The sequence below is a fragment of the Puccinia triticina genome, chromosome 1A (genome assembly GCF_026914185.1).
Source record: "Puccinia triticina chromosome 1A, complete sequence".
Taxonomy (NCBI): domain Eukaryota; kingdom Fungi; phylum Basidiomycota; class Pucciniomycetes; order Pucciniales; family Pucciniaceae; genus Puccinia; species Puccinia triticina.
This window is the reverse complement of record NC_070558.1, coordinates 8,222,014-8,292,600: the sequence shown is the minus strand read 5'-3', so window position 1 is coordinate 8,292,600 and position 70,587 is coordinate 8,222,014. Positions and strand designations below refer to the sequence as shown.

Genomic DNA, 70,587 nt, shown 5'->3' with positions numbered 1-70,587 from the left:
AAAATCAAGCGTTCATCACATAAAAATCCCCTTCCATCCGCTTCGGCTCCTTAATGATTCATATGGACGTGTTGCAGGTCTCACCAAATTATCGAAATTCTTTTCGCTATATATTGGTGTTGATTGACGACTTCTCAAGGTTCAACCGTATTTACTTAATGCAAAAGAAGTCTGAGGCAGAATCAAAAATTATGTCTTATCTGAATGAGATCAAGAACAATTTGGACGTCACACCTTCAATTCTTCACACGGATAGCGGTGGCGAGTTTGGATCCATCGTCTTTCGAGCATTTCTCTCTGAACGGGGCATTTCTCTTGAACAAGGGCCAGCAAATTCTCCTCAAACGAATGGCTTGGCCGAACGCTTCAATCAGACGCTTCTGGTGAAGATGAGGTGCATGCTGGCTCAATGTGCTGTTCCACTGAACTATTGGGACGAAGCGGCTAAATTTGCGTCAACGTTAATCAATATGCTTCCAACCTTGGCTCTCAACTGGCAATCTCCGAATTCAGTTTTGGTCGAAGAACGCGCCTCAATTGAGCAAGTAAGACACGTTCACACACTCCTGCCTTTTGGTTTAAAAGTTTATGTCCATAGTCAATCCCCTTCTTCCAAAGTTCTCCCTCCTTCTAAGCCGTTCTTCTTCCTCGGTTACGAGCCCAGATCAGATGCTCTTCGCTTCTTTGATCCAATTTCTCGTCGAACGGTTATCAGTCGAGACTTTACCCCTTCCATTCTTTCCTTTCCGTATAATTCCAAGTCTGCCATGATGAAATTATCTGCAACATTGCCCACATCATGTGCAGATGTGGATTTCAAGGACAATTATACAACCGTGGATGTATCTAGCGGCTCTCACCGCAAAACCAAAATTCACACAGATCCGACTGTGCCTGTTACTCCACCATTGTCTAATCCGTCTGATACCCCGTCTACGTCCTCCTCTCTGCCACCTGTTCTTCCACCCATTCCACCTTCTCCGTCTTTGGAAGTTGCGACGCGTCAAACTGATCCTGATCCTTCTTCTTCTCGACAGCCGCCGACAAAACGCTTTACTTATGAATGGGGTCCTAAGAATGCGGTCGCTCCGAAAAATATCAGTTCCAACATTGATCTTTCAAACATTGTGGAAGGTTCTCGTCGAGTAAATAAATACTTGCCTGAACTGAGCTTTGCTTTGCAATCCGAGTTTCCTGAGCTCAGTCTAACTCAATCGGTATCTATCAATGAAGCAATGAACGATAAGTCGGCACTTCTAGAGTGGGAAAATGCGATGTCCTCCGAATTCCATTCTCTTCAGTCGAAAAACACCGGTACTCTGGTTCCGCCTCCTTCCGACGACAAAACAATTGGCGGAATGTGGCTTCTGAATAGAAAACTCAACGAATTTAAGGAGGTCGCTCGTCATAAGGCTTGTTGGGTTGTATTTGGCAACCATCAGGAGCACATGTTGCACTACTTTGAAACCTACTCGTCTGTTGCGAGAAATGAATCACTCAAAATGATGCTGTCATTGGCTGTCAATTGGGACTATTTTGTTTTTCAATTTGATGTCGAGACCGCTTTTCTTTACGGCAACATCGACGCTTCCATTTACGTCTCGCAGGTTCTTGGATTTGAAGATCCGGATCCAGCAAAGAAAGGCTGGGTTTGGAAATTGAACAAATCTCTTTACGTTACGAAACAAGCTCCACGGATGTGGAAAGCCCATCTTGTTTCTACGTTACGGTCCATCGGTTTTGAGGCGTCACTGCTTGATGATGCGTTGTTTCACAATGCGGATAAATCTATTCTGCTTCACATGCACGTCGACGACGGATTAATCGTAGGAAAATCTCGCTCTGATGTTCTGCTTTTTCTCAAGAACCTCAAGAAAATCAAGGAACGTCCGAATCAACATCTCGGTTATACTCTTGACTGGCGTACGGACGGTTCGCTAATCGTTCATCAATCTGATTTTGCGCACAAAATAATCGACGATTTCGGCATGACCAACTCAACAACTGTCAAATCACCGGCGCCATTAAACTTTCACAGGGTCGTTGCGTCTGAATCCTCGCCATTTGATGTGAAAACAATGCAGAAGGCCATTGGGATGTTGAATTACTTGGCGCTTCATACGAGACCGGACATTGCTTTCACGGTTAATGTGCTTGCTCAATTTTCTTCGGCTCCTTCTTTGGCTCACTGGTCGATGATCAAGCATCTGCTTCGATACCTTCAAGGAACTGCCGATGTCGGGATTCAATTCAAGAAGAATCTGGAAGTGCATGCTTTAGCTGGTTGGGCTGACGCCGATTACGGCAGTTCCTTGGTGACGAAGAAATCAATGTCCGGTTATATAATTACATTTTTTGGAAATCCGATTTCTTGGACGACGAAAAAGCAGTCTGTGGTGGCTCAATCAACAACGGAAGCTGAGTTTATTGCAATTAACAAGGGTGCGAAGCAGCTTCGTTGGATGTCAAACTTGATCACTTCACTGAACATTGACATTGACCCTCCAATAATTTTCAACGATAATTCGGGTGCGGTCATTATAAGCAAGGAAGCTCAACTTAATCCGAACACAAAGCATATTGAGATTTGCTTTCAATATGTTCAACAGCTGATTTTAATGAAGGTTCTCAAGGTTCATCAAGTTTCGACAGTCGACATGATTGCCGATGTGTTGACTAAACCTCTCGGGAAGATTAAGTTAATAAGTGTTTTTAAACAATTACATTTAGTCAATGTGCGTGTTTAGGAGGAGTGTCCGGTTTTAAACTCGCACATGGATGGTTTAGGTTATGCATGTGGTGATGCATAAATCCGGGGTGCATGTGATGCTCAGGCTTTGTCGATCGACTTGGACTTCGGACTGGGTTTTCTTCCGATCAACCATCACTTCTCTCCCCTTTTTCTTTCTTTCTTCTCAAAATCGAATCTCTACAATCATCAATTGATAATCAATCATCAAACTCGAAGGTTATTCTTCTTCGTAACCTAATCAACCAAATCGAACGTACAATCTCAACCATTGTTGATCTCTGACATCTAGGAGGAGCTAGATCCAGCTTCTGGGCAGGTAGTCTATTTAGTTACCTCATCTATCCTTAACATCATGTATTAAGATATTGACATTGTTACATTGTTTTGCTAGGCTGTTTCGTCGTGAAAATCCTTGTGTCTTACATTGTCGTCGTTGCTATTGTATCAAGATTTTTCTTTTTGCGTGATTCATATCTTTGAGGGTTTTTTTCATTATTGTTATCTATCCTTCTACAAAACCGATTCTAACAATTGTTTTTCTTTATTCAAAAAGTGTATTACTTTTATTGAGTTCTTAAATTATAACTGTTTCAAAAAGTAATCTATTTACCATTATTACAAAGATCTCGTAATTCCGCTCGGCTTGGATCAGGGACCTCGACAGGAATGCTACTGGGTGAAGCTCCCCGTCCCGTTCGCAGACCTGAGACAATACCGCTCCCAAAGCAAAATTGGAGCAGTCGCACTCCAGGATGAATGGGCGGTACGGGTCCGCTATCTTAAGCACCGGTGCCGTTGTGAATGCCGTCTTCAGGGTATCAAAGGCCTTCTGGAACCGCGCATCCCACCTAAATTGCTGGTTGTCCTTCGTCAGGTCATGCAATGGCCGTGTAGTCCCAGAGAAATGGTCGATGAATCTCCGGTAAAAGTTGGCGAACCCAATGAAGCGTTGTAACTCTGTAGTATTCGTGGGGTTCGGCCAGTCGGACACCGCCTTGACCTTCCCTGGGTCCATTTGCACTCGGTTACACGAGATCAGTAAGCCCAAATATTCTACTTTGTCCTGCAAGAATTCACATTTTTCCGGTTTAAGCCACAATGTGTGTTTACTGAGGATGTTGAGTATACTGCTGACCGCCGCTTCGTGGTCTGAACCCTTCTGGGTGTAGATCATTATGTTGTTGAGATACGCCGCCGTGTCTTTGCCAAGCACCCCAGTAGGATGTCCTGGATAAAGAACTGAAAGAATCCGGGGGCCCCCATAGGGCCAAACGGCATGGTCAACGGCGCGAACTGGCCGGCCCTACACACGAACACCAGTTTTTCTTTGTCCCCCTCCGCCACTCGTAGGTTACCGTACGCGTTGCGGAAATCGAGCTTAGTGAATGTGTTGGCATTAAGTAGGCTATCCACCAAATCCATGGTTAACGGGAGAGGGTACTTATTTTTGACCGTAACCGCGTTTAACTTTCTGTAGTCGAAACATGGCCTAAGGTTGCCGTCCTTTTTCCCTGTAAATAGGACCGGTGCTGCCCATGGGGAAGTCATCCTCCTAATGGTCCCGTGCTTCAGGCCTTCTTGGATCAGCACGTTGAGTGCCGCATTCTTGGCTGGCGACAACGGGATGATCCGGCTGGCCTGCGGCAGTGCACCTGGAACCAGGTCCACGCGGAAGTCGTACTTCCTTCTGGGGGGCAGTCTCTGGGCCCCAGATTTGTGGAACATATTCAAGTACTGGTGATACCGTTGGGGAACTAGCTCTTTGGTCAAAATCTCCGGGTCACCCTTCCTCGCCTCTGCGGCAATTTTTGCGGACATAGACCACGCCACATTTGCGGCGTCGACGGACGGCTGGGTTCCTGCACTTTTCAACAGAGATAACCGCTTACCAGATGTTCCTAACAAATGCAGATGAGAAGGGGGGGTCCTGGACTCACATCGCGGGGGTGTTATCTCACACAAAGTGTGCACCCCCTCGTCATTTAACCTAGCGTGCCTCACGGGCTCCTCCCCGTCCTTTGAGGCTTGTTGCGGTAAAGACGAAGCCACCGCGGTGGCTGCGACGGGGTCCTTATTATCGCCGTTGCGCGTAGGGCTCAGTGTCTGTAGTGGAAGTTCTAGAAGGCGTGCCCGCTTGCCAGCGGTTCCTAATAAATCTGGGTGAGGATGGATGGTCCTGGACTCACATCGCGGGGGTGTTATCTCACACAAAGTGTGCACCCCCTCGTCGTTTAACCTAGCGTGCCTCACGGGCTCCTCCCCATCCTTCGAGGCTTGTTGCGATAAAGACGAATCCGCTGCGGCGTTCGCGACCACGTCCGGTACCTGCTGTAGGAGTTCCAAAAGATGTGCCCGCTTGCCAGCGGCTCCTAGTATTTCTTTGGGAGAATGGGGGGTTCTGGACTCACATTGCAGGGGTGTTATCTCACACATAGTGTGCACCCCCTCGTCATATTGCCTCGCGTGCCTCACGGGCCGGTCCCCGTCTGTTGAGGCTGTTGTCGGCAAAGACGAAACTGCGTCTGCAGCCGCGATGGGGTCCGCGTCGTTGGCCGTGGGGTTTTGAACCAGGCGTCGGCTCCGCCAGTCGATTAAGTGGCCGTGTTGCCAAATCCAGGGCATTCCGAGAATGCCGTCGTAGGCTTGAGTTTGGTAATGATAAAAGTCGATGGGGTGGGGTTGCTGTCCAGGAATAGTTTGATCTCTCGGGAGGCCTGGCTCCTCGAGCCATCAAAGCCCAATACGGTCCTCTCAGACTGGGTGGTACTGTCCTGCAGCCCCATCCCGTCAATAAAGTGGTCACTCATGACATCGTGGGTGGCCCCCGAGTCATCGAGGAAAGTGGCGCGAATGGGTGTGGCTAAAGGATGATGTGTGGTTTGGATTGCTACTGATAGAAACAAACGGGGGTCGAGTTTGTTGGGGTGGATAACACTTGCCCCTATATCAGCTACTACAACATCATCGCTGCTCAGGTGTGGCACAACCGTCACACCTGAGCATCGCCATTTTTTGACCGCTCCGCTCTGCCGGCCCCATCACTCATACCCTCCCCTATCGTGAGTTGACGGAGCTGTTCTTCCAACTCGGCGATCCGGGTTGCCTCCTTGGACTTCCCCTTCTTTGGTTTAGTCGGGCATTCCCTCGCCAGATGGCCTTTCTCGCCGCACCGAAAGCATTGGCCCGCGCGCATCATCTGCGACTTCTCTGTCGCCGTAAGCTGTCCGCGCACCGCCGAGATTTCCATGCTGTCCAGGTCGCGGGGTTAGAGGGTGATTGGGTTCCCAATGTAGTCGAAGCCCCCGATTTCGTTGTCGATCCGCAAGGCAAGGTTGGAAACATCGGCTAGGGTCGCGAACTGGGTCCTGGCGAGGACGAGCGCAAGGCGGACATCCTTCTTGAGGCCCTGCGTATAGTGGCTGACAAGGGTGGCGGCCTCCCATCCCGTGTTGTGGGCATGGATGGTGAATTGGTGGGTGTATTCAGAGACCAATTTGGTCTGTTTGAGCTGTCTGATCGCCCTCTCCGCCGTCGTCTTCTTCTCCGTGTCGTAGTACATCGCCTCAAACGCCTTTGTAAACTCCTGATACACAACCGCTGGAGCGTCGGGGCTGGTGTTGCAGGACTTGAAAATCGTCGGTTGGGCCCAGCTACTCGCCTGGCCGGTCAGATATGACAGAGCGAACACAACTTTGGTTTGGTCGTCCGGGAATGCAGTCGGGTTGGCGGAAATATAGAGGCTAACTTGACTTGCGTAGACTTCGGCTTTCACGCCTTGGGTCCCGTCGAACTTGTCGGGTACGCCAATCTTTAGGCCGCGGGTTGGTGGTTGTCCTCCTCCAGGTGGGGCTGCAGGTGCCGGCGCCTGGGCGGGGTCCTGGGCCAGGGCTTGACGGTGCGCTTCCTCGGCCTGTTGACGGGTGGCCTTGGCGGCCACACGTGCGGCCTCCGCTTGACGACGTAGTTCTCGTTCTTTGTTCACAACTGCCATGAAGTCGGCGAGTTGGGCTTGGAGGGCCGCGGCATCCATCTTCAGGCGGCGTCTCGGGGTTTCTGGTTTGGGTCTGTTCGGGTGGGTTCTGTTTGGTTCTGGTGTGTGGTTTCGTCGGGGTTTCTTGATTCAGGTTCTGTTCGTTGTTCTTTCTGTCCTCGTCTCCGCGCTAAAAGAAAGATCTAGCAATATGTTATGACTGATCTATGGGAGAGAAGGACCGGACTCTAGTACTTGACCTAGGATGATGTAGATTGCTAGATGGGGAGAGTGAGAGGATCTCTCCCCTGCTCCTCCTTATGGAAGGAAGCTGTGACATGTATGTACAAGAGTGACATGTCCCCCAGAGTAGGCTATGGCGCGCGGTGCAGCTCATATCCCCTTTTTTTTATTCAAAAAACAAACAACAAACAAAGGGTTTTCCCTATCTTTTTAACACACAAAAGCACAAAAGGCTTCCCCTATCTGAGGAAAGCCTCTGCAAAAAACACAACCTAGCCCAACACCAGCCGAAGCTGCTGCACCCAGGCCCATTCTGCTGCCCAACTCACCGGATGGGTCAAACAGTATGTAAGGAAGGCCCCCAGCAGTGCGGTGGCAATCTGCTAAGTGGGGGACAGCTCTTTAACCCCCCAGGCTGTGCAAATGCATATGCAGCAGCGGGAGAGCGTGAGACGCACCACCAGCTGGAATTACAGACAAAACGGATGCGGCTGGGGGGAGAATCTGACTGGCCAGCTCGCGGTCTTACACCCGGGGAGTCCTTTGACAAGGATATCTTAAGGAATCCTCGTGGTTTCCCCGTACACGGCGGGGGTACTTCCTGCCACGCCCGTCCGTGGAACCGACAACAGGTGGGTAATCTGTGGAACCAACGAGGATTGGCTCAGTAACCCCTTGGTAAGCTTGTTGGTTCCACAAAATGCTTTTTTTCCATGCAGATTTCCATTCAAATTGAAATGAAAAGACCCATCAGTACTGGAATAGGATAAGGAAATTTAATAAAATGCTGATACGGGTCTCAGCGTTTTATTTATGTATCTATCCTTTTACATATTCTGGAGTTTATGAATGCATTTCATATTTAGCATTTGCTTTCAACTTCAAGAGGGCATTTACTGGCCTGTGGAGAAGAATGGGGAAAGGGGCTGATGATAAATTGTCCTTGAACCCCTAAATTTGCAGCGGCAAAGCCGCCTTGGCCTCTAGTAAATCATAAAATCATAAAAATACTTTGGTGAGGAAATTTTCTATTTACGGTGTTCAAAGTTGAAATCATAAAATCATAAAACTTTCAAGTGATGATTTCATATGTAAATTCTAGAAATGTTGCTCTAATTTGAGTTCTTGGGTGGGTCATATTTTTTCAGCTTAGAATTTTATGATTTTATGCAAGACAACTTTGAACACCCTAATTACCAGGGCATAGCACATCAAATCAAATCAATTTGAATCCGATTAGAGTTGAATAATGCCTGGGCAAAAATTTGAATAATGGCTCAAAGGGGCGCGTAGAGGGCCAATGCAAGCTTCTCTGGGGCCCAAAGGCCCCAGATGAGTTTGCACAGGCCCTATACCAGCCCCTTTGGTGCAACACAAAAAAAATCTGCCTCTGGCACTTTGAAAAGTGCGTCCACCACTACAAAAGGAGTGTCTGCCACTATGCAAAGTGCGTCTGCCACTATGAAAAGTGAGTCCGCCACTATCAAAAGTGTGTCCAGCACTCTGAATAGTGAGTCTGCCACTATCAAAATTGCCTCCGTCACTGTGAAAAGTGCGTCCGCCACTATGAAGAGTGCGTCTGGCAGTCTGAATAGTGAGTCCACCACTATCAAAAGTGTGTCCACCACTATGAAAAGTGCGTCCGCCACTATGAAGAGTGCGTCCAGCACTATCAAAAGTGTGTCCAGAACTATCAAAAGTGCGTCCGGCACTATCAAAAGTGCGTCCGGCACTATCAAAAGTGCATCTGGCACTATCAAAATTGCGTCTGGCACTATCAAAAGTGTGTCCGGCACTATCAAAAGTGTGTCCGGCACTCTGAATAGTGATTCCGCCACTATCAAAAGTGTGTCCGCCACTATGAAAAGTGCGTCCGCCACTATGAAAAGTGTGTCCACCACTATGAAAAGTGCGTCCGGCACTATCAAATGTGCGTCCGGCACTCTGAATAGTGCGTCCGCCATTATGAGATTTTCCTCTGGCAATATTATAAGCGCCTTTGGCACCATTATATGTTTGACGGATGGCCCACTCAAAATTATATGGCCCAGAAATGGGCCAAAATAAGTCAAAAACACAAAAAATGTGATTTTTTGGTGTTTTTAATGTATTTTGGAAGTTTTTCCTTTGAAGATCTCCAGATACTTGAATATTCAATGAATCAGTATTCAAGGGGCCCAAAAAACGCGTCAAATACCACCGTGCTATGCGCTGCTAATTACATAACCAGAAAGTAGAGAATGTCAAAACGGAACCGGGTATAATTTACATTGCCGGTACCCGCGTGTTTTTTTCCAAAAACAGGCACCCGGAACCGCCTGGCGGGTGCGGGCGGTACCTGCCCGCGGGTGCCGGGTACCGTCCACTGAGCGCACGAGGCTTGGCGTCCGTGTGGATGCGGGTTGCGCGGCGTGCTATCCTCTTGCGCGGCGCAGCGGATCAGCTCTCACACCGCTCACCCGTGTGGGCTACTGAGTCTGACGTGGCTAGGCTGTTGGGGCTCAACCTTCCTCTGGGAAGGGAGCCCGTGTCTCACAAAATGCCTAGTCACGTGTGGGTCGAAGGGAAAGGTGGCTCTTCACTGCTTCTGAGGCGAGTTTCTCCCTTGCCTGCATTGTTGAGCCGTATTCCTGAGCAGAAACAGCAACTGATAGTCCCAGGAGTGGGGGAAGAGGCACTAAGCCCTCTACTCCGGGTCCGTAGGAGCCTGAGCCTAAGCGGCGAAAACCCCCTACTCCAAGGGAACGGTGTAGTTTCTATGCTCTGATTGGGGGTTATCCCTCCGACTCTAAAACTTCTTGGTGTGGCTCGCAATCTAAGGCCTCCTTATGAGTGTATTAGGTGTGCCTGTAAAACTTGGATATTCATTTCTATCTCTTTAGATTGCGTGAAAAATGGCACTCTCAGGGTGTTGTCACTAGCTCTGAGGGGGTACGGATGAGCAGATTCTTCAGAGGGAAGGAAAACAATTGAAAAGGGTCGAGGAAAAATTCCGCCCGTCAAGGCGTGCGTTCTGTCAGCCATCTCTCTAGATCCTCCGGCAGTATGATGGATAGAAAGTTGGATGCGGTGTGGTTTGATGTGTCCCCGCGCGACAGCGCGTCTGCTTGGTTCTCCGCCGAGGTCACTCTTTCCGCGACTATGTCGAGTTCTAAGTCCACTAGGAGAGTCTGGATCTGTTTCCACTCCTCATTCACCCAGCGATCGTTTGACTTCCGGTTGTGCACAAGATTCTCAGATGTGGTGTTGTCTGTCCAGACAATCAGGGTCTTCCCCCGTCGGATTCGCATTTTCCTCAGCATGAGTAGACCGATTCTGATGGCCACCGTCTCTAGCCACGCTATGGTCCTGTTTGCGTTGACCGACTTGTTCCATCCCTCGATGACTTGGAAGCGGGACCAGCGGTCCCCAATCAGGACCCCTATGCCGTAGGAGGACGAGGCGTCTCCGACCCAGTTGATTTCCGTCGGCTCCGGGTTAGCTATGAGTCTTGTGCTGTTGAAAGACTGCAGCGTTGACAGCCAGAAGATTAGGTCCTCCTCTGCGTCGTGGGGGGTGAAACGAGGTGCTTTCGTTTTGATCCAGTTCTTCAACCATTGATAGATGGAGCACAAATAACATCGTAACTGGGGTAAGAGCATTGAAACATGGTTCAGTCGGCCCGCCAGCGTCTCTACCTGCTTGAACAACGCTTGGTGGCCCGGAGATAGGAAGGCTTTTATCTGGTCTATGCGTTCTCAAAGCTTCTTCTCAGGAAGGCGGACCGTTTTCTCGTTGCCGTTCCATAGGAATCCTATGAATTTTTGTTCCTCTTGGAAGTGAGAGAACTTAGTGTTGTTCGTTTTTACGCCTAACTCCCTTGATCTAGCCACAATGTTGTCCATTGAGACGGTAGATTGGTGTGTTTTCACGAATAGGCTGTCGTCCACCCAGAGAAAAACTTCTAGTACATCAAACTCGTGCTTCATGAGGAGTTTCCAGGCGTCTGCTGGTCGTCCGAAGGAGCCGCAGCCTGCCACTCCACCAAACGCTATCCACGTGTTGAGGAGGATTCTGTTGTTGAAATCCTTTATCATCAAGTACGGCCATTGGCCGGGGGCTGTGGGTATCTGGCGGTAAGCCTTTTCCCAGTCAAATAACGCTAGTAAGACCGGTTGTTTGAGGTGCCTGAAGAAGGAGGAGACTTTATTGAAATCGTCCCAGGTTGTCTCAAAGTCGCTTGCATTGACAAATGAGTTGACCAACGGGATGGATGGGTCGTTTCTGGGAAATGACAAATCGTTGATTGGCCGGAAGGAGCCGTTGCCATTTATAACCGCCCCTAACGGGCTAGTGCGGAAAAATTGAAAGACTTTGTTTACCTCTTCCGGCTCGTATGGGCCGAACATCCGTTTCGCCTCAATCTCCTTTCTTATGGAGTCCTGTATCTTGTCTTTCGCCAGGGTAGCGGAGGAGTGGTTAGGAGGAGTGAAATGTTTGAGGTCGCCAATGCGATGCTGGGGGATTCCTTGATCAAATCCCGTCTTAAAACCTTCTACAACGTCTGAGAACATGTCCCATAGTTTGGCCGCTTTCAAGGCAACTTCCCAGGCTTTGATGTTCATCTCGCATCAAACCGTTAGCGGCCAATTGGGTAGATTCACTGGGTTCTGGTTCTCTGTTGTGTTGGTGCAACTCCCTTGTGCTATTAACGCGGGCAATGTGTGTCTGATTGCATAAAAAAGATTTTGGAAAGGGGTAGGACAACAATATGAGGAGAGAAACAGTATGTATCAACGAGTATGTTCAATTTACTACGCTTATTCCGGTCTGCTTCGGAATGGGCTATGAGTAGAGGTGGAACATAGTCTGGAGTAACATCATAAAGGTGAGAGGTAGAACAATGAAGAGGGAGAAAAAAGGAGGGGGGGGGGCTAGGTGACATAGACTCGGCAATGTGCAAAAACGGAGGGGGGGAGGGGGGGAGGGGGGGGGGCGGAACAACACTCAAGGAAAAATTCCTACTTTGGCTGTGCTGGGTTCGGTTGTGGGCTAGGTGGCGGAATCGAGAAAAACAAAAACCAGCACCGTTCATTGGTCAGCTGTTTTGTTTGATGGCTTGTAGACACTGAGGTGTCATGACTCACACGTTGGGGTCTCGAAGCACCATCTGCCCCCCGTTAGGGGCGGCCGGTTGCGCGTAACCATACTGGTGTCCGACTAAACTCGGATCTCCCCCGTTCCCTCGGTACCCTCCTCGTCCTCTTCCTTGTTGACAAGGTGGTCTCTGACTGGGCCACCGAACCGAGGGGGGCCTGTTTGCGCTTGGGCCGGGACACCAAATGGTTGGAAGAAAGGCTGCTGCATCGGGTGGAAACTTGGGGGCTGTTGGGCCGGTGGATATCCAAAACCTGGCTGAGGCTGGTAGGGCATGCCTTGCGCTTGGTAGCCGGGGTAGAATGCGGGGTTAGAGAAAGCCTCACAGTTTTTTCCTTTAGGCATCCCGGTGACCGGATCCATTCCGTCTCGTGGGCCTCCTGGGGCATAGGGGTTGTCCTTGAAGCTGAGTTTGTCGAACCTGCGGGCGTCGGCGTACGCTTCTTCCGCAATGTCTGGGCGGAAAACTGAGATGTCCGGGAAGGCCTCCTCGCCGTTGACTGTAACTCTATGGGCGAAAGCGTTGGTTCATAGGTGTACGTCGTACCTCAACGCCGCCATATAGCCATCCTTCAGATGGATCCTGTCGGCGTTGGCCTTGTGTTGTAGAAGCCACCTTGCCAGTGTGGGGTAGTTGTAGATTACCGACAACGACTCGTAGAACCCGCGGTGGTTGAGGGTCCAGTCTCCAAAGGTCTGTTCCCACTCGCTGGGGTATTTCAGCCCGGTGTACCTGTCCTTCTCATCTGATGAGGTATCGAGTCGGGCTTTCTTCTCCGAGTAATGGAGGATTGCCGCATCTTGCCACTTCTTGTTGAAGATGGTTATAGGCAAGGGGCCTGTTTGTGTATTTTTCCAATGCTTGTCAGCTTCCTGTCTACTTCGTTGCATCTATCTATTTCTGGAGAGAGCTTGCCTTTTAGTTCCTTCATATTCTTGTCGAAGAACGGGGGGAGGCCTAGCCCTAAGAACAAGTTCACCTCGGCTTTATAGAACACAAACCCGTTCTCCTTCACTCTGTCGTTGCCTCCTTCTTCGATGCGGGCTCTCTTCGCTACCGTTACCACATTCTTGGCTGGTGCGGCGGCCGTGGTAACCATCTTTAGCTGAATCTTCGCCAGGATCTGGTCCGCTTTGGCTGAGTTGCCGGCGACTTGGGCCTCTAGTGCTTCCTTCAGCATCTTTGATCTGGCTTTGACGTCTGCGTCTTCTTCGTCTCCTATGGTAAGGTTTGTTATCTACTATGCTCTCTGGGAGAACGGATGGGTTATAAAGGCTCACCTTGTTTTCCCGCAGTTCTCAGGCAATCTATAATCTGCGGGTCGTCCTCATCCTCGTCGTCATCGGACTGGTCTTCAGTTCCGGCGGTGGGGTTCGACTTCTCTGCAGCCTGTGATAGGCGCGATTTCACCGTCCTGCCCATGTTTTTGGCGGTTGGGTTTCTGGATTTGGAGCCTGCGGCGAGTGACTCTGCTGGGGCGTTCGGGTTGGTGTCTAAACCTAGAACATCTCCGGTGAGGTTATCGATATCAGACATGATTTCAAAGGTAGTTTTTTATGCAAGTAAGCGAGTGTGTCTCAGCTTTGATTGGTCGGGATTAAAAGATTGTTGGTATGAAGAGATAGTGTTTGTGCGCTTATTTCAGCGTTGCTTATGCTAAGGGAAACTTGCAGTAATGACTGTGGTGCAAAAAAGGAAAGTGTTTCCCGGGAAGCAGCACGACGGAAAGCAGAAACGAGGTGGAACAGGGGAATTCCTGTCGCCTCGCTTGCTTGCCGGCCTCTTTATGAGGTTCTCTGTTTCTCCGGGAAACCAACGCCCAGGCATTGCTTGCCTGGCTCTAGACCTTGTTGCATGTCTTGCGCTGGTCTCATGGCGTCATCATCGTCATGGGACACTCCCAAGCCGATCTAATCTACCTGCAGGCTCTACGCTAGTTGATCCTGTCACCAACTAGCTTGCCGCTAGACGGAGATAGGAACTCCGATTCAGGTAGCACCGGACCTGGCCCTGTGGCTACGTGGACACCGGGGCCCTCGGAGCTGCGCTCTTTGGGCACCTCCCATCAAACGGGTACCGGTTGACATTCTCTACCAGAAAGTCATATCCCCTGCAAAAAGATTTTATGATTTTATGATTTATGCATGCATAAAATTATGCAAACCAACTTTGAACACCATTGAGACAAAAGTAATGCTGGGTCTACCCTACACTTTTTTCAAGAAAGTGTTAGGAGGCGGTGTTTTTTCTTTTTTTTAACCACTGATGCTGTAATGTCGGCGAGCTTTTGTCTGTTTTTGCTACACTGCAAATAAAACCAAACCAGCCAAAAAGCGCTAAAACGTGCTGTTGCAGTGACTGAATCTAGCTTTTTAGCCCACAGGAAGTCGTTCAATTTTGCTGCGCTACTGTAGCAACATTTAAATCTCAATCCTCAACATGATAAAGTGATGGAGGATTGATGATTGTTTTTCATCTGTGCATTTTCCATAGAAAGGTGGAATAATTGCTACACATTAATTTTTGGTACAAAAGAAGCCCCATTAGCTACATTCTTTAATAGTGCCAAAACGTACCACTTCTGCCACTACACTAAATTTTAGCAAAAGCAAAAAAAAAAAAAAAGGGTAGCAGTGCTGGTGCTTCCCTACCACTTCAAGCAGCCGTTTTCCACTGGTGTTAATGCTACTCCTCATCTAGGGTAGTTTTTTCCTGCTTTTCTACGCAAAAGTACCCCTTTTTGTATCAAAGAGTAGCTCTTGCAGTTTTTCCGGCTGCAGTTTGTTTGGCCTTATATTGCATTCCAATACATTATATTGCCTGTGTAAATACATTCTAAGCCCCTGGGCTGATCCTGTGGGTTAATGATGATGCAGAAACAGTGGGTCACTAATCTGCTTTTCTAATTTCTATTTATGACACCTCAATTCACATAGGTCTGAAAACATTCTCTTTTTGGGATACAGATTCAGGGTGTAAACAGGTTGGGTTTGGGCCATAAAATAGTGCCCAAACCCAAACCAACATTTATTTTGGGTTGGGTCAGGTCAGGGAAGATTAAAATATGCTGCCCAAACCCAATCCAATGCCATTCTAGATTGGGTTGGGTTGCATTTAGGTCATGGAAAACCCTAACAGGTCATGGGCCAACCCAACTCATTCAGTGCCAATGACCACTAACTTCACTATTAGAAGTGTTGTGGTTGGGTCTGGGGCTAACTTAGCTAATTTCCCTCCTTGGGGGAGCGAAGCGACCTCCAAAGGAGGGACTTACGTGCTATTTCTACCCCGCAGCCTGAGAGAATTTCAACTTTTGGTGGGCACTTTTTTATAATCAACATAGCACATGGGTCTCTGGACCAAATTCCTTTTAGTTTTCATTTCTGGGACCACCCAAGCTGTCCCCATCTGTGTACTATTTCCATCTCCCCCCATCCCTTTTATTTGATCTGCAATACCCTTTGTAATATCATTAGTTTTGGATCCTGTACAGTGCAAGATGTGTAATGAAGGATGAAGTAGACATGATGGTGGTCATAAAAAAGTAATTTGAGTGCCACTCAAGGCTTCAAAAAATTTGGAAAATATGCAGGAAGGTTCTCCATGGTCTTCTGCATCTTTTGTTCCCCCAACACCTAATCACCTAATGAGAATTGGTGCTGCTACAAAACATCAAAAAACAGCATTTTTGAAATTCTCTCAGGCCACGAGGTCGACATAGCGCATAAGTCCCTCCTTCGGAGGGTCCCTGCGGGACGGTGTCCCCCCTCCACATAGAGAGGGACTTATTTAAGTTAGGTTAATCTAATTGATAAAATGACGCGTTGAAGCCACCCAATTTAACAGGCGCTGATTAGCCAGTTTGCATAAAAGGAGCTTGGTCCTTTGGCCACAGGGGATACTCTCTCCTCTCAGCTTGATGTGGACATCATTCAGCCACCTACCGAGCTTGAAGTCATGGTGAAGATGGCAAAAATGCTGCTCTGCCTCTTGGAGAGTCTCTGCTCTCAATATGCATATGCATTTGTACACATGTACATCTGGTTTCCAAATTTCCAACCCCCCCTGTACATAGCTCTTGTATTTCTGTTTTCTTCCGTCGCTTCCAGCTTCCCTTTTGTGTATTTTTTTTTGTTGTATTGTGTTTTCAGGGCAGATTTTTTCCTGCCTCAGATGTGTGTGCAATAAACAATGACTGTCTCTAACATTTCTCACAGTTATTGGTGGCATTGCGCGTTGCATATCGCGCCCCACTACCACAAGCAATAGAGATCGCCAAGTGGACCCGGGTACCCGCAGTGTTTTTCATGATATTCAGACACCCGTACCCGTACACGGCACCCGCAGGCGGGTACCCGACGCCATGTGGCGGGTACCCGCCCACGGGTGCCGGGTACCCGCGCGCGGGTCCACTTGGCAATCTCTAACAAGCGAGTGGGCAATACACCAGGGGGGGATTTGTGGCACTTTCTAGAGAGTGCCAGACTGTATGTTTATCATTCAAATGGTCTGATGTGAGTTCAATGTCAACTGCAACTCTTTGTTTATTTATTTTGCCAATGCAAGGGTAACCATAGGTGAAGTGGTTGTGGAATAATCTGTGACTCAATTTCAACACATGAAAATATCTGTGTTGAAATCATCCGTTTGGTTCATCATGGCCACAATTCTGGATGTGAACTTCAATTTACAACATGTTTTGGCAAAATACAAGTATCCTTGACCAAGTGACAAGGAATTTTTTGCAGAGCTGAGTTTTTTTTTCATTAGAAAAACACATAAGATCATATAATGAAGCAGACTTTGGAAATGTAGCAAACGCAAAGGCTAAGCCAAATGGTAGATGAATCATTGTGGCCTATTTATACCATGGCTATACCCATATTAAATTGGGAGGAGATTGGTTTGAAATCAAATTTTTATTCTTTAAATAGCAAGCAGTGCCAAAGCTGGGAAAACTGGTGTAACCTGCCATTTTCCTCCCTGCAATACAAAATGTGAAAGCTACTGGAGCCAGTTCTTCCTACCATTTTACCAAGGAATGAATTTTGAAACATTTAAGAAGGGTGAAGTTTGAAGTGCCATCTGCTGTTCATTTGGTACCAATCCATGCAGCTGACATACTTGAATACACATTGCACAATTTTCATCAGTTTAACTCCACCTGACTGAAAAATGCATAGGCTAGAGGCAAGAACAACCAAGCTTCTATAGGCAATGGCAGCTAGATTGGTAGATATCAACAGGTGCATAAATATTTCAGTGATCCTGCAAGTAGGAAGAGAAAGAACTGAAAACCTGGTCTGAGAAATCTGAGGTGAGAAGTCAATTCTGAAATGCCCATGGACATCCCAGCATAAGTCACACCTTTTTTACTTGTAGTTTTATCATCTTCAAATCTTTTCCCTGACTGTTCCGTCATTTTTTCCCTACAGTTAGCATTCCTTCATCATATCTATAATTGTGTCCATGTGTATTGTGCAACAACATCATGTTGATTTTTATTATCAAATGGTACTTAGACCCTGTTTGGATGCACTGGTATACATCATAAATAGTGCAAATTTATGACGCACAAACTAAATTTTACCCCACATTGCCACCAAATTTTTAAAGCCCCCTGGGGTCACATCATAAATTCACCCATTTATGATGTATAATGGTGCATCCAAACAATCCTTAAGCAGCACCAGGTGTTGAATAATGCTGATGCATTATGGACATGCTGTTTCCAAACCAATCAAAGTCATTTGCATTGGATTGGCAGGAGTTTCATGCATATGCAATGAAAATAATAATAAAAACTCGTGTGCAGGAATTTTCAAGCTGGGCACAAGTCAACTACGGCTGCAGGGGGGAAACAGGGATCAGCTTGGTCTCCCCGTGTGTCCCCGGGGGGTTTTGTTTTGTTCGCGATATCCACCCCCATGTTTGGCCGAACATGAGGGGAGACATTTGCAAGTGGCTGCACTGCCCAACTTACTACTCGGACAGTCTTGCCCGAGTAGTTTTCGGACCGAGTTCGTCCAAGACTTCCAAAATAAAGACCCAATAGATTGCTGAAGTAGTCGGACGACATCTGTCCAAGAACTGCTCGGACATGACTGTCCGAGCAGTTGATTGCTGCAGTGATGATCATGTACACAGACTCAACGAACAACATGCGCTTTCGTCGAGCTGCTAAAGCCTCCACCAAAAGAACAGTCCAGCACATACTGACCATCCAGATGCACTTTTGCAATCAGGGTGGCCAGTATATAGTGCCAACCGAGCTCGGAAGGGCTGGCCCGATGACCAGCATGTGCTGGTCATCAGGCTAGGGCTTCTCCGACTCAATGGCCAGCATAAGCTGGTCATTGAGTTGGAAGAGGCCGCGCTTGACAGCCATAATGCCCTGGTCATCTACCCGCGGCCTCTCCAAACTCAAATACAATGACCAGTGCACACTGGTCATCAAGAAAAGGAAGCCCTAGCCGGATTACCAGCACATGCTGGTCATTGATCTGGCCTTTCCAAGCTTGGGAGGCCATATATGTTGGCCACCCAGCTTGCAAAAGAAGAGCTGAATGGTCAGTATGTAATTTTCATTGCGCCAGTACTTTCCCAGCGCAATGTCCAGTACATACTGGTACTTGAAGCTAGGAAAGGTCCGTCTCAGTGAACAATATGTATTACTAGTCATCAAACTGGCTTTTTCCCAGCACAGTGACCTGTACTCAAGTGGATGGTGTCTCCACTTGATGGCCTATACACACCAGTTACCAAATGGAGAACCCCTCTGCTCAATGGCAGATGCACACCAGTCACTGATTGGAGAATCCTTCAGCTCAATGACCATAAAACCTGGATCATTTAGGGGAGGATGTCTCCACTTGATGGCTGGCAATCTACATATGGCCATGAATTGGACACACCCTCCACTCAATATTTGTCCAACATTCATCACATGAATGGTATCTCCACTCAATTGCTGTACAACCAGGTCATTGAGTGGAGAGTGTCTCATCTTGATGGCTGATACGCACCAGTAAGTGTAAAACTCCAGGGTGTACCAGGCATCAAGTGAAGGTACCCTCCACTGAATTAAAATTTTGCACACCCTTGATTGGATCAAAGATCAGTCTTAGTTGCAAATAAGATCAAACTCCTTGAAGCCTGCTCCTTGCATGCTCACACATATGACATCAGCTAGTGTTACCAAATAAACATACGGTTTGGCACTCCCTAGAGAGTGCCACATATCCCTCCCTGGTGATACCTGCCAGTTTCATCTTGCCGCAGAAGGTTGCACGCGGTAGTTGTGGTGGGGTGCTGTACATATGGCGTGCAATGTTTTGGCCGTGTGGTTTATGGGCCACTGTGTATTGGCCATCTGTTCTGGCCAACCTGTTTGGTGGACGGGCTGCAAGCAGCCAACTAACATCGGCTGCTTCCGTCTGGTGATGTGGGGTTTGGACGGCAGATTGGGCAAGGGAATGGGAGACGGCTTCATGAAGCCGTTGTGGGGCCTGTGACTGGGCTGTATGTTGTTGCGGGGGAGGTCCTGTTGTGAGACGTAAGGATCAGCCCGTCCCCAGACGTTCTAGTGCACCCGGCACCGCCTGGGAGGTACCACGGGTACCGCGGGTACCGCCTGTGATATTTTTTGGTGTGGCAGCGTCCTGCTGTCCTGCTTGCTCCATCCAGTTTGTTGCCGTCCTTTGCAACAAGCTAGAGGGCAAACAAGCCACTGTTCGCCGGGAGGGACTCCTCCCGGTAGAGAATGTCAACCGGTACCCGGCACCCGCGGGCGGGTACCGCCTGCACCCGCCAGGCGGTGCCGGGTGCCCGTTTTTTCGGAAAAAGCGGTGCGGTACCCGGGTACCGCCCCCAAGTACCGCTTTCCCCCACCGGGTTAATCGGGTAAACCCCGGACCCCCGGCCCTTGGCCCGCTCTGAGCTGCCCTCGATGACTGACAATAGAGGTCATTGGCCTCAATGACCATGACCGACCTGTTTGATGACCGGAACAGGTCGGTCATCGCTTTTCTGGTCATTGAGAGGTCCTCCCCTCAATGACCGACCTGTTGCGGTCATCGAGGGGAGGACCTCTTGATGACGCATCCATTCTGGTCATCAAGGACACCTCTTGGTGACCTTTTTGATGAAAAAAGCTGGCGGGTTGTCAGTCATCGAGGGCAGCTCAGAGCGGGCCAAGGGCCGGGGGTCCGGGGTTTACCCGATTAACCCGGTGGGGGAAACGCCAGGCGGTGCCGGATGCGGTGCCGGGTGCCTGTTTTTGGAAAAAAACACGCGGGTACCGGTGGTGTAAATTATACCCGGGTCCGTTTTGACATTCTCTACCTCCTGGCAAGCACTGGCTCTCCTCTTCGACTGGAGGAATCCCTCCGGTCAAGGAGGAATTGATCCATCCGATTGGAACCTCTTCGACCGGAGGAATGGCTCCGGTCAAAGAGGCAAGTCCACCCAGCGAGCTGGATATGCGTCCAGCTCGCCGGGTGGACATCCCTCGCCGAGCTGGGTACATAATATGTATCCAGCTCGCCGAGATGACTCATCTCTCGCCAAGATGGATAGACAATATCCAGCTCGGCTAAGGAGGTCTCACAGCGAGCTGGACACATCCAGCTCCCTTGGAAGATTCCTCTCGGCGAGCTGGATACATATGTATCCAGCTCGGCGAGGGGACTCCTCTCCAGCTCATCAGGAGGTTCCTCGGCGGCCGCGAGCTGGATACAATATGTGTATTCAGCTCCCCAAAAGGAGTCTCCTCGGCGAGCTGGATATGCCAAGAGGAATCCTCCCAGCTTGCTGGGAGACCTTTGCCGAGCTGGATCTACCGAGTCAAGGCCCTCAATCCCCCGGGGGATGGGAGGTACTTGTACAAGGCGGTACCCGGGTACCGCACCGCTTTCCGGCCAAAACTCAGTACCTAGTACCGCGAGGCGGGTGCGAGGTACCAGGTACCCGCCGCGGGTACCGAATGACTATCTCGAGGGTCATGTGATTTTCTTTCAAAACATACCCAAACCTAACCCGCGGCCCAATGGGTCAATGGGTTAGTTTTTGCTTGGCCCAATCTATTTTCACCCTGAATACAGATACATCAAAATATATATGCAGATACATTGGAGATACTGTATCTGTTTCTGTTATGAGCTGTAGAGTGGCAGGACCCTGGAAACCCCCTATAGAGGTGGGTAACCAAAAATCCAAGATTTGGCCGAAATTCATACATTTTCACAAGGCATTCATACCGGTTTCGTGCGTAGGCTCAGTACGGAAGCCCAGAGGGGACACCAATCGGCTCACCATTTTCGCAAGTGAAAAATCACTTTGGGAAATACAGATTTCTGTATTCCATTCCAAATACAGATTTCTGTATTTCAACATGCACAATCGGAAACACCTCCTCCTTCTTTGGTGTTTCTGATTGTCCATGTTGGTTTAAAACTCTTTCCATTATGTACCCAAAAGGACCAAGTCCAAGTCGCATTTGTGTAACATGGAAACTGGGAACGAACATACATAATGAAAAAAGGGAACCAATATTGGTTACGAATCTCATCTGACCTGGGTCGGTGAATTGACCTCAACACTGTCACCGTTAACAGCTGCACTGGGGTTTTGATCAGTCATTCAACTCCGATGGATGCCGATCAGACAACAACCGACGAATCGGAACATTCCGGTACTGACGACTCACCCTACAATTCTGACAATGAATCAAGAAGTGAAGATGAAGAACCAGGTGAACTGGAAACCATTGCTTCAGAAGACTTTGTGCAAGACATGGTCAAGCAGCTCCTATCAAAAGGCTACAAAGGACCAAAAATTCTTGAGATTCTGCTAGTTCGGCATAACATTTCCTTGTCTGCTAGCTCACTGACTCGCTACCGAAAGCTCTGGGGCCTCAGACATTGCGATATACCCCAACCCACTCAAGTAGAACTGTCACCTCAGATTCGTGCATCTATCATGTCCTCACATTCCAAAGGCCTGAATTTGCAAGAAATCCAAGCAAGACTTGCTAAGGAGACGGGCATCACAGTTCACTTACGGACTGTCAAAAGATACTTGCGCCGACTCCGACTGAAGCTAAATGTAAACGATCTGACGGAGGGAAATGTGACACTGAGTCAAGTCTACGAAGCCATTGACCATATACAGCGGTACCTACTACATAACAACACTGGTTATCGACAAATGAAGACTCTTCTTATGAGAAACTACAATATTCGCATTCCCCGGTGAGTCATCCTCACTGAATCTTCTCCAGAAAGCAGATATGAAACCTTGCTAATATTTGGTTAAATTGAACCAATGTATCAGACAAGTTGTCTACAATGTCCTACGAGATATTGATCCAGAAGCTATGACTGCTCGCCTTAGACAAACCTGCAAACGCCGAGTCTTTCGCACATACGGCCCAAATCATGTTTGGTCCATTGATGGCCACGACAAACTCAAGCGATTTGGAATAGCTGTTTATGGTGTTATTGATGCCTGGTCTTGTAAAATATTGGGTATTTTCACCCATGTTACAAATAATGATCCTCGCCACATTGGAGTCTACTTCCTCAAGCTGGTTTCAAAATTTGGTGGTGTCCCACTCAAAGTCACCGCCGACCATGGTACAGAGACTGGCGATGTGAGTATGTATCAGATGTACCTGTCCTATCATGCCGGCGGGATTACTCTTGAAGAATCATATACCCGAATGCACCATACCAAATCAACCCGAAATCAAAAAATTGAGGCTCTTTGGTCCCAAATGATGAAGCAGCACAACCGAGCCATCATTGACAACATCACAACCCAAGAGGAGAATGGTTTGTATGACCCTGAGGATCCAGTACAGAAGTAAGTGGGAACTACCTAAATTTTGCTTATTGGAAGGTCACAACTGACAAATTATGACAGATTGCTTTTCCTTTTTCTTTGGATACCAGTTTTCCAGGCTAGCGCCAACATATGGGTTGATCTGAACAACAATGCACGGAAAAGAAGAGATTATAGTATCAGTCAACCAACTGGATGTGCACCCGACTTCTCTTACAGTACACCAGAATATTTCGGCACAGTTGACCAGCTTGTTCATGTTGATGATGCGCAAGTTCAACAGTGTTTGGAAGAAGATTACCCAGATATAGATAGTATGTTTACCCATACACCACCATGGTTCCACACAGCAGCCTCTGCAATTATGGCCAATCTGGGGTTCCAATTCCATCAAATTACTGTTGGTAGTGTGTGGGATGTTTTCCACTACATGCTCCCCCTAATCCAGGCACACTTCATACAATTTCCTGAACCTTTACTTTACCTTACTGATAGTGATCTTGGAATTGCAAATGATGCAGAGGGCTAGTAATATTTCTTCTTCTTTTCATTCAATAAATTGATCCAATTCATTCTTTTACCAGATTATTTGTTATCCATATTCAAACCATACAGTCACATTTCAATAAGATAGAGAGTTCCCAAGATGAATTTGATCTTGTCAAGGCTTGTTTTCAGCTCTACATCAAAATTTCTGTTGGATGATAGTCTCAAAAGAAAATTTCCTTGGAGTGAAAAAAACTTGGCCTTATCAGCAGAAATTATAGAAGGGGTTTGGTATCCCTTCAGTCACCCATTTATCAAGAAACAGGTGAGCCAAGTTAGATGCCATCAGCATTCAGGATAAAGCTCAAGTAAGATCTCATAAATCATCATTGAGGATGCTAGAAGTGGGCTTGTGGTTGCTGAGGAGAGAATCAGCAAAATACACAGTAGCATGGCTAACCTTAATGGGGAAGTAATGTGATGTGAGCCTAGGAAGGACTTGGAAATATCCACCAACCACACCCTGCAGAGGTAAAATTCATTTCAAGCTGATAGAGCACCCTGAAAAGGTAAAAACTAGTTGAAGCTGATGGGGACCTACATGACCTACATGTTCAACAGTAACATCAAGGCAAGGGTGTAACCGCTGTGCTGCGCTGAAAAAAGCGGAACTTTTAGCGCAGCGCTGACACCCAAGCCCAATTGGTGTTAGCGCAGCGCTCCCGCTGACCCTCGCCGCCAAACAGCGTTAGCGCAGCGCTGGAAAGAGTGCTCACGCTGACAATTAGCGCAGCACAGCAGAAAAACAGCTGACCGCTTTTTTGGCGTCAGCGCCCTGATTTTGCTGTGCCCCGGTAGCAGCGCTGACTATTGCCACAGCGGTAGCAGGCCGGGACACGTCAACCAACCCCTCTGCCTCCCATTCAACATCAATATGTCCTTATCACCATGTTGTGGCACAGCAAAATCAGCGCATTGATGCTGAAAAAGTGGTCAGCGGTTTTCCGCTGCGCGGCCGCTGAATTTAGTGACAGCGCAGCGGTTTGACACTGATTGTCCGCTGATTTGGCGCGCTAAAATACAAGTTTTTTTTCCGGTGAGATGAAAAAGCGTTAGCGCAGCAACCCAGCGGCTGATTATCAGTGCAGCAAAGTGGCCCCAAAAGACGCTGCACTGCGCTTTTTGCAGCGCAGAGGTTACACCCTTGATCAAGGTGAGTATTTTCTACGTTATTTTCAATTTCAAGAGTTCAAATATCCATGATTTCCGCTAAGCCAGAAACACAAAATCTATCCCATTCAAGATGATATTTTGACATCACCATCCACCCAAGTCAACTTGGGGATGTGCATAAAAACCCTGCTTATTTTGCCCATTGCATACACTATTCTGAAGGAAGACAAAGCTTCTGCCCCTCAAACTGTGTTTTCAAGGGGCTGTGGAACCAACCTATGAGTTTTTGGCAGGTTGAAGATCCCTGGAGGAGTGTTCCCAGGGGAGTGGGAGCCTGCACTGAGGTTATTTTAGGTATTTATTTTTCAGTACACAAAGTGTTTTGAGTGCCTGGGCACTGTGGCCAGGAAGTCAAGTTGTCATAGCCCACAGTGTTCAATAACTTTTTTGGAAAAATGTTATTCTCTGTTCCCAGAACTTTTTGGCAATAAATTCACCTCAGAAAATTAGACACAAGTTGTGGACAGTGAGTTTAATAGAGACATGACTGCTACCTGTATAAAATTTCTGTTACATGTCCCTGCATTCTAATAACTCAAGGGAATTATTAATGGAAGATATCATTTGTGCTCAAAGCTTATAGCAATGGTGTGTAATTATAATATAGTTTATATGTAAGGGATGTGCACTAGCAGGTTCACAGGTAGCACCACATGTGGTGAGTAGCTCTAGAACCGGAAAAGGATAAACCAGCTGACTTGACACAAACTATGTTTGGCAAGCAGCCCCAGAATCAGCTCACCCGTACTGGCACTGGTGGTAGGACAAGACCAGGTTATTATAATAACTGGCTCCTGCACTGGTGAGTCCAAGACCCATACCCAGAGTGGGGAGTAAGAGAACTAATGAAGCGGTATCATGTAGAAACCTCCTTCATTAGAATCAACCAATCCCTGCCAAATTTACAGTTGCAAGACAGCTGAAAGAGAAGAACTAGACCTGAGTCAAGCATGCTCTTGTACTGCTTTCAGGTAAAATAATTTCTACTTTCTGCTCACTATTTTAATCTCTAAAAGTGTAAATAAAAAATTACAAAAGATTAAAATAGAGCAAAACAACTTTCAGTTGCTCCAAATTTTTCAATTATGACTACCACACATCCCTTATATTCTGTCAGCATTAGAGATACAACAAGTATCCTAAAGTCTGCAAAAACTTGTAGACCATTTACAAATCCTGAAATATTATTGAATATTCAGAATCCTCATGTTAAATTAAGGGGGGTCATCCGCTCAGAGTAACCCCTCATTTCTACTCCTTCATACATTTTTTCACATATGTACATATAGCCACAAAGCGCTCCAAAGACCAGGAAAACTACATAAAAAATTATTACACAAATTAAAATACATAAAAATATACGGAGTTACTTCGCGCACTGCAAAAAACACTTCGCGCACTGCACAGTGCGCGGATTCCCAAACACTTCGCGCACTGCGGGTAAACTACGCAACTTTTTGAAGATTTTTCTTGACAAATCAATAGAAAGGCTTCTCATTGGCCTCTCTGAATTTTTTGGAAGTTTTTCAAAGCATTCTTCTATGTTTAAAAAAATCATTAAAAACCAGAAGAAATGTTGGATTTGGGTGCCTAAAAAACAAGGTTCCCATAACCCAAAAATTTCAAATAATTTGTTGAGTAATGTAACATGTAAGAAAAGCTACTTCAAAACCTTTCAGGCACTTTGTGCAAGCATACAGGTCTGAAAAATAAGAAACTTCAACACATATTAGCACATTGCATCTAAATTATCCTCATTTTTCAAACCTGTATGCTTGCAAAAAGGGGCTGAAAAGTTTTGAAGTAGCTTTTCTTACATTTCTCATTACTCAAAAAATTATTTGAAATTTTTGGGCTATAGGAACCTTGTTTTTTAGGCGCCCAAATCCTACATTTCTTCTGGTTTTTAATGATTTTTTTAAACATAGAAGAATGCTTTGAAAAACTTCCAAAAAATTCAGAGAGGCCAATGAGAAGCCTGTTTATTGATTTGTCAAGAAAAATCTTCAAAAAGTTGTGTAGTTTACCCGCAGTGCGCGAAGTGTTTGGGAATCCGCGCACTGTGCAGTGCGCGAAGTGTTTTTCGCAGTGCGCGAAGTAAGTCCGAAAATATATTTATTAGTAAAATTCCTTTCCCCCGTGAAACAAGAGCCACAGGTGAGATGTACCCATAGTACAAATTGATATTACACTTCATATTAAGCTATTTCACATGACAATTGGTTATACAAATGTCACGTGTGGGAGTAAGGGAAGTTATGTAATATTATACAATTAAAATACCCATAACCAAGGCAGAATACACGTCTACTCTTGGCATTTACCCATAGCCAAAACTAATGGGAACTTTTCAGCGCTCTCAATGACCTCTCCAGTATTTAAGGAGGTTATGGGGCCACTGGAATTATCCCCCCAGACATTTCCCCACACATTAACCCGTAATTTGTCTTGTGAAAATTCTCCTCTGGCTTATTAAAGCCAACCATCCCTTTATTTCTGCCCTCTTGGCACAAAAATCACTAGATCTTAACTCTAAAAATTTCCAATATCCCTTATAAGCATTGTTACAGTTATATCTTTATAAATAGTTGTTGTAAGACTTCCGCCTCTGATGTGCAGCCAATCAGTTTAAGCGCTTACCAGCTATTTCTACGTCACAAAACCTTATATATCCCTGTTCTTAATAAGTAAACCTTATTAATTAAAAATATTCTCCTCTTATATAAGAGTGCATAAACCCTTGTAGTTGTTAATTACCACGTAACAAGTTTGGCACATTATTGCCAGTGTTTTAATTCAGTACAGTTATAGTACTAGGGCAAAAAACCCTCATTTCTGACGGGTTTTTACCCTAAGTTTCATAAACACAGCTGACATATTCCATGTTCTGATGCCAACCCATTGCCATAAATTGGAGGGCACAGAGACTATGTGTAATCATAAAGTTTTTTTACATCTTTAGACTTCTGGGAAATGCAGAACAAATGGTGTATGCTTAGCAGGCATTCCTATTAAGCCAGCCACACATCCCTCATATCTCATGTTCTGATTCCACTGAATGGCTATAATTTTCAGGTAACAGAGATTATGCTGAAATAGCAATGTCCTGAGATTTTTGGACTGCTGGGAAAGGTAAAAAACCTTTCATACAGTTAGCAAGAATTCTCCTATAAGCCTGCCGCGCATCCCTTATATGTTATGTTCCAATGCCATATGATCACTAAATATTTCATGGGAAGCATTTTAATGAAAATTCCCTGTGCCCTTCCGCGTGTAAACGCAGAAAAACCGGGATTTCTTTAGTAAGGCACTACATAACAACTAGCTGTAAATGTGGAAAGCCATGTGCGCTGCACAGTCCGGGCAAACCACTTTTTTTTGGAAGGGCCCGCAGTCTCAATGTGTATGGGTCAATTTACTTAACAAGCTCAAATGACCGTGTATTCATTTATTTCTTTGGAAGCAGAGAAAAATCAATATGACTATGAATATGAATGTGGATGTAATTGTTTCTGCCTAAGCATGAAATAATAGAGATGACTGTGTTTATATACTTATTTCTGTGTAAGCAGAAAGAATTGAAATGACCGTGGTTTACGGGCTTACTTTGCTGTGTAAGCAGAAGACAATGTGAAGAAAAAAAGGGGTGCGGTTCAGGGGTGCTGAGTGGTGGCCTATCTCTCGCTGGTGTTCACAGCCCGGTCATCAGTGGGTTGGTTGAGTTCAGATCCAAAGAAATTCAAGCTGGGGAGAATTCCGTCTTCAAGCTCGGTGCTGAGTAGTCCTGCGATGGCAACACGATTATGGACAGGGTTGATTGTGTTGGTACCAAACCCAGTTGTGGGGCGCAAGTTGGTAGCTGGAGGTGATTTGACTGATCCTGGAGGCTGACTTGATTCAGAGATGTTAGGTACGATCTCACTGGGAGAGCCTAGCTTCAAGGCCCGGCAGACATCGTTGCAGACATGGTTGTCTAAGAATTGCTGTATTCCTCTTGAGGCGTTATTTCCATCAGCCCAGAGACTTCAAAGTACATGTCAGTCAGACAATCCACTATCCCAGACTCATTACAATCAGGACTTACGCATCATCTCTGTCAATTATTTGAGGGTCGGTGATTGTTGATCCCACTCCCTGAAGATCACATACAAGGCTGGCTCCGTTGGTTATAACATAGGACCAATGCGTAAAAGCATTCATGATAGCTAGGTTATCGATGTCCATCCCATTGGAGCTGACCAAGAAGTTAACGTTGCTAGAATATTTGACGTAGTCTCCTGGAAGCGAAGCTTCCAAAAAGTAGACTTCAGAAGGGCAACTTTCTTCACCAATGAAGATGACACAATGGCGGACAATCTACGAGATCAAGCATACCCACGAGTTTGTGAGTTGAAGTGGACAAGCTAATAATGTGATGTGGAATAGAAAACGTACACTGAAGGCAGCTGCTTTTTGTCTCAAGATAGGTGTGAGTAAGTTGCTGGGTGACCGAGTGATTACACCCTGGTATGCTTGAAGGAGATGTGCACATGCTTGATACATGCGGGCATCGGTTGCGTGGAGTTTGATGCTAGGGAATTCATCGTGATATCGGACTTTGGCTACCCAGTTTGTGATGCGTGGTCGTCCTCCATGCCGGCCTGCAGTCCTGACCTGAGCAGAATATGCTCTCCTCATGCTACCCTGACCAACAACCAAGTTGCGGTCAATCTTGACAGTCTCTGGAACAGTAGTTGCCTTCAGATGATGGTATCTTGGAAGCGAGTGACTGTTACGGCCAATTTCCACGTCGAGGTGGTTAAACTTGAGCCTATTGGCGAGCACCCAACCTCCCGGGTTGATGTTGAGTGAGCTGGACAGGGGTCGTCCGAGGTGCCTCATGTGAGTCGAGAGGCTGGCACGTCCGCGAGCAGGCACCGTAGCTTCATAGGATCCTTATCAGCTCTCATGCATTGCCATTAATTCAGAATTAACTTGAACTTACCAGAAGTACCACCAAGCGCCCAATTACCATCATTTGGCCTGGCAGTGATGGTTGTTGGGATGTACAAAGTATCATTGACATTACTACGAGAAGTTGCAAGGGAAGTCAGACCTTCATTGGGTTGAGTGGCAACTGGCGGTGTAATTATGTTTGGTTCAAGATTTGCTCTATTCCTCAATGGTCTCTCGGTCGCAGTGGTTCTCTCAGTTGTGTCGGTTTCTCCTGCGCCATCCTCGCAGACCAAGTCAATTTGCAGAGGCTTCTTCATGGTGGACTGTCCAACAAGTAGCAGTAGGGTATCGGCATCGAGGACACTCTTGTTAGCGCTTAGGGCTGTACAATTGATTGGATTGTTAGGAAGAGCTTCGACTAGCTCCTTGCGAATTAGCTCGGGGGAGAACAACTTCCATAGTTGTTGTTGAAGAGTGTGATACAAATTAGGAACACTTATGTCCACTTGCTGCATATAGCTCATGATGCCAGTTTTCTTTGGCTTGTCATCCTGGTAGAAAATGATTCCACACTTCAACATACGGATTGAATTTTCAGTTGGTGTGGCTGAAGTCAAAGGATTTCGGGAAAAAGGAGTTGGGGCTGGAATTTTGGTGCGTTTTGCTTTGCCGATATTGCGGAAGTGGGCTTTTGAGCCAGCACACGGTATTTTCTCGGTCAACGGGGGAGCTAGGTTAACTTGAGGACCTTGGTTTGAGATGATGGCAGGGCAGGAAGGGATTATGTTGTAGCGGTTTACTAGCGGGCTACCCATATTTTCGGGCTTAATACCAACAGAGACAAGGCATTCGAGGCACCAGCCACCAAACTGAAGCTCGGTGACAAACTTGTGGCAGTTCATGCACGTGACCATGATGAGTTCTTGACCAGCAGTGGACAAGTCAGCAAGAACTTCAGCAATCTTAAGGCTCTCAACCGCTGAAGTGATCCTGGGTCAACTTGTGGTTTTGCAAATATGCTCGTGAAACTTGCCAGGGCACAAGTTGGACTTGGCCCTTAAGGTGCACGTACATGGAAGAGGCAAGGCCAAGTTGGATACTCAGGAACGCAGGAGGAAGTGCTGTTTCTACCAAAGTGGCCATGTAAAATGGAGGGGTACAGCATCACTGGCATCTTAGCAAGTTAGCGGCCGTCATTTTTGTCATTGCATTGGTTACAATGCTCTCTCCCTAGGGCCTCACTGCCATCTCAGAAAAGGCTAGTTGCTCAACGCTATTGCGGCGTTTGCGTCCACAGGCGCCTTGCCGCTCTTGCCGTCCACCTTCACTGCGCTCGCTCTGCCCGCTTCTTCAACATGGGCTTGGTTGGCTTGCTCGGCTAGCTTCGGAATCGCCCCAACCGCTAGGCTGTCCGAAGCTGGGTCCCATCTATCATTTCATCATCGTCAGTCTGCTGAGCGTTTTGATACGGTCTCCAAAGATTGACTGGACTCACTCTTGCGGATTTGCAAGAAAAATTTGTCCAAGTTATTGTATCCCTGCTTTATGACGCAGAAGATACGAGGAGCAGATGTCAGCTCTCTATCAACAAATCACAGGCGAGATAGTTGAACTCACTTGGCGTCATCGACTTTTGCGTTGATGGCTATGAGGGATTTACTACATTCATATTATTCGTCAAAAAAGTGTTAGGCTTTTTTGTGAGGATCTGTATCTGTGTTCCAAGAAGCTTCTACTTACGTGATTGCCTCGCCGGCATTGGTGGACTCTTCAACAGCCTTGATAAGCTCATTGCTCTTTTTCGGAGCGGCGCCGAGCAACTCAGTTGTCAAAGTCTTGACCGTTGGGAGCATCTGGGAGACCTTTTGACTCTGGTCGACGATTTCTTTAGTGCTGCTCCCCAAGTTGGTCACGCCTTCCAAGCCAATGCCCATTTCGGGATTCCCTTGAGCAGCTTAGTCGCAAGCTGTTCCTATGGCGGGGGTAAATCGCCCCCTTGGCATCAACCTTGGTATCATTTGCTGCCGCTGCGGTTGCTTGGGTGGCATTAACTTTCTGGTCAATCGTCCCACCTAGTTCGATTTGTCAACGACGAAGTCTTCGGGCTGGGGCATGTATAATGTTAGTTCTTGGTTGCAGTTGTGGAGGAGCAGGGTAGATGGGCGGGCTCTGGAAGGGCAGACCGCAGCTGTGCCTTGCCAGCAACCAGAGCAACCATAGATGGAGATTTCCGGAAAAACACTTACTTCACGCGGGCTCAGAGGAGGCAATTCGCTTGGGTGGCAGCTTGGGCAGGCGATGGAGGGGGCAGTTTGGGCAGGCAGTGATGAAGGCGAGGGTGAGGTTTGATTGAGTTGGCGTCGCGCGAGTCGAAAGAACCACATAAGTGCCTTTTGTACCCGGATGGTCGTCAGCCTTGAGCCGTGCGAACGATGAGGTTACTGGGGGACACGGGGCACTTGGCGATCGATGGGGATGTGGTTGTTGGGTCGCCGAGCTCCGTTGGTGTTGCAGGTGTTGACGGGGCTACATACATACGAGCGTCGGAAGCGGCTGAGTTGGCGAAGACGAAATGGTCGAAGGGGAACCACAAATGACTATGTAGCTGGGCCGATCGGACATAGCTGGCGGGGGACCGTCCGGTCCCCGCTGATCTTCGATGGGTAAAAAAAAATAGGGGAAGGGGACAAGTGGCAAAAAAAGCGGGGGGGAACGGGTACCTTTTTCTGAAGGGGAAAGGTGAAACAGGTGAAACACAAATCAGACACCGCGATTGTGCATGTTGAAATACAGAAATCTGTATTTTGAATGGAATACAGAAATCTGTATTTCCAAAAGTGATTTTTCACTTTCGAAAATGGTGAGCCGATTGGTGTCCCCTCTGGGCTTCCGTAGCTCAGGGCTCTGCCCAAAAATCCATACAAATTTGGTGTGTACCATTTTTTTTTTGGCCCAGAAAACCCACAGCGGGCCTTTTTGCGCAGCCAGCTTGCCGTTCTTTTCACTGCATAGCATCTTATAGGCAGCTGTAGCAGTTTAAGTCAAAAAAATGAAAAACAAATAGATTAAAAACCACAAAAGATCAATTGTGACTGTTTTCATTGGGAGCTTGTCCGCATTCCAAGAGGGGTAACCACAAGCTTTCTTCAAGTACTCAAGCACAACTTCAATGCCAAACTTTCCACACCTGAGATTTTATTTGCAGTTTTCAACACCAAAGAGCACATCCATGCTTTTATTCACAACATGCCGCATTCTCTCATCTTCTTCATCTTCAGGGATTATTGGAGGAGAGCTAAACTGCCAAAAGATCAAGTCATTTTGTGTTCCGCGAGGTATCTGTGAATCTGATAGAGAGATTGAGAAGAATTTGTCAAACAGATCTGGAACAATAGTATTGACCAACATTTTTACAAAGATGAATTGAACTTTGGATTTTTTTCTGGGGATTGAAATGAAGGGATATGTGATGAAATGAGCTGGACCAGGCTGGAGAAAATTCTGAACAAGTCCAGATGAGCTCTGATTTGCTCTGATGAGCCCGGACATGTTTCTACCTTTTTGAGAATTAGCTTGAATTTCTGTGTATTCAAGTAGAATCTAGATTAAACAGGATTAAGCCGGCTACTAGTTATGGGCTCTCAAACCCCCTAGAACCCCTCCTCCTTGCCGGCGGGCAGTTGAAAAAAACAAATTGTTGGCTGGCCTTGGGGGGGGGGGGGGGTTACCGGGGTGCTTTTCTGCTCAACCCTGAACTTTCATACAATCTTTGTCACCAACCCCCCAACCCCATGAGAAAAAAAGTACATTTTCCGTGTGTACCCGCATGCCAAAAAAAGGCCATTCATACATATTTGGTGAGTACCCTTTTTGGTTTTGGCCAAAAAATTCATACATTTTGGTTACCCACCTCTATAGGGGGTTTCCAGGGTCCTAGAGTGGCACTTTCCATGTACATAGCCCTCCACATACATGTCACAGCATGCACACTCATATCCAGGCAGATTCCTCATCCTGCAATCTACCATCTTAGGATGCAGAAACCCCAGAACCCCATAATCCATCTTTCTCTCCTCAGACCAGACCTGAACAGTTTCAGCATTGCTTCAGGCAGTGATTTCAAAACACTGCATTTTATTGGTACAATTTTCTGGGTAACCTCAGTCTATAGTATCACCAAATAAGCTGAATCCTTCTACTATATCCATCTTAGAGATCTTGACCTGTCATATAATGTGGTGCAAGCCCCACCTCCCAATCTCAAACAGTTTGGCACCACAGGGAAAAACTTGAACAACCTCCAACTGTTCATATTGAGGAAAAGCCCCCTGATTTTCTGTTCAATGGTGCAGTGGGTCTATTTCATCCAAAACACTTGCAAAAGCTTCTGTGGGAATTTGCATTTCCCCTCCAATTTTTGAAATGATTCACACCAATTTTATTCTCATCACTGCCAAATTTGTGTTTGAAATTTCACAAAAATGATGTACTAAGTTTACACAAATTTTGAAAGAATGAACATACAAGGAAATGGTATCACAGGGGGAAAGTCAAATGTGTTTTTTGATTGTGTTTTACAAGCAAATGTCATATTTTTTGGTAGGAATATGGTTGAAAATGTTCTTATCTCATCTAAGAGAATACATTCAATAGTCACAATGCAGCAAAAGGACCAATATCTAACTTGAGGTGAATTATCCTATCACACATGTCATTTGGGGAGACAGTGTTTACAAATCCTAATTGATTTCCCCTGATCAAGACTTTGGATGTAAATTCAAAGGGATAGATCCACCAAATCCACTTGATCCACTCCAGGGGGAGGTTGCAGCCTGCAAGAAAACATCAGGAAAACCCATGGAGTAATATCTGTAATGGCAATTTCAGGAGTTTTAATTTACCATTTCAATATCACACACAAAGTCCCCTCTGAAAAAAACATAGAGACTCACAAAGAAACTCCCGCTAGTCCGGACTGCTTTGCATGGTTTGATTTAATGCTCAAACTCCCAGGATCATCATAAACTAACAGATGTTTGTTGTCGTAGAGGTAAGGCTAAGTAGGAACCAGAAGGACAAAATTAAATTCTTGTTCAGATAGAATCTGTACTGAAGAAATCCTTTACCTGTTTGGAGCATTCATCCCAACCCCTGGTCAAAACCTGCGTGGATGTGACCCCATCTCGGGCGAGCCAGCCATTGTTCAAGATTTCGGTTAATAGGTAAATGCCTTCGTAGCCACGAACTCTATTGCAGGAGTCCACTGTTCCGTTGAGATTGTCTGCCCATCCCCCTTGCTAGTTTAGAATTTAAACCAAGTAAGGCAGAGTTGAGTGAATCAAGTGTTTTATCATCTCCAACAACCCAAGTTTTGAGTGCCAAAATAAAATAATTTGACTCACCGGCGCCGCGCCATAAGCCACCTGGGATATATCAGTTTTCATATCAAACTGTTGGGGTAAGTAAAATAGGCGACCGTAACCAGTAAATCCAAGGATGAGTTTTTGGGGCGAGAAGCCTTGGTAATTCATGACCTGAAGCAATTCTTTTATCCCGTTTGAAAGGTAAGGTATTTTGGGACAATCGCCTCCAGTTAAGGCTGAAAATGGACCAGTTTTATCGCCTTTGTTTCCGGTATAACCATCATATGCCATGAGGTCACTGCCATTGAGGAATCCTGTCAGAGCTACCAAGTCTACATTCTAAACCTGACGGGGATTCTGGATGACTTACACATAATCTGCATTTTGGGCAAGCAGGCTTGTTTCTTGGGGCGTTGCATATGTCCCCAATGCTCCAATGAAGCCGTTGAAGTTGACCCGGACAATGAGGCGGCCTTCTTTCCATATTTTTTTAAATTCCTGAATGTGCAATTATACAGAAAATGTATTGATTTTTATCCACTTTTGTTGCGTTTTTTAACTGAGCTTACTTGGGCAAAATAACCGAAGTTGACTACGTCCTCCGGCGATCGATTGTTGCAACCAGCACCACGACTAATTAAAAATTAATCCGAAAAATGAGAGAAAATTAACAGACTGGCGCTTTATGGAAGAAAAGAAAGAACAAACGAACTCGTTTGGGGCTGTTGAACAGACAATGCCAAGGGAAGACATCATATGTGCAACATGTTAATATCAGCATGTAGTGGAGTAGAAAAGTAATCAAATTGCCGTACATAGCCAAGTGACTACCACACCCTGGAAATTGTAGAGCTTTGCTAGATCGACAACAGCACGAACGAAATTCGTGCGGGATCCGCCACTGCCCATATAGTATGAAAATAACCTGTGAAATTGATTTAGAATGAAGTAAGCGGGGGCTGAACTGCCAGTTTTGCTAGATGGCCGTTTGTAAAGACATGTGATCTTAATTGCTCACTTTGAACCTTGTTCTCCCCCTATACCTAAAAGAGGCGTGACCCGATCTAAAACGTATAAGAAACCTTTAGCATTTCACTAAAGTTTTATAGTACTGGAGTAATACTTACTTCTGGTTGCGGCTTGAACGAATGGTTCCATATTTTGGACAGCCAATGTGTTTTCGTCTTCCGACCCAAATGTAAATCGGAATTGTTCTATCGGCCACACGCCCTGAAAGACCATGTACCCATTGTTATAATATTCTGAGTGTTTACGTTTTATTAGCCTCAGCCAGTCGAGATGAAGATATAATGGCAATACATTACTAACTCCAAGGGACAGATTCTAGTTGCTGATACAATCCGCGGGAGGCCTGGTAGTAGCCAATTATGACGTTCCCTTGAATGTTCATTGGTGGGGGACTCGGATAAAGGGTTTTATCCCCGAAAGCATCAGATTTTGCGGAAGAGAGGAGTGAAATGGTGGTTAGGATTGTAGAGAAATATGGGAGCATTCTGGAAGCTGCTGTCTGGTATTTAGACAGCCTCGTAATGCTGGACGTTTATGAGAGTAGTAAACACGGTCTTTGATGATATTTGGGCTAGTAAAAAAAAGCGAAAGTGCGCTACAGCTCGGAAGCGGTTTCTCAGACTCGAGTGACCAATGATTGAGGGTATTCCCTTGAACAGATAGACTCACTGGTTCATATACTATGTACAGTTAAAACAAACTTTAAGATGAGGTGAGGTAGAGGAAAACGGGCCACGAAGCAAACCCAGGCGGTTTATATAGGCATTCAGGTCCAAGGTTTCCTGTTCCAATTCGCCTCGGCTTCCAGGAGTGAGCTTGGTAGAGCAATGCTTCCGCGAAACGAGCTACATACATTGCTGGAACCGCTCCGTCAAAAAATGGATAATAGGCTGACTCGGTTGATTTGGACACCGCTAATTAGAAGGATCAGTTCCAAGTTGGTTGCGACTTGAGGTATGTGTTTCATCGTGAGCAATTCGTCTCATGTGCCCGAGACCGATCGCTATAGCCTCTAGTTGTGATCCCGGAAAAAGTCGTGTTCCGATATCTATAAAACACCGTCAACTCGACAACTGCCCTCCGGAGTCATGAGTCGATTCATTTAGCTTCCTCCGACCGGTTGTCAACTCTAAGCACAGGTCGATCCATTTCCGTAACTCACGAAACAGCGACACCGCGAGTTTCGGCGATTTGCTCTTGGCTCGAGCTCTGAGCAACCGAATCGGTTGGCTGACAACGGTACTTATGTTTTTCTTCTAAGTATCTTATCGAAGTCCCTCCCCATGCGGTGGGCCGGAGTTCGGAGATCAGATTGTTGGTACATGTAGATGACATGTACAATGACCTCGACTACGTGGCCTGTCACAGACTCTTGTAGATACTACTTAGACTCATTCCATCTGTATGTAATGAGATTATCGATTCCTTTGAGCTCTCCACCCAACAGGTTATGAGCCTCTCGCCGGAGTAGCTCGAAAATTCTTCAAAAGTTCATATATTATACACATCAGTAGCCGGCACCAGGACGAGCCTTCTTCCAGTAGTTCTCATTGAGAACGAGTATCGTAGTCATCCCAGACGAGTAACCGTAGTCCGCCGGCGAGTCACCAAAAATCATCACCTTTCATCTATCCCAACACTCGGTTTTTCTTTTCCTTTACATCCAACCGTCGACGACCTCCGCATTAAAAAAAATAATAAAAAATAAAAAAATAATAATAATAATAAAACAACGGACTTACTTCGCGCACTGCGAAAAGCTCTTCGCGCACTGCGCGTGAAGGGCGCAACTTTTTCAAATTATTTTTTGACCAATCAATAGAAAAGCTTATTATTGTCCTCTGTGAATTTATTTGGAGTTTTTTGAAGCTTCTCTGTATGCTTAAAAATTCCACCAATAAAATGAACAAGTACAGTCACTTGGGGACCTGGAATCCATATTCCCACGAGTAAGAAAATCCAAATAATTTAGTGAATCATGATACATATGAATTTGAACTTTTTAGAATTTTTTGGCCACTTTGTGCAAGAATAAGGCTTTCAAAAATTAGAAAGTTCACCACTTACTGGCACATTTTGGCATATCTTGAGAAAAAGTTACTGATTTTTGAAAGCCTTGTCCTTGTACAAAGTGGCCAAAAATTTCTAAAACTTTTAAATACATATTTAATATGATTCACTAAATTATTTGTATTTTTTGGCCTGTGGGAATATGAATTCCAGGTCCCCAAATGGCTGTACTTGCTTTTTTCATTGGTGGGATTTTTAAGCATACAAGGAAGCTTCAAAAAACTCCAAATAAATTCACAGAGGACAATAATAAGCTTGTCTATTGATTGGTCAAAAAATAATTTGAAAAAGTTGCGCCCTTCACGCGCAGTGCGCGAAGTGTTTGCAAACTTCGCGCACTGCACAGTGCGCGAAGAGCTTTTCGCAGTGCGCGAAGTAAGTCCGTAAAACAATAATAATAACAACTAAAACAAAATAATAATCCCTTAATCAAAACCCTTCCCATCGTTTTCTCTTCTCTCTAACTGATTATCCGACCGAATTCGACCTCGGGAGTTTAGTTCTCTCGTAAATCCTAGTCTTGTGTGGTAACGCTCACGGGTATACTCTTAGGTTACTACTCTTTAAGCGAGCCCGTGGTGAATATCCTGCAGATATTTACGTTGGACTGATCACCCATAGCCACGGTGCCGCTGAAAGAGCAGTATTCTTGGTTTAAACTTTGTGTGTAGCCCAACAAGTCGGGTCGTGGTTCTACTCGACCTTGGAGCGACTACGCCGACCGAGGACAACTTCCCTTTTTTTTCTTCTCTTCCTATCCCCTCTTAATCACCATATCACGCCACCCCTACAAAACTATGGCAGACCCAGACCGTTCGGCTCCTGAAGACCGCAAACCAAACAAGACACCACACCGGTACGAAGACCTGGCGCATACCATCGCGCGTCTGACCCCCAACGCACAGGCAGCTTGGGCAGCCCTTGAACAATCGCGCGCCCCTACGGCACCGGAAAAACGGAGAACACTGCGAACCCTTCTCGATCCAATGCTCAACGAACACTCTGGAGACAAAGGCAAAGGACGTGCTGTGTCAGACCAGGCGGACGAAGATGAAGACGTGGCCGAAACCACTTTCCAACCTAGGATCGCCGGTCCCTCAACCACTACGGGACCAGCCCACCGACAAACCATGGCTCAAGATACAACTCAACCCATGGTTCCCATGGCTCTCATGGAACGCTTGATCAATGAGATGCGCGAGCAACGACTGTCTGACCAACTACAACAACGGAAGGTGGCCGAGCAGATGAGGAAGAAGGCTGAGCAAGACGAGCACGACCGAGTTTCGAACAGAGTCTTGGCAATTTCAAAGCGCATCACCGAAAGTCAAAAACTACAACCTGACGGCTCCAACCTTCGCGCTTGGGAACGGATGCTCCAACTACATGCCAAGGAACAGTTCGACGACATGAATTTTTTCGTCACCAGCGCGGAAGACCCCGGCACGTCTCTCCAGGAGAAAGTGGCACTAGGTATCATCAACAATTCCATTCACCAGGATCTAGCATGGGACGTCTTGTCGCTCGACTCCGCCTCCGAAGTCTACAAGAAATTGGTGTCCAAGTTCAGGACGACTTGCAGAGCAGCTCAGATGAACGCCTTCGACGCCTTCATCGACATTGACATCACCTTGCCATCAACAAACGCCTCGCTCTTTTCGGCTTTCAACGACTCTCTGAAAACTCTCGCCGAATCGGGTATAGGACTCTCCATTGATGAACTTATGGGATTAGTGCTCCAACGCAATTTGCGGAACACTGAGATCCAACCCATTCTCGATCGCAAAGTCGAAATCTTCATGGGGACAAACGACTCAAGGTCGCCAAGTTTCAACGAGCTGATGACTTTATTGGACGCGGCGAGGACCGAACTGAACGCGCAAGAAAACTCCAAGAAAGAAAGCAAGAACGTCTTAAAAGCTGAAATAATGACCCAAGAAGCTGAATCTAGACGAACAGGTGACCTAGCTAGCGAGATAGAAGTCCTAGCGGTCGACAAGACACCGTACTGTTACATTTGCAAGTCATTAGACCACATGGCTCCAAACTGTCCGCGCAAACGACGAGGGACGGCAAACCCCCCCTTCACCGCCCAAAACACCACATACCGACCAAGGAACCCAGCCCCAGCCTTTCCGCCATGCTCCATCACATACAACTTCGACAAAGCTCCATATGTTCGTCCTCTACAGCCGGGGAACACGTCGTCCTCGACGGCGTCACATACGCAATCATCTGCTCCAAACAACCGGCAAATCTCAGCACCACCCACTGCCACCAAGAAGGTTGACACCAGAATGATCAATCCGGACCTATTCGCAGAAGAACAAGAAGAAACTTACATCTTTGAGAATGAGGAGCTATCTGCTGAGCCAGTTGTCGATCGTTTCGACCTCCGGGCAGTCAACGTACAAGACGGTAGCCAAGAAGTCATCTGGGATACCGGCGCCTCCGACAATGTTACGGGCGACAGGTACGCCCTACATGATTTTGAAGACCTTCTCAACCCTATAGCCGTCAGAGTAGCAACTGATGGCCCCTGTGACTATATTACAGGTATGGGTACCTTGAGATTTCGAGGGATGAACTCAATAATCATCGCTGTTAAACGAGTATATTACTGTGAGCGGGCAAGATCCACTTTGCTGTCTGTAGCAGCCTTCAAGAAATCTAACGCCTGTTTTCACGTCAGCAACAACTTCGACACTATTGACCTGGTTAGCCCCGCGGGAAAACTACTCCTTCGGAGCCATTTTGACATCCGGACGAATACCTGGCCTCTTCCTCGTCCCCTTAGGATTTCCCTATGTCCATCCAACCAAAATGTTTCTAGTCCTGTTGTTACTCCGCGGCCTATTGAAAATGTTGAAATGAATTCTTGCTTCCAGTCGCCAAATTTCATTGAGAGTAGTCAATTCACCTGGAACCCAGAAGACCTGACCCCAGATGAGAAAACTCTCCTGTTCTGGCATCGCCTTTTTGGCCATGCCAGCCTCCGACAAATAAGACGGTTGGTCAAAATGAAACTAGGTTATGGTCTTCCTGATAAGATGCCTACTGGCTCGATTAAATGCCCTGTTTGCTCAATTTGCAAAGCGACCAGGACAGCGGTTCTAGGACCGTCAAATCGATGCTCCAAGAAACTATCGGTAGTCTGCGTTGATCTGATGGGCCCGTTTGACCCCCCAACCATGAATGGTGGTAAGTACGCCCTGACCATACGCGATATTCACACGTCTTACAGTGAAGTTAAAGTTTTGAAAGCCAAATCAGATGCAGCAAACATGTTGATGCAAACTCTGAACAGATGGGAGAACCAAACCGGCCAGAAAGTCAAGATCCTCCGCTCGGACAACGGTGGCGAGTTCAACTCCAAGACTTTCGAAACATACCTAACACAGAAAGGTGTGATTGCAGAAAGGTCCCTTCCCTATCACCATTTCCAGAATGGCGCAGCTGAGCGGTACAATTGTACGGTAGCAGACATGGGCAGGAGCATCCTCTACGACAGCTGCCTTGGGAAAGAGTTCTGGGGATACGCGTTTATCTGGTCGGCATGGACGCTCAACTGCATTCCCAACAAGACAACAAAGGAGATGACCCCTTTTGAGAAGTTCTTCGGAGATAAGCCACAACTAGATCGCGCGCGTGTGTTTGGTTCCAAAGCGTATGTCCTGGTAGCACCGGAAAAGAGAAAGAAACTAGACAATCGAGCAGTCGAAGGTCTAGTTATTGGACATTTGGAAGAATCAAAAGGGTGGACATTCTGGATCCCGAAAACCAAGAAGCTCATGGCTTCGGCGTGGGCGGACTTCGGCCGTGATTGCTTACCAGCGGCTCCTACGGCGACGGAAGCCAACACGTTGGAACTAGGCAACTTCGTGCATGAGGAGGCTGTTCAAGAACAAGAAGCAAACGTTGACAAGACTCAAAACAGCACAAGAAGCGGGTACTCTGATGTGCCATCAACTTTCAAGGAAGCCATGCGAAGTGGAGAAGCCAAACTTTGGAAGGCAGCCATCGACACAGAACTCGACAATCTTCGACGCAAGAAAGTCTGGAGAGTCCGGCGGCTACCAGCTAAACGCCGCGCCCTTGGGGCCCGATGGGTATTCGCGAAGAAAACCAACTCCGACGGGACCATCAAGTACAAGGCCCGATACGTCGCGAAGGGTTTCAATCAAAAAGAGGGGACAGATTATGCCCATACCTTCGCCCCCACCGCCACATTCACCTCAATGCGAGTCCTCCTGACGATAGCGGCACGGCACAACTGGCCAGTTTACAATTTCGACTTCGTCGCCGCGTACCTGAACGCTCCCATCGACGAAGAGGTGTGGGTAAAGGCACCGGAGGGTTTAGACGTCGCGGCAGGCGAAGCCTGTATTCTGGACAAGGCGCTGTACGGTACCAAGCAAGCAGCCCGCTGCTGGTGGAAACATCTTAGCTCTACCCTGGCCTCACTAGGATACGTCTCAAGTTACTATGATTCCAGTGTGTACACCCTGAGCAACAAGACGGACCGGTCGATAATTTGGGTCCACGTTGACAACGGAATAGTCACGGGGTCTTCGGACGTGGCATTAAAAAAGCTGGAGACTGAACTCAAAGGCAGCCTGGAGATCAAGTGGAATGAAGGTCTAACGAGCATGGTTGGTGTGAAAATCCAGCGTACTGAACAAGGTTTTAAGCTAACTCAGCCAAACCTGATCAACAAGGTCCTCAAGGAGAGGTGGGACGGCAAAACAACCTACACGACTCCACTCCCGGAGGGATTCAACAGCAATTTTGTAGACGGGGAACCAGGCGTGAATGCTACTGCTTATCTATCGGTCATTGGCAGTTTGAACTATGTCTCAATTGGAACTAGGCCGGACATCACTTACGGCGTTAATTGCTTAGCACGCTTCTCTTCAAGGCCGTCGACTGAGCATTGGAAAGCGCTCCACCACCTCATTGGTTACGTGGCCGGCACAAAGGAACGGTGCCTGAAGATCTTCCCGCGACGGACCGAAGAAGAAAGGGTGGGCTGCTATGTTGATGCAAACTGGGGTGGACCCAATTCACGCTCAACGTATGGAGTTCTGATCCGCCTTTTCGGATGCCCCATCATGTGGGTATTGCGCCGACTCCGAAGTGTCGCCAGCTCCACGTGCCAAGCAGAATATATGGCTCTGGGCCACGCGACGCGTCACTCCCTTTGGATCAGAAACCTCCTTGCGGATATCCTGGGGGTTGACTTCCAGATTCAGCTTTTTTGCGACAACCAATCGGTGGTCAAGATAGGCTGCGAGGACGCGTCCAACAAAAGGACACATCACGTCGAACGCGATTTCTATGTTACCAACCAAGCCCTACACGAAAAGAAGACATCTCTCCATTGGATCCCAGGAAAGGACCAAATCGCGGATATACTCACCAAATCTCTGGGAAAATCAAACCACACGGCAATTGCGGCGATAATTCAAGGGTACTCTTCTTAAATATTCTTTTTTCTTCCTTCTCTCTTCTTTGCTAGTTGTGTGCCAGTTTCTTGTCGAGGGGGGGGGTGTTGGTACATGTAGATGACATGTACAGTGACCTCGACTACGTGGCCTGTCACAGACTCTTGTAGATACTACTTAGACTCATTCCATCTGTATGTAATGAGATTATCGATTCCTTTGAGCTCTCCACCCAACACAGATTTGGGTGAGATGCTCTACGCGCCCGAACTTAACCAAGTCCGGCAAAGCCTCAGGCAAGAGAGGGACTTGGCTAAGTTCGCTACGCCACGACCCCCGAATTAGTCAAGTCCTAACTTTAACCCAAATCCCCCACTTCGGAGGGCCCTGGTACAGCCTGGGCTGTCCTGCGGAGAGTCCCTTCGGGATGTGCCCCCCCCCCCCCCCCTCCGTTCGAGAGGCTTAGTTAGGCTAGAGCCAAGTCCCTCCCTGCGGTCGGCAGCACTCTGCTCCCCACTCAGCCCCGCAGAGGAGGGACTTTTTTGGCTTTCAATCAAATTGCCGGTTGTCAGTCTTCTCCTGATTTCACACTGAAAAATTCAGCAGGGCGAAGAGCCTGTGGCGAAGACCTTGCCGGAGTAAACTTATGAGTATGTTCGCACGTCTCACTGTATTTTTATATTATTTTATCGCCAAGGGCCAAGCGCCTGGAACAAGGCTTAATCACATGTCGTGCACATGCGCCCCAGAGCCTGATAGCAAGCATTTATGAGAGCCAGATCAAGAAACAAAAAAACCCAGGGGTGCGGAGAGGCAGCGTCCAGGCTGGGTTCACGAATTGCCCCGCCACGCTAAAGGAGCAAGAGAATGTCGGATTGGATTTCACCTGATAAAAAAAAGGTTCTGATGCTGCCATTAAGAGTGTTTGACAAAGAGCACTGGTCGAAGAGAGGTTTTTAGTGCCAGGGAAGGTGTTTCAATAATACTGCCAATAGAGATAGAAGCGCAATTATGACCATGCCAATAGGGGCAAGGATTACGCAATCGCGGTACCACGGTATCGTTTGTCTGCGACCTTCAACCACTTGTTCCACATCAGAGGATGGCGGGTCTGGTCTTAGACATTGTAACCCGGGAACCGTCGCCCGACAATTTGGACAAGTGCAATTCCCTATGAACCATTTTTCAATACAAACTTTATGGAAGATTTTTGAGCAGGATGTGCACTGTTTTCTCTTCTCTCCAGTGCCCACCTGGAGCTCTGATAAGCAAATCGGACAGTCGTTTTCTTCACCGTCCTTGATGTCTGGGTTATCTTCTAACTCTATGAAACGGACATTAGAATCATCCATCGAAATACGAGAGCTTTCAGACACGCGTCTTCTTCGATTCGTATCACTCGGCTGCTGGATGATAATACTCAGCAGCTGATGGCCGTACTCCTGGAGATATCAATACAACAAGCAATTCAAAAATTGCATCTTCAAAGAAGTTACACCTGTTCCTAGAGTGTAGATCGTCTGCTCACCTGTTGAACTGACTCAAGTTCCAAAGACCATGCTGAAAGAGACGGCGATCGAAGAATTGTTTCGCCGGTCTGCCATCTAAGTCCCAAATCTTGTTCGGCTGAATGTTGAATGCCGCTTAATTGCTCAACTCGCAAAGGCTGTCTCGGACTATAAAGCCCGCTGGTTCCCGGTAGTGCGCTCAAACATTGCCCTGAAAGCTGCCGATTTATTTGAAAGGAAAGAATGTTTTGAATGCTGTTAGGATTGGAAGGCCGGACATCACAGAAAGAAAAAAAAAGAAAAGCCCGCTCAACTAGGAGAAGTGACCAGGGGATCATTATTATGTAGCTGCAAAATGCCCAAGACTGAACTGTGGAAAGCCGATGCGGTGGAAAAGGAATGATTGGTGGGTGCAGCCGACGGAGACTGTGATTTTACGCCCGGGAAGGAGGTCGCGATGACGTGGTTCTTGAAATTTTTCCTTCAAACCAGAAACGACACTTTTGAGACTACGAGTGATACACAATTTCGTCCTGTTTTCCTGTTTCTTTTATGCTCCTCACATGTTTCGCTCGAGACACAGTGCGCGCTAAGATTGTAGCTCTGAATCAGCAGTCGAGCAGGATCTCTTCTCATCTTTCCTCCACCAGACACGCATCTCGAGTCCTACTGTTTCAGTGGTATCATCAGCTCACTATATTCCTGGCCAGGAGTGGACCCCTCAGAAGGTTAAGTTTGATACGTGCTAATCTACCTTGTATTTCGCGTGTTTCACGACCGAAATTGAGATCTACGTTTTAAACGCCTTGAGAAGAGCATGGGGTCTGTCTGAACTTTGAGTGAGATTGTGGAGAACGGACCATTGCGGAGTAGTAGATGTGATATTTCTGAGGTGGGTAGATTGCAGCAAAATCGGGGCTCCTTGTGTTCCGGTGACCGGGACAGACTCCTCTGTGGCAAATATTCACAAACACCGCTACCGGCAGGGATGGTCAGGACGCCGACGAAGTGGTCCGATGAGCCTGTCCCGGGTGCATTTGGATGGTGGGCTGATCGGACATAGACGGCCACTATACAACTCGCAATCATCGACATGACTGAATACTGATAGTGGCGCACTTGAGCCTAATATTTTGTATGGATGTGCCAAGTGGCGATCGGCGGATGGGCGCTATCAATCTAGCTTAACACAAGCCCCTCGTTTCAGAGGGAGGCGGGTAAAACACCGCCGGGCGCCTCTCGCGGAGCGAGCCTCTGAAAGAGGGGCTTGTGGGGTATCCCTGACTTTTGGCGTGAGCGGTTTTCAAATTTAGGTGGGAGGAATTTGCCTCCGCTTGTTCCCTATCTTGCAGAGGGAATTTCCCGAGGCCTGTTACACCAATTGAAAGGCCTACATCCGACCCTTCCCATGCCCAAGCATGGATAAAATCCAGCAAACCATCCGGTGGCCATGGCCCTTTGAAGTTTTACATTTTTGAGACGAGTGACCGGCAGATTGTTCAGGGCTTGCACTGTATGAAGCCCGCCAGTCGGATGCATTCCATCCTTGCATGAATTGCGGCCGTCAATGATCTGAAAAAAAAAACTGATGGGCTGTATCTTCTAGAGTACAGCTCCATGTGGATTCCCATTCCTTCCTGCTCCGAGCTGAGCTCCAGCTTTCAAGAGCTTTCAAGTCTCAGGAAAGTGATATTTTTCTAAAGAATGTTTAATAAAAAAAATACCAGCAGGAAGGCAAGATGCCCGCCTGCTGGGAAATGTGCATCTCATCCGAGGGGGAGCTCAGATGAAGACGCCATCCACGGTTGAAGTGAATATTACCCAAAATACAGCGAAAATGGGAAATCTCTCACCCCAGGACGGGCACTTAAGTTGCAAGCCCCTCTTCCAGAGGCTCGCTTCGCGAGGCGCCCCCGGCGCGCCGGTCCTTCGGCCCCTGGAACGAGGGGATTGTGTTAGGCTAGGCTATCAATGCTGCATCAGATGTTGTATGTACAACAACTTCCGATGCCCATACACGAAGCTTCTGACTCGGGCGCAGGTTCCACTCCGGATCCCTGCCGGACTTCCTGCATGACATTCTGCGCCGCCTCCGTCCCGAATCATATGTAATAGGCAGAGGGATTCTGATGACATCGATGACTCAGGAGGTTTTTGTCATGACAGTCGAGATTCTGTCATAAGGCAGTGAAGGTGAAATCTGTTGAGATAATTTGCATTTCTTTTGTAAGAAAAAAAAGCTGAACAACCAGGTGAATATTGGAAAAACAGAGACAGAGAATGGTGAGTGGAGAATAAACACAGAGAGATACAAAAGAAAAGATCACATGTGTACACTGCGGGAAGAGAAGGATGACAGATTATTTAAGCAGGCAAGACTAGGACTTTCAACGATCGATCCGGGATCTTAGACGATCGATTCTGGCTCTTGAGTTGGTCGTCGGGCCGAGTAGGATCGCCAACAGAAGGGAGCTTCTCTGCGAGAGTGTGGGATCTGACGATCTCGACGGGCACGAGTTTGGAGGCCGATTGAGAGGCGGGAGTGGGTGGGTCGGGTCCATCATAGCTGGAGTCGAGCTCTTGCAGGTCCTTCAGACTAGACACCGACGGTTGATGCACCTGTGCGCCCGACAATCGACTCAAGGTTTCGCTGCTGCTCATCATCACCAAGTTGCGCGCGTTTATCCGCTGGAACACCTCGACCTTCGGGCCGCTGATCTGGCCCAGTTGGGTCGGAATACAGACCAGAGAAATCACTTTGGACGAGCGGGGCAAGACCAAGACCGAGTTGATCAACTTCGGCCCAGAAATCATCCATTCACTGCCGCCCTTGCTGCTCGTCGGGGGCTCAGAAAGCTTGACGACCAGGTCGGCTGTCCTCGTCGGGTCTCGATTCTCAATCATGTAATTCACTTCCACTGGTTCCATCAGTTTGAGATGCGGTTTGAGGTCCGTGAGTACCGCTATCGGGGCTAAAGTCGGCCGATCGATCTCTAGTGGAATCTGTTTCGAATGGGTGTCTTGGGCCCCATCCGGGGAAGGACTGGACGTCAAAGTAGGATAAATCAACTAAATCCACCTCGCTCTGGATTGGAGTACTTACCACGCCCATCTCACTTCAACAAAACAGCCTGTCACTTTTTCCTGAACGGGATCAACTTCAACCTCGAGGACATAACTGATCGCAAACGAATTTCCGGTCTCCATTCCTATGAAAAACCAGCCGACGCAGATGATCGTCAATCGAAGATCGCAATGGAAGATTGACAAGATGCGGGCAGCCTACCGACCTATATCTAATTCCGAGGAGTGATAGTCAGGCAGAGAACAGGATATCATCCTCACGGGACATGATGCTGTCTATGAGAAAGGAGAGTGGAATCAAGATCTCAATTTTATTAAGACATACAATATATTTGGCAAAATGAAGGATGTGAAAGACATACCTGCAAGGAAAGTGCAACACTCTGAACCCTGATCGAATCCAACAAAGCTAAGAAAGCCTGATCTGTCTGTGAAGAAGTATTAGAGATCACGAGGTTAAGAACACAGCGATGGCGGATCTTCGAAGCCGTGAAATAAGATGGCCGCTGGGGATGGTACGGCTGATGGAAGTGCTGGACGGTGTACTGGAGCCGGACGGGGTCCTCGATCTCGAGCGCGGCTTCCCGGGTGATCTTGAACACTCTCAGACTGTCCAGCTTCTGGTCATCGTCTTCATCGTCATCGTCATCATTGTCTCCCTCTTTATCCTGCGCCTCGTCCTTGTTTTGGCTGATGTGCCGATCGTCGACGGCCGCTTTGATCGCCAGACTGAGCTCCACTACGCGCCTGCCAACCACTTCTGTCGGCACGAAGCTTAACCTTTTCTGGAGCGTTTCCGACGGCTTGATCGGCCCAAGCTTCAGAGTCAAGAGTGACGCGATCCTGTGCGTTTCGCCATCCATCTCGAGCGTATCGTCTGTTTGTCGATAGCCACATGTCGCACAGGAGAAAATTCGGAGCAGGTTTTTGCAAGTCATTAGTTTGCTGATAAATATGCATAAATCTAAGCTTTTTTCTTTTTGAGATAGAAAAGTTTTTTTTTTTTTTTTTTTTTTTTTGGAAAACTGACTGGTAGAGGGAGATTGCAGCTTGACAAGAAGCTTCAAATGTAAAGCCTCCTGCTCAAGATTGCCGATGACGACGCGCAGATCGTGTGCTTTATGGATGATCCCACAGGGCTCGGCCTCCAAAGAAAATGAGAGCTCGGGTTTTTTGTGCTGCACCCTGACAATTCCGTAAGAAGCGGATAAAAAAAGGTTGAGGGAAAAGGTGAGGATGTCAGACAGGTTCTGGAAAACTGAAGAATGGATGTTGCCACGGACTTGCACATCGACTCGAAGCTCTCTGTGTTGAGGAAGACGGGCTGCTGGCTCGCAGAATCAATTCTTTCAATCCAGCGTGCTGGATGAGCAAGGTCTGCGGCCGGGTCAGGCGCGACGACGAGATCGAAGCGGCGGCCGTTGAGGATGTTATCGAAGCGAAAGACGAGCTGTTCGAGGGCGATTTTGGCGACCACAGTCGGCCTCAACCGGCCTGTGATCAGCCAATAGGACTTATCAGCCACATGGAGGTCCAGCGTCTGGCTAGACAATGCTTCATCATCGTCGCCGGAAAGTGTCCCAATATCGAGCGTCTGCGAGCCTTGGTTGGGCCCTGCCTGACCTGCGTGGTGGTTGATCGTGAGCACAGGCATGGCCGTGAACTTCAGACTCAGCCGGGCCATCGTCGGCCGGCTGTCCGCAAATCCTTGCGGGATGTTCACCAAGACCTGGAACTCAACCGTCTCGCCAAGCGCGATGGACGGCTCCCAAAACTTCACTTGGGATCGCACTGTCCAGACGCAACCAATGTTTTCCCCCCAGGAGATTCAGTTCAATCTTGGTGACAGGAGGATCTGACTAAATCATGTACACGCATACCTGGGAAGGCCGATGGCTCGATCGTAAGCGTCGTCACGTCAGTCTCCACTGTCGGAGACTGCGAAAGGGGCTACAAGAAGATTTCGATTAGCTATGTCAAAACTTCAGAGCAAGTGTTTTTTGCAATTAACCTCGAGCAAGCCGGCCAACGACGTGCGAAGATCTGCGCCACTACTCCCGGTTGGAGACGCCTGTAGGTTCTCGTTGGCCAAGAGTTCGAGGGTGACTTTGAACAACTCGACCGCCTCCTTGGATGCGGGGCCAGCTTCAGAAGCCGCACTCTCGGTCGTCGCCGTCGTCGTCGTCGTTTTCGCAGTAAGCGCGCTCAAGTTGCGGAAAGAGAGATACAGAAGAGTGTCGAGCAGGCTGGTGAAGCCCGCTTTACGATACGAGGGCACGATCCGCTCGAAGAACTTGCACGCCGTGGGGTGGTCGTTCTGGTGGTAATGGACGTGGGCGATCTTGAGCGCCAGGAACAGGGTCATCCGACTCGCGCCGACGGTCTTGAAGATCTCGTATGCTTTTGTGTACAACTGTTGAACAATCAGCAGCCCGCACTTCATTTCATCCCTCCCGAGATTGATAGTGTTTATAGAGCGAGGAAGGGAAGTCGTGGACCCACACTGATGATCAGTTCCCCATGGTTTATCTTTCGCTCGTGCGCCAGAGCAGGCGAAGCCTGGAACGAGTTGGATTCGTCCTTGGCCTGGGCGATCGCGCGCATCTCCTCCTATTCCGGGGGCAAGATAGATTGTCAGATGCTGCCAACTTTTTTTTTTTTTTGTTTTAGCGAAGTAAATGAAGTACTGACCTCAGCGGCCTCACTAGCCTGGAACTTATTGCGACGCTCGACGGCGCATTGGGCGGCATAGAAGTAGTAGAAGCCGGGGTGGACGAGCACGCCGGTCAAGTTTATAGCCCCGCCGGCGAGCAGTCTCGAGTCGGATAAGACGGGTGAACTGGTCCGGGTCTTGTCGCTGGGCGCCATCAATGGGGGACAGAGGTTGGGCAGCCGCATCCCGTTGCGACAGCCGATGTCGACCAGGTCGGCTAGCACGGTGTATTGCTTCGACAGCCAGGCCCAGAACTCGTAGGTCTCGTCGCCGATCCCCCAGCCGTTGCACAGCTCGCGGAACTTGGCGATGTGTTTGTTGAACTGATACATCGCTCTAGTCGGCTCATTCGAATACAAATAAAGCTTGGAGATCTGTGGAGAGAGAGAGGGTAGAGAGCTGAAGACCAGATGAGTATTTGGTAATCTGGCTGGGTGAAAGAGGGCGGAGCTTGCCTTAAAACTGATGCAGTCGATCAGAACCTTTGCCTCTGCCCATCTTTTCGTTCTTGGAGGCAGGACGGCAGTACTGTTGAACATCTGGAGCAGTCCTTCCCAGCAGTCTTCGTAAGACTTGATGGCGAGCTCATACTCCTGACGGAATTCGGCAAACGTAGCCAGCTTGTAGTCGCTCCGGACGCTCCATCCTTGGGGGCTCAGCGGGGTGAGTACGGGCTGTCCTGGCTGGTGATAGCTGGTAGATTGTGCAAAGGCGTTCGAGGTGGACCTGCTCCGTTTCCTGCGGACCCTTCGGGAATGCTCGCGGTAGTAGTCGATCGTGGATTCGTAGAGCTCGGCCTTGAGCGTATGGACAAAGTTGACGAGGTCATGGGCTGGGACGGGGGACAGGACGAAGAGGGAGGCGCGCGTGTCGAGTGTGGATTTCTTTCGGATGTAGCTGAGTCTGGTGTCCAGCTGGGGGTTGTCGAGCATGTATCGTGAGGTGAGGATGATGACGGCCAGTTTGATGCCCCGTTCAGACGTTGTCTTCTTCCGCTCGGAGATTTCGTAGATCAGTTGGTGGTCGAATTTTTCGTGCTCAGTGGGATGGGGAGACTGGTGTTGGGCTGGCTCCCATAGCCTGAGTGTGAGCACAAAGACTGAGGGGATCATGTCGCGATGTTTTCTGATCCAGATCGGGGTGATGATCCCGTCGGGGAAGAGTGGGGAGGACTGGGATAGTGGCGAGAGTGGCGAGTGGGCGACTGCATTGGTGGATGTGGAGGAGGGTCTAGTTTTTCGGGGCGGGAAGCTGATTGACTGGTGAGGAAGGATTTAGGCTCTACTCCTTTTTTGTATATATCTTTTTTTGGTCATGAACAGGTAATTAGCTGACCTTGGGGACCAGCAGGACCCGGTACTCCGGGGTGGGCTGGGGGCTCTTCCGTGGGATCCAGATGGATGGATGGGCCCGCTTGGGTGCTAGGACTGCCCGCAGGTGTTCGATGAGCCCCTCGAATGGGTCCTTGGATGGTGGCGGGTTGTCCTCGGCGGGTGTCGGCTTGGAAGGCTCGATGCCGGCAAAGAACATGAGCGGCAGATGGTGGGAGAGGAATTCATTTGGGCTGCGACCATATCTCGGTCAGCGCTGTCGGTTCCGTTAGGCAGGTAGAATGGAAACTTGGTGACTCACAGGCTCTCCATCTGTTTCTTGATGATGGAACTGTTTCAATATTTGTTAAACAAATATTTGTTGGAGCAACCGTCATCGATCGAATAGATCATAGGGGGTCGGCTGACGTAATCCTCAGAGCTTTCACCAGCATGTCACTCGACTCTCGAACTTGAGCATATGGAACGCCGGGACTGCATAAATTATCCGCTCGGATAATTTTGTCCGACAGGCTGTCGGACAGACTTTGTCCGAAGAGTTCGGTAGCCCAGGCCCAGCAAGTTGCTGAACTTGTCAGACAAAAAAAATCCGAAGACTGCTCGGACAAGATTTTCCGAGCAGTTAATTCCTGTATTGCGGACTGAGACTTGCTGGGGATTGAACCTCCAGCATGTTCATACATTTGTCTTGGGTCACTACATTCCATTAGGGTTTCACAATTGAAATTTACTGTTTGTAAACATTTTAAAAAAAAATTGATTGGTTGCACTGATTTATCAGCGTCACCTAAGCCTGTGCATCTTACCAAGATCTTAACACTTTGTTCATAAAGGCCTCAAGATTACATACCTCCAAAGTTTTGTAAAATTCAATTGCAAACCCCCCTAATACATGCGGGTGTGTTGCCAATACAATCCAATACTTCATGAGGTATCACTTGGATAGGGCTTTTTAAGTGTAATTTTGCCTTGAGCTGCTTGGACACTATGAATATTGACTACCTACAAGTAGGAGAGAGGAAGAGAGGATTTAACCTGAAGAGACTGTTAAAATCAGAGCAGTACGCGGTAACAGGATTTCTAACCAGGGAGGAGTGGTATTGAGCCATTTTTTCTTTGTACAATACCACTGTATAGTACCTTTGTTGGATATAATACACAGTATCAAATCCTTATGTATTGGAAAAACAATCCAATTTTAGTATTGGTCAATACTGGTATTGGATTGGTTTGATTTCACCATCTCTTTTGGCAATACCCATCAGCACAGCTTTCACAGACCATCCAGTTCAGAGCAATGTCTGATTCCAAACTATCAATAACTATTGATATGTGTATTCACCAGAGTCCAGACCCCAAAAAAAAGGCAACTTGAATAGTGCTGGCCCTTGTTCCCAGCATGTCTGGGTATACCTGTGGGTATCTAGCCCGGCAGAGATCCGGACCCTATTTATTCTCTCTGCCTGGCTAGCCAATTGCAATAAAGCTGACCTTGGTTCTAGCAACACTGCAAGAACTACGCTGCGCGTAGTGGCAAGCATAGCAATTTTGACTCCACCTTGCTACACTTTTGGTAGTGGGCTAGGTGCTACACTTTTTTGCTACTTTTCTAAAGGGAAAAACACACACAAAGATAGCAAGCTATTTCCAGAGGCAAGTAGCTGCATTCCGCTACGCTTCTTGCTACAGTAGCAGGAGAAACACTACTGTAGCAATTCTGCTGTGCTAATGTAGTATCATTCAACTTTCAATCCTCAAAATCATAAAGTGATGGAGGATTGATGACTGATTTGTATTTGTGGAATTGTGCACAGGAAAGTGGACTTGCCTGCTACGCTTCTGGCACAAAAGCGGCCCCATTTGCTATGCTTCTTGCGCTACATAGCGCCAATTCAGCCACCACACTAAAATTTAGCAAAATCAGAAAAAATCCCGCTTTGCTACGCGTGGTTCAAATTTGCAGTAGCGGTGCTGGCGCTTTGCTACCGCTCTAAGTAGTGGTTTTCTGCTAGCACTAATGCTACTCTGGATCTAGAGTAGTGGTGTTTCTCTTTGCTAGGCAAAAGCACCGCTTTTTGTAGCAAAGCATAGCTCTTGCGGTGTTGGACGGTGTTGGGCTTCTAGAAATGTCCTCAGGCCTAGAGCCTTGCAGCCAAATCTGAGCCTCTGCCTCTTTGAACAGTGAAGGGTCTCCTGACCTATACAATTTCACAGACAGAGTAACTGGGCCACAGTCCCACAGCAGCTTCCATAGAGAGAGAGAGCTCCATAAACAGCCGTTGGTGCACCCCTTCAACATCCCACAGGTTCTGGGGAAAACAGAGTTGAGTTGTTGTTCTTGGAACATTGGGCTATCTCTCAATGTCTGCTGTGGTATAGATAGTTTAAAACATAGAAAATAGCAAGTTGCCTGTGTTTATTTTTATTATTATTGTTTTGCCTGTTGTTACAATATCAGACCCATAATTGGAACAGTAAGAGGATGTGGAGGATATTTTGATTGAGGAGCAAGTGACTGCCTTCTCTTGATGGAACTTTACAAGAAGATAAGAGTGTGAGGCAATATGTACTTTGATTACAATGATGTCAGAGAACCATCAAAACCTAGACAACTACACTAGAAGAAAAACTCTAGAAGCTGCATACTCCTAGTGTGACTGCCATTGTAAGTCCTCACGATTACATGATGCTCTCTTATGGACAGTGACTGTGCATCCAAACCTGGTTGGAATCAACTTTGAGAAAGGCTTGAGTATCAGCTCAAGCTTCCTTTGAGCTTCTGCATCTCAACTGCTAGCAGTTTCTAGATTTTTTCTTGTAGTGTTTATGAACAAAATTTCAAAATTTCGGCAGGTGCTCTGGGGGTTTTGCTTATCAATCAATGCAGATTACCATTTTTTTTTTTAAAAAAAAACAATCATCTTCAGGTTAGAATGTGACCTAATCATGAAGTTTTGCAAATTACGATTGTGAATCCTAATAGCGCGCATACAGCTGGGAAGCGGCCCGCCAGCCCGACGACAAGAGATGTACTCGACGCTGCTCGGCCGGGGTGGGAGAGAAGGACGGGGGGGATGTGTCCAGCTGTGGGGGTCTGTTGGTGGTTGGCTTGAGCAGACTGCAGACGTCAGCTGAGCTGGTCCTGCGGCCAGCAGCGTGCAGGCCGTGGTGGAGGGTGATAGGGATCAGCTGGAGGGTGTTGCTATGCCGAAGCTTTGCGGGGGAGGGCGGTCCGCAGAAGAGACGAGCGGAGGGCGGGACAGCTGACGAGGGAGGAGCTGGCGATGGACTGCATAAAACCAACCACACCACCAGCGAACACCCCTCAGCCCAGAACACCCGCCAGCCGATGGCCACCCACACATCCACCCACCGCTCGCTCAGCTTCGGACAGCCTGCCGCTGGCCATGGCCACCCCCACCACCCCCGCGCCGAGCGAGCAACCGACAGCGACAGTAAGCAGCAACCATCCCCTGCCACGCCCAGCAGCCCCTGTTACTGACCCTTACCAGCAGCAGCAGCAGCAGCAGCAGCAGAAGACGACGACGACGACGACGAATCACCATATAACCATACCCCCCACAAGCAACTCTCCGCCAGTCTGCCCGAACCACTCCCTGTATCCAGCATGAACCACCCCAAACGCTCGCTGATCCTCTCCAGGAAGCTCCAGCAGATCTTCCAGCTGCCCCCCGACGAGGAACTGCTCGCCGAATACCCCGCATGGCTCTTCCGCTCGCTCCTCCTCAAGGGCTACCTCTACCTCACCTCAGCCCACCTCTGCTTCTACGCCTTCCTCAGGTCCAACGAGCGCGAGGCAGACGACGACCCCGAATCAGCCCTCAAAGCGGGCATCCTCACCCGCCACCACTCCCGCAGCAAGCTCGACCAGCGCCAGGCATCCAAGAAGAGCTGGTTCATCCTCAAGAACACCATCCTCTCATGGTACCCATCCAGCCACGAGCTCTTCTTCCCCACCGGCCAGATCGACCTGCACTTCTGCACCAAGCTCGAACAACCCAACCCCAACTCCAAAAACCCCAACCAGTTCAAGCTCTTCGTCTCCGGGAAAGTCTACACCTTCTCCAGCGATACCCAGCAGTCCAGAGACGACTGGCTCAAGCTGCTCCAGCAGACCATCTTCGCATGCCAACACGACGGCCAGAACGTCAAGATCGCCATCCCCCTCAGCGCCATCGAGAACATCCAGAAGTGCGACTCGATCCAGTTTGCCCAGACCGTATGCATCAAGATCAAGGAGAACGCCCCCGCCATACCCTTCGCCCCAAACAGCCAAGCCATCCAAGAAGAAATCGGCGACAGCTCACTCGTCGACTACTTCTTCGGCTTCCTACAAGACTCCCAAACCCCCTACGAACAACTCAAGGCTGCACTCGAGCGCGTCCAGGCTTCATCCTCCTCCTCCTCATCACCACCACCTTCTTCTTCTTCTTCTTCTTCTTCTTCTTCACCACCAGATCCTCCTCCAGCCGCCACCCACGACTCACCACGTTCTTCTTCCTCGACCGATAACCCCTTTCGATCACCACACTCTCTCAGTCCAATCAGAGACTCCACTCGCTTCAGACTCCCCAGCACCCCGCTCCCCAAGCCCGGCGAAGATTACTTTGCGAGCTCAGCCCCCACTCCGCTCTCTCGCTCGGGAAGCCAACTCATGGCCTCATCACCATCCGATTACTACTCAGAAGAACGCAAGACCAAGTTCACCGACAAGATCACCAAGATCGCCAGCACAAGCATCAAGTTCGTCGGCAGTCCCATCCGACCGGCAACCAACAACACCGTCAAGGTACACTCCCCCGCCCCCCGTCCCACCGATTCCCCTCTCCGCTCAACCACCCCGGACTCAGTCTCCCGCTCGCCCTTGTCTGCCACTCCCTCGTCCCCTCCAAACACTCATCATCACCAGGAGCAACTCCCACCCGAGAACCCCCCCTCCGATCCCCCCAAACCAACCAAGCCGTCTCGTTCGGCCACCACCAAGAATCCCCTGGCCCAATCCCATACCTACCCTCCCAAGGATCGTCGTTCGCAGTACTCTACTTACAACCCCCGAGACAAATCAGACTCAACCCCTCCAGACTCCATCTCCAACTCGCCCCTCCCGACTCCCCATGAATCCACCTCAGCCGACCACCACCACCACCACAACAACAACAAGTCCTGGGCCTTGCTCCCCGGCTGGCTCAAGAACGTACCCGTGACGCTGAACCCGATCAAGCCTGCCAAGGACGTGATCAACTCGGCCAAGGGCCTCATGGCCTCTGCACAAGACGCGTCCGCGTCTACTTCGGCCACCAAGAAGGATCCTCCCACCCAATCGCAAAGCGTTGATAAGCTGTCGGATGAGGAGGGCACCGGTGAAGCCCAACTGACACAGCGAGACCAATTCAAGTTCCAGAGCGAGTTCAACTTCCTCACCCCGGGCGTGGTCTCCTCCAATTCGGCTAATCCCGAAGGCTTGATCCGTCTGTTACTCAAGACCAAGTGCAATCTTGTCCGGAGCGGCTCGTCGATGTACGGCCAGGTTTATCTCGCCAGTCCGGTCCCCCCAGCCCCATCGTCCAAGCAAAAGACGGCCCGCAAGAGCTGTGTGTGTTTCAAGGGGCAGAAGGTGATGAGCATTGCGCCGATCAAGATGATCTTGCCCATCGAGGCCCTCACCGCCGTCCGCTCCGACGCTCTCAAGCTTTTTCTGACTACCCAGCCAACTGACGCCTTGGTCGGCCAGGAAGAAGTCTGCTTCGAATTCGCCAACCCCGAGCAGATCAAAGCCGTCCACGACGAGATCCTCCGGATGGTCGAAGCCCACAAGCAGCAACAGCAGCAGCAGAAGAAGACCGATCAAGATGGGCCAGCTGATGACCGAGAGGAAGAAGAAGACGAAGACGATGGCGCATCCTTGCCGATCATGTTCCAGTCATCCAGCTCGTCGTTTCTGACGTTCAAGCCCCAATCCAAGCTGCACATCACTTGTCTGACCATCGGCTCACGGGGGGACGTGCAGCCGTACATAGCACTGTGCCAGAAGCTGCAGCGAGACGGCCACACCTGTCGGATCGCCTCGCACGGAGAGTACCGGACATGGGTGGAGGGCTATGGGATCGAGTATGTGGAGATCGGGGGCGACCCGGCCGAGCTGATGAAGATCTGTGTCGACAACGGCATGTTCACGCTCGGCTTCCTCAAGGAGGCCTTCTCCAAGTTCCGCGGCTGGCTCGACGAGCTCCTCGTCTCCTCCTTCGACGCCTGTCAGGGAACCGACCTCCTCATCGAGTCCCCCTCCACCATGGCCGGCATCCATATCGCCGAGGCACTCCAGATCCCCTACTTCAGAGCTTTCACTATGCCCTGGACCCGCACCAAGGAATACCCGCATGCCTTTGCCGTGCCTGACAGGAAGATGGGAAGCGGATACAACTACATGACGTATGCCACTCTCCAGAATCGTTTGTCGGAAGAGAAATGCTAACTTCCCCCCCCCCCCCCCCCCCTTTTTTTTTTTTGGGCAATAGATACACGGTGTTTGATCAAGTGTTTTGGAAAGCGATGTCGGGGCAGGTGAATAAATGGAGGAAGGAGAAGCTCGGCCTCCGGTCGACGACCTACGAGAAGCTGGAAGTCCACAAGGTCCCGTTCCTCTACAACTTCAGTCCGAGCATCGTCCCTGCGCCCTTGGATTGGTACGAATGGATCCACGTCACCGGGTACTGGTTCATCGACGAACACGACCCCAACAAGCTCTCTCAACAACAACCTCCGCCCGTCCAGGTCGACTCCCCCACTTCCGAGCCTACCATCACGCAATCTTCTTCCCAGAAATCTTCCTGGGACGCCCCGCCTGACTTGCTCGCCTTCTTGGACCGCGCTCACAGCCAGAACAAGAAAGTGGTTTACATCGGATTCGGATCGGTAAGTGTATCTATCTCTTCAAAAAAAAAGAGAGAGAATATTTCTAATAAGGGAAAAAATTGTAGATTGTTGTTCCTGATCCAGAGGCGACGACCAAGGTGATCATCGAGTCGGTGAAAACGGCGGGCGTGTATGCGATAGTGTCCAAAGGATGGTCGGAGCGGCTCTCGAGTGGGACAGCAGGAAAGAAGGGGAAGCGGGCGAACACCTCTGAAGAGGAGGGAATGGCGGAAGAGGAAGACCTCTCGATGGTATACCAGATCGCGGCGATTCCGCACGACTGGCTGTTCCCGCGGATCGATGCGGTATGTCACCACGGCGGCTCAGGGACGACGGGTGCGAGTCTGCGGGCGGGGATCCCGACGATCATCAAGCCGTTCTTCGGCGACCAGTTCTTCTGGGCCGAGCGGGTCGAGAGCCTCGGCATCGGCGCTGGCCTCCGCAAGCTCTCCGTCAAGACCCTCGCCTCCGCCCTCACCCTCGCCACCTCCGACCCCACCCAGATCTCCCGCGCTCGGATCGTCGGCCAGCTTATCCGCAACGAGGACGGCGCTGGAAAGGCTGTCGAGTGCATCTACCGCGACCTCGACTACGCTCGCTCGTTGATCAAGCCACGACCCGCACCCCAGGCCCCCCGTAAGTCCTGTTTTCTTGACCCGATGTATGGTGAATGACGGCGCTGACCCGGGACGGGTTTTCTGTCCGACAGAGCCGCAGCCCCACACGATCTCGAGGCCGTCTCCGAAGGGCCAGACGGGGTCTCCACATGCAGCGCGGGCGAGCGGGGAGGGCACCAGTGAGGGCTCGGAGGCCAACGCCTCCAGCCTCCTCCTCATGTCCGCCCACTCGTCGGGCTCCGACGACCCCGACCGTCAGCCGGACACGCTCCCGGCGAGCGGCTCCTCGTCCGGTGCCGCCTTCTTCGACTGCGCCCATCCCCCGTCCAGCGCCCTCACCCTCGTCCCCCACCACCCCACCCCCTCCACATCCCCCGCTGCGGATGGCCCTTCGGAGGACACAACGGCTCGGCCTGAGGCCGGCCCGCACGCCCTGCTGGGCCAGAGGAGCGACACCACTATCGGGCCCACCGCCGACCCCGTCCCTGGCACTCGCCGGCCGCCGGCGGCCAAGGGCAAGCAGAAAGCCCTCCCCGCGGACGATGAAGATGTCGAGCGGGCGGGCGAGGTGTCAACGACGAAGAGCTCCGCCCCGACGCCCCCCGACGAACACCGCTCCTCCGCCTCCGACGCCTCCGAGGCCTCCTGGGACATCCTCTCCCAGCAGTCGAAGCCCGACCCCGACCCCGCTGCCGCCGCCGACCTGTCGGCCTCCTTTGACCAGTTCTGATCCCCCTCTCATCCCTTTCGGCTCGGTCGGCCCTGCTCTCTCTCTCTCTGTGGCGCTGTGTTGGCGGACGCGCGGCGCGCGCTCGGCGGCCGGAAGTCGTCGGGTCGCCCGGCTCTTCGCGCCCCCCTCCATCCCCCTCCTCTTCCTCCCCGCCCCCTTGTCTTGTTCCGTTTGCTCTGCTTTTTCCGGCTAGATCTTTGGAGGCGGAGTCTCGGCCTCTCCCTATGTAGTCCTCATGTACACCTACCCAACACATCGGTTTGCTTCTTCTCTTTGTTGTTTTAAAAATGTACTCGTGTTCGTCGGGCGCTCCCTTTGTATGTGTATATAGTATGTAATCACGGACGCGCCCGTTCTCCAATGTATGTAATGTGTACTTCCATCCCGTCTGCTTTTCTGTGATCCCCTTGCTGCGGCAGACGGGGACAGGGAAGCGTGGCTGGATTGCCCACGGCCGGGACAGCCTTGTGAGGGAAAGCTATCTGCTCTCTAGGGCTCTCACCATGGGAGTTTCCTCAGCACTTGCGCGCAAGTGCCATCTCTTAACTCAGGCATTGATTTGGTTGGATCTCACTTAGATCCTGGTTTGAAGGCAAGGTTCATGTCTGCAACAAAATATCCTGAAATGACCTGGAACAATACTTGATGTATTGTGTAATAGGGGGTTTCAAACCACCTCCAGGAAGTCGTCAAGCTCGGACTTTCCAGGAAAATTTCCCCCCGCCACTCCTGGGACCTGGAGTTTGAGTCCCCCCATTGGGTCAAGTCCAGGAAATGGGACCCAGGAATCACTCCCAGGAAATGGGAGTGGGTTTATCTGAGTAAAATCCTGTTGTGGCCGGGGTCCCAAAGTGCCATTGAGGCCCAAAATTTTGCACCACCTTGTGCAACCTTGCTGCACTGCCTGTCCCCCTCACTGCACTCCACAACCGTTCCCCACAGACCTCTACAGCTGATGCAAATTTGTGTCACTCCTTGGGACCACAATGGGGACTCTGGTCTCCCAACAGACACATCTGTGTTGCTGGACTGGCTCGAGGCCGATAACAATTACGACCGCTGGCGGACCGCGCAGTCAAAGGCATTGCTTTGTGCTGAGATATCGGCCAAGATGAACAATAAAGGTGTAACCCATCAAACTGCACACAGTAAGCTACACAGTTCTATCCACCCATATTTATGCATCATTTTTAATAGTTTTTTTTTTCTATACCACAGACATATCTCTCAAGATCTCATTACTTGAGCTAACATATAAGTCAGCGCGCAACATCCGACGGAATCCCAGTCAATATATCCAAGAGGTTTTACCTGATCAAATGCAGACCAAAGTCAAAGGTAAGGCGCGGATGCCTATTTGAAATAGACAGTAAATAATTGGCATGATGATTGATCTTACAGCTTATGTGTGCATGGTTTGCTTGCACTACACTCGCCTCCACCGCATCATGGCAGCAGCAATGGATTCCGATGTGCCCTTGGTCACCGGCCCATTTGCCCCACAGAATAATTGAACCTTACTTGTCTATGTTTCTTATTGTCTGTTTTTTAGTCCGTGCTTTGCAGTTGTTCCGGCAACCTATTTACTTGCAAAGTGCTCCAAAAGGAAATTTCCCTGCTTGCACTTGAGCCCTGCTCGCACTTGAGGAAGCAAGGAGAAAAAAAGTCACAATGCGGGATCCGCAGCATGCTAGGGGGTGTACCGGAATAATTGGGACTTGAAACTCTCAACACATCTGAAATCTTTTGTCTTGCTTGGCAGAAAAGGAGACTGGAGTAGATTGGCTGCAGCCAAAGAAGAAAGTATGTAAGACAAGAAAGCATTAGTGCCATTGCGGCAAAACATACTGAAGTTCTATTGCCTATTTTCGACACCAGCAGACAAGAAAAGACAAGATGGTGCACACATCACACCGGAGGCTGCTAATGAAAAGCCTTGAAGATTCAATAAAGAATGATTTCCTTGCATTGGCCGTGGAGACCCTCCTTGCCAAAGACGATCTGTCATCATCAGACGATAATTCTGACTGGGAAGATGACGAATGGGAAGAACAAGAGCTCAACATGGCCTCCGTGGAGGTCAAAATCAGTGCTCTTGTGGCAATCCAACTCCACCACTACCTTGGAATTTGTCAGCCAATCAAGAAAGCACCAGTCATTAGCGACTTTCTCTTGAACAGGCTCAAAGGCAAGAGATTCCAGCACTTCTTGTGAATGTCCCAATCATCTTTCATGATGCTCTGCAATAAAGTGCAGAACAACACTGTGTTTCAAAACTCATCCAACTGTCCTCAGCGCCCGGTACTGGAACAAATGATGGTAACTTTGTATTGATTAGGCCACTTTGGAAATTCAACTTCGGTTGCAACAATTGCTACATTCTTCCGAATAGGTGAAGGAACCATTGAGCTCTACACCAAAAGATCTATCATGGCCATCCTCGATCTCCAATCCAAACTCTTATCATGGCCTAACCATTCTGTGAGTCCAGAAATCTCCAATGCCTTTGAAGATGTGGGATTCAAAGGCTGTGTTCGCCTGATTGATGGAACTCTGGTGATTCTACAGAACTGCCCAGAGATGGACGGTCCTGATTACTACTCGCGGAAAGGATTTTACGGAGTTGTCACACTTCTTGTTTGTGATGAACAAAAAAATATAACTTATGTCTATACCGGTTGGCCTGGTTGCTTGCATGACAAAAGACTGATGTCCAACTGTGGACTCAACAAATCACCAAGTAAATCTTTCTCCAATGATGAGTATCTCTTGGCCGACTCGGCCTTTGTCCCCACAACAAATGTTGTTCCGGCTTTCAAAAGGCACAGGAACCAGCCTCTGACGGATCGCCAACAACACAATTTCAATCGCCACATTTTGGCGGTCAGGGTTGGGATAGAGAACTGTATTGGACTCCTGAAGAACAGGTTCCAAAGCTTAAAAGGGTTGCGTTTGCGGGTATCATGCAAACAGGACATGATCCGTGTGAACGCGTGGATCATGGTAAGCATCATCTGACATTTTGTCTTTACTTGGCACTCAATTAGCGCTGATCTTTTCTCAGGCATGTGTAGTATTACACAACTATCTCAATCAAGGCTCAGATTTCAAATTTGATGACTTCACCCCAGAAGCCAAGCCTGATGATCCCACCGGCAACTCACATGGTAACAAGACAGTTAACCCCACGGGAAACAAGAGGCAAAATGAAGTTCTTGCTCAGGCGCTGGCTTTCCGAGAGAGTGGCGGATCATATCACTTCTGAATGGAGATCCTAATTACAAAGATTTCATATTCCTACTTGTATATATCCTCATCGGGAAACATAGCTGCACCATAATTGCGACTTTCTTCTAAGGTTTGCTGAACGTCCGGATCATTTATGTGCTTGCCCATGTCTTCGGCAATCAAGCCGCAAGCAGTTTCTGGTACCAAAACCTTTTGCAATACATATTCAATAGAGAGAGGCGCTGCCAACAAAGTAGTTGTACCAGAATGAGTCCTGTGGGAAATGTTGAAAAGAGTGTGGTAGATTATTTCAAATCCCTGCAGGCCATAGCTGCAAGTTCCACAGAATAATTATCAGTTAGATACTCTCAGTTAGATACTTTGTGTGAACCAAAAGATGATAAAAAATGACACTAACTATCCTGGCTGCTCATCAACAAATCCTCCTGCAGCATTGTGGAAAACACTGTGACACTTTGTGCGGCCGAGTGTTTTCCAATTTTCCAGCGCTTGATCCAAGTAGCACAATGGGATCTCCTTTGACAAAACAGACCAAAGATGTCCGCAAAGAATGTTAATACAACTGTAGAAGATAAAAATAAGCATATGGTAAGCTGTAGTGAGATGAGTATGTGATGCGCTGACTGAGGAAGTGCATGAAAGTCTATTTGAGCAGGCCAGCCCCTTTTGAGGCCCATGGGGATGACAGTGGTCTTGTCAACATTCCTTTGACAGTAATCTGCTGTAAGAGGGAACTATACAAGTGCGTAAAGTCAGCGGGCCTAATCTGTTAAACCAAAACTTTTTGGGTCTCACCGGCAGCGCCAATGCATGTGGGTTGCATGGAGAAAAACTCCTCTTCACCTGGGACTTGCTCTTGAGGTAATCTCCTAGCTCTTCAAGCAACTTTGAGGGGTTTTTGGGTAACATCTTGTCGCAGAAAACACATGATTCATCTGCTTGACGGAAAACCATCTTGTGAGTCAAATCAAGAAGGAATGCAAGCAAGAGTAAGCCAGAAGTGAAGTAAGAAATTCAAATACTTGGATTAGGATTTGAAACAACCAAAGGCCTCATATCCTCGTCAAGTTCCTCAAGTAATTGGGAGCTGAAGTTATGGCGGAAGGCGGGGTAGATCAATGCATCTGGATCAGGCTTTTGAATTGTGATACCATGCCTAGAGAGGTTGGTCTTCATTGCATTCATGAGATTGATAGGTGTAGATTCTGTTTTTGGAAGGGACGGGCAGGCAGTGGTTGCCTCTTCAGGTACCGACCCAGATGGTTTGGCCTCTGGGAGTAAACCAACTTCAGAAGTAACAACTCTTGAGACTGCTGAACTTGTTGAGCTTGTGCTGGTTGTATTGCTTGTTTTTGGAGGCTTAGATTTCTTTCTTTTTTTTTGTTTCTTGGCTATAGTCGTTTCCACATTAAACTTGAACTTGAGTTTGTCGAGCAAGCTTCCCATTTTTCTGGTTCTTTGAGGCAAGATTGGATGGCAGAAGGTGGAATTGCAGAGCGCCTTGCCAGCCAAGCTAAATGTGGGTACATGGGCTGTATTTGCAACTTGTTTCAAGGCAAATTCATGTATTTGGGTATCTCACTAGGCCATCCGATTGTTCCAAAGAAACACTTTTGGACTGGAGGCATTTTTGGGTTCAAGTCTTTCTGAGTACAAATTCAGAATCATGTTTTGGTCAAATTTCAGACTCAATAAAATTTCACGTAGTATAAAATCCCGTCTGGCCATTGAGTCAACAAAATTTTTGATAACAATCACAGAAGCAGGCAACAAAGAGATGTGGCAGAACTAAGCTGGAGGATTTCAAGCAGTTGTTGGACGGAATAAATGAAACATGAGGAGTAGAGTTATATAGCCAGACAAGAGAAAAGGGGCCTTGCATTCTATATCCCATTGGTGGAACCTTTTGATGATTTGTCTTCATCATCATCCTCATCTTCCTCCGAATCTGTCAGACTCCCTTGATTGCAACTGCTTCCTTCACCTTGGCTGAATTGCTCCCCAAGGAATTTCTCAATAGCTTCTGGGGTCTTGCCAAGAGCTTGAAGGCGTTCCATGAAGCTGATATGTGTGCGTACCTCGTCCATTTCTGCCTTTCGGATCTTCAATCGTGCTTCCGTCTTGATTACTCACATTTTCCTTTTTTCCAATTCGAGAGCTCCTTTCTCAAGCTTGTGCTTCAACTGAGCTTGTTGGGTTTTCATTTTCCTTCTGCCTCATTTTCCGGGATTGTCTCTCTATCACTTCTTATGTCCGCTCTTCACTTGTAGTTTCTCTGGTCATACTATCCTGTCTTCTCAGCCAAGTGACATTGATCCTGCCTGTATTTGCCTGCTAGTTTTCCATATGTCTCACTTGTGTGCGCGCTCTGTTTGTGATAGCTTTTATGTCACCTTTCTCTCCTCCTGAGATTCCATCAGGTTCCATTCCTTTCTATTCATTTTCTTCTCATATTCATTGTGTCTCAACCACATGTCAGCCCTGTGTATCTAGTCTATTTTAGCCTAGCCTAGCACAGAGCAATAACAACATCGGTTCTCTCCTTCTTTTTCCGCCCTTGAGCCGTTCCCGTGAGAAAATCCTCCTCTCACTGTCCAGAATATCCTTGCCGCTTCTCCGCTGGTCGAAATGGCAGATCTTCGTTTGGCTCGGAGGTCAAACAATTGCCTTCGGACGGCAAAGTTAACGGGGTCCCCGGTTCAGCAAGATGGTTGGCGTTCTGGGCTCCAAGGAGTTTGGGGGTACTATTCTCAGTCAACTCGGTCGTGACAGGTGGGTTCGCTGCAGTTCTTTCCCCCATGATTGGATTCAGCTTGTCCCAAAACTTTCAAATCTTCACTAAGGCCACTGGGATGTATTTTCATGTTAGTTTGGCAGACCAAATGAATGACAAAGGTAAAACCAGGGCATAGCACGGTGGTATTTGACGTGTTTTTTGGGACCCTTGAATACCTATTTGTCAAATATTTGAGTATTCGGAGATATTCAACCAAAAAAACAAACAAAATCCACTAAAAACACTAAAAACACATTTGTGATGTTTTTGGTTGATTCTCACAACAGATGATTGATTAACATTTCCCTTCAGAGTTCTTTTGTCCATTTTTCCATTCAAGTAAAATGAATTTTATATTTTTTTCATGCTTTATGTATAATTTTCACCCAATGGGGTAGCTATTTGAGAAAAAAAGGAAACAAAGATTTTAAAAAAAAGTACAAGCGGAAACTACTAGTCAACTTTGATAGATTTTAAAGCCATATCAACCAGATTACCGCGTAGCCAAGACCTCATACACATGTTTGCTTCAACTGAGTCACCAGAGAGAGACACTCTTCTTACTGTGACTAGATTACCTGACTCAGAGAACACGCGTTCACTTGCAGCTGAACTTGCCGGAATGGCGAGGTAGTCTTTTGCCATCGCGGAAAGTGTAGGCAGGAGATGCTGATTCTCCTTCCACCAGGTGATCATATCTTTCTCAAACGGTGGATCGGGCATTTGTAGGTAGGTCAAGATTTCGTCGTTTGCAGATGGCTTTGAAACTTTCTTATAGTGTTGTAAGGGGTGGAATTGATACTTGTCTTTTGTCTTCTTGGAAACCGATTCAGATTCTGTTTTGTTGGAGGTTTCTTTTGCATGCTTGACTGAAATTCTTGCTGAGTAATCTTGGAAAACAGATCGTAAAACCTTCATTGCATCGTCCTTAAAAGTAATCTGTGACTTGGCATTTGCATCAAGATTGTCGTCCGCGTGATCGTCTGCGTGAAACGGTTGTTGTTTGAAGAGAGTGAATTTGAACCGCGGATCCAAAACAACCGCAAGTATCGAGTGTTGGGAGTGGATAGAATAATACCCTTGAATCTTCCCAAGAGCAGCATTAGCTGCGTCAATCATGACCGATCTTGATGGGCGCCGGGATTTCGTAAACTTCTTGATAGTTTCCTTGCAGTGGTCGGTGAGTGCAATGTACCATGGGATCACAATTGTCAGTGTTGCGTAGAATTCTCCTTGGGTATCAATGGATGCCTGTTGGAACTTCTCCAAAAACACACAAATCCACTCGAATAGATTCCAATCGTTGTCATTGATTGGCTCCTGATATGTAGAGCAAAATTTATGAATTTACATGAGCAACTGAGCGAGGTGCATCGGAAGATTGGAAATGAAGATTACTGACCATCTCACGAGTTTTCCTATTGTTTGCATCTCGCACTACATCAATAACTTGAGATTTGCTGGAGCCAATTCTCGCCTTCTTCTTAGATTTAGATTTCGTTTGTTTTTCCTTTAGACTAGCTCGCTTATTTTTCTGGTACGAAGAGAGAAGGTTGTTGATGGCGGGTCTTTGAACAAGAGCTAGATCAAGCATTTCAAAGGTGGAATTCCAGCGTGTGGCATTGTTGATGATTGGCTTTGATGGCTTTACATCATTATCCTTGCACAGACCTTGAAATTTACTGAAGACTTGATTGGACTGTCGGATATGTAAGATTACTGCACGAATTTTAGCCAAGGAATTCTCGATGACTTTGAGGACTTCGTTTGCCACAAGGTTGAGGATGTGGGCGAAACATCTGATGTGACCTTCTGGAGAAATCAAAAGCTTGCTGTTGAGGGCAATCTCAATGAATTTATTGTTGTTCGAGGTGTTGTCCAAAGTGATCAAGATGATTTGCTTCCCAAGATATGAGAGATCAACATCTTCACTGTCATCATTGGGAGACATTAATCGGCTATCTTTATCCTTATCGGCGTTATCGGATGCACTAGATTTGTCATCAGAATCTTCAGGAATTTGAATTGCTTTTCTTTTATTTGAAGTCAAGCTGAGGTCGGTCTGGCAAAAAAAATCCTCAAAGATCTTGAGGATTTTATCGTGGATGTTTGCACCGGTGTGCTTTTCGCGGAAGGCTCTGAATCCAATTGTTGCAGAAATGGGTTTCCAATTGTTGGAGATTAAATGACATGTAAGCAAGATGTACGGCGTTCCACCAGAGGAGGACCAGATGTCGGTTGTGAAAGAGAAGCACTCGGATTGGTTTTGCAAGAAGCTAAATACAGCCGGCTTGCTATCCGCATAAAGAGCCTTGATTCGCCGAGAAACCGTGTGTTCACTAATGATTGTGATCCCTGGGTCTAGTCCTTGAATCAATTGGAGGAATTTCGGACTTTTGACTTTTGAGTAAGGCAGCTAGTCTTTAACAATCCACTCGAGAAGATTAGATTCAAACAAGGATTGCCAAGACTTGAGTAAGATCTGTTGAAGAGGTCCTTTGGGTTTAGAGGTGGCAGCCGGGGTTCCAGAGCTTGGTGGGGTTTGAATTTGTTCTTCCAGATTTTCGGCAACCTCAAGGGCAAGTTTCCATTCACCTGGATGTTTACAAGCTATATGATTCACAAGATTTGCCTTTGTTGTCTTGTTGGCCACTAGCGTATTGCCGCAGTTTTCAATCAAGCAGGAACGTTGTCCATTCAAATCAGGAGGCAAAAAAAAAGAGACCGCTGTCTCTGACTGGTTAACACTCTGACTGTTTGATCCGGTTGATTTACGTCTCTGAGGATTCACACGAATTTCGCCTGATGATGGGGGATCAGACTCTGTTGATTTGGTTTTTCACGGAGAATCTGAATCCCGAGAATTGGCAGTTCCCATGGTTCTGTTGGTGTAAACAGTAAAAAAATTCAGAATAAAGGATCAACCCATATTCGGTAGAGATTAAAGGAATGCAATCTGACCTCTGTGTTTCTGAAGTTTCTAGTTGGTGGCGGTTGTTGGTAGGGTGCAGGATTCAGTGGCGGTGGTCGGTGACTCTGACTCGGACCTAGGTGCAGGATTATCGATATCATGATATGTGATATTGGAAGCCCCGGTGGTGCATAAAGGCTTTCCCAGGGCCCCTCGGGGGGCCTATGAAGACTCCTGCAGGGCCCAAAAGGCCCCGGGTGGCACTTTAAGTGGATATTCGAACTTATTTGAATATTCGAGGAAAAATCTACCCCGACATTATTCAAATCAAATCAAATACAAATACGAATACTCGAATCGATTCGATTCGAAGTGCTATGCCCTGGGTAAAACGAGCTAACTTGGAAGATTTCTGGTGCCATTTGCAATATCATCGTCCTAAAGACCGGACCCGCTGCTGCGAAGAAAATCACTTGCCCTTGCGTGGGAACCTTGAAGCTCTTGGATCTTCGTTTGGACCCCCTTGTTGTCTCAATGGTGGATGCCTGACGATGCCATGATGGCAAGGATCTTGTTAGCCAATGCGGATTTGGTTGAACCCAATTGAGTGTCCCTGCGCCAGCGCTTGAAGTTCCCGTTGACTGCAAGCCAGTCAAGCACAATCCAAATGCTAGTCATGTCTCCATCGCCGTCCTTGTCCCAGGCGATGGGGCCTTTCTTTTGTTTAGCCTGCGAGGCGTCGACGGAAGGGGCTGTGGTTGAGTTGTTGGAAGGGATGGTACTGGGGATGATGTGGAAAGGATGTATTTTTTTTTCCGCATGGCGGAGTTACTCAGGAGGGACTCCCAGGGGATTCAGTTCTGCTTGGGGAGGTTAAAAAAGATGGTTGGGTTACTTGTTTTGCACCGTCTTTTTCCTGATTTCCTGGAGCTCCTGGAGGGTCTTTCCGGTCAGGAATCCAGGTCCACAGGAGATATTCCAGGTCGTGATTTTTTCCTGGAAAGTCCGACCTGGACGACTTCCTGGAGGTGGTTTGAAACCCCCTAATGTATGTGTAAAATGTATGCTTTCCAAAGTGCCTTCAGCTCAATTGAGCACAAGTTAAATGTAAATTCATCATGAATTCAGCATACATTGAGGCTCAAGTTCCAGGTTATATCTAACAGGTTTCTTAAACAATATTGTGCAATGGCACTTGCACACAAGTGCCACGCAAACTCCCATGGTGTCT

At 48.1% G+C, this 70,587-nt stretch overlaps 7 protein-coding genes across 7 annotated transcripts; 2 read left to right on the top strand and 5 right to left on the bottom strand.

Annotated features, from left to right (window-relative positions):
• Positions 1-12,164: 12,164 nt before the first annotated feature.
• Positions 12,165-13,638, bottom strand: PtA15_1A912 (uncharacterized protein; the record flags this gene model as incomplete). The annotated part of the gene is made up of 3 exons (XM_053165989.1): positions 12,165-12,385; positions 13,018-13,320; positions 13,383-13,638. 3 exons carry the CDS (start codon positions 13,636-13,638, stop codon positions 12,165-12,167), a joined length of 780 nt encoding a protein of 259 aa, XP_053017125.1.
• Positions 13,639-21,750: 8,112 nt separating this feature from the next.
• On the top strand, positions 21,751-22,356 carry PtA15_1A911 (uncharacterized protein; the record flags this gene model as incomplete). The annotated part of the gene is made up of 1 exon (XM_053165988.1): positions 21,751-22,356. One exon carries the CDS (start codon positions 21,751-21,753, stop codon positions 22,354-22,356), a length of 606 nt encoding a protein of 201 aa, XP_053017124.1.
• A 5,981-nt stretch (positions 22,357-28,337) lies between these two features.
• On the bottom strand, positions 28,338-30,512 carry PtA15_1A910 (uncharacterized protein; the record flags this gene model as incomplete). The annotated part of the gene is made up of 3 exons (XM_053165987.1): positions 28,338-28,598; positions 29,356-29,585; positions 29,648-30,512. The coding sequence occupies 3 exons, from the start codon at positions 30,510-30,512 to the stop codon at positions 28,338-28,340; spliced, it is 1,356 nt and encodes a 451-aa protein (XP_053017123.1).
• A 345-nt stretch (positions 30,513-30,857) lies between these two features.
• Positions 30,858-31,532, bottom strand: PtA15_1A909 (uncharacterized protein; the record flags this gene model as incomplete). Its single annotated transcript, XM_053165985.1, has 3 exons — positions 30,858-31,026; positions 31,216-31,257; positions 31,339-31,532. 3 exons carry the CDS (start codon positions 31,530-31,532, stop codon positions 30,858-30,860), a joined length of 405 nt encoding a protein of 134 aa, XP_053017122.1.
• Positions 31,533-34,375: 2,843 nt separating this feature from the next.
• Positions 34,376-36,474, bottom strand: PtA15_1A908 (uncharacterized protein; the record flags this gene model as incomplete). Its single annotated transcript, XM_053165984.1, has 11 exons — positions 34,376-34,430; positions 34,551-34,654; positions 34,725-34,895; positions 35,001-35,259; positions 35,332-35,459; positions 35,531-35,594; positions 35,674-35,683; positions 35,798-35,886; positions 35,980-36,025; positions 36,089-36,223; positions 36,291-36,474. The coding sequence occupies 11 exons, from the start codon at positions 36,472-36,474 to the stop codon at positions 34,376-34,378; spliced, it is 1,245 nt and encodes a 414-aa protein (XP_053017121.1).
• A 10,902-nt stretch (positions 36,475-47,376) lies between these two features.
• On the bottom strand, positions 47,377-52,339 carry PtA15_1A907 (uncharacterized protein; the record flags this gene model as incomplete). The annotated part of the gene is made up of 11 exons (XM_053165983.1): positions 47,377-48,055; positions 48,116-48,221; positions 48,303-48,372; positions 48,459-48,973; positions 49,127-49,281; positions 49,380-49,887; positions 49,977-50,046; positions 50,108-50,509; positions 50,599-50,706; positions 50,788-52,068; positions 52,145-52,339. The coding sequence occupies 11 exons, from the start codon at positions 52,337-52,339 to the stop codon at positions 47,377-47,379; spliced, it is 4,089 nt and encodes a 1,362-aa protein (XP_053017120.1).
• Positions 52,340-55,424: 3,085 nt separating this feature from the next.
• On the top strand, positions 55,425-60,420 carry PtA15_1A906 (uncharacterized protein; the record flags this gene model as incomplete). Its single annotated transcript, XM_053165982.1, has 8 exons — positions 55,425-55,595; positions 55,727-56,538; positions 56,701-56,950; positions 57,353-57,967; positions 58,082-58,590; positions 58,677-59,073; positions 59,139-59,709; positions 59,783-60,420. The coding sequence occupies 8 exons, from the start codon at positions 55,425-55,427 to the stop codon at positions 60,418-60,420; spliced, it is 3,963 nt and encodes a 1,320-aa protein (XP_053017119.1).
• Between the last annotated feature and the right edge of the window lie 10,167 nt (positions 60,421-70,587).